The sequence below is a fragment of the Clupea harengus genome, chromosome 20 (genome assembly GCF_900700415.2).
Source record: "Clupea harengus chromosome 20, Ch_v2.0.2, whole genome shotgun sequence".
Classification (NCBI taxonomy): Eukaryota; Metazoa; Chordata; class Actinopteri; order Clupeiformes; family Clupeidae; genus Clupea; species Clupea harengus.
In genome coordinates this window covers 17,978,470-18,050,558 of record NC_045171.1, presented here as the reverse complement: position 1 = coordinate 18,050,558, position 72,089 = coordinate 17,978,470, and the positions used below count along the sequence as shown (strand labels likewise).

General features: G+C 44.2%; 2 protein-coding genes across 2 annotated transcripts in view; both read right to left on the bottom strand.

The window, feature by feature from the left end:
* The window catches only part of LOC105906218 (teneurin-1-like), a 135,957-nt gene extending 119,021 nt beyond the window's left edge, over positions 1-16,936 (bottom strand). Inside the window, exons 1-2 of the mRNA XM_042702805.1 lie at positions 16,610-16,936; positions 11,533-11,771 (exon numbers count right to left, since the gene is read on the bottom strand). Of these exons, the coding sequence (XP_042558739.1) occupies positions 11,533-11,771; positions 16,610-16,728 (358 nt within the window). The 5' untranslated portion in view covers positions 16,729-16,936. The remainder of the gene's footprint in view (positions 1-11,532; positions 11,772-16,609) is intronic.
* Positions 16,937-49,640: 32,704 nt separating this feature from the next.
* Positions 49,641-70,837, bottom strand: LOC116225147 (teneurin-1-like). Its single transcript, XM_031586902.2, has 3 exons — positions 70,440-70,837; positions 52,399-52,682; positions 49,641-50,096 (listed from the first exon to the last, which is right to left on the bottom strand). Exons 2-3 carry the CDS (start codon positions 52,613-52,615, stop codon positions 49,756-49,758), a joined length of 558 nt encoding a protein of 185 aa, XP_031442762.1. The 5' UTR covers positions 52,616-52,682; positions 70,440-70,837; the 3' UTR covers positions 49,641-49,755.
* Between the last annotated feature and the right edge of the window lie 1,252 nt (positions 70,838-72,089).

Below are 72,089 nucleotides of genomic sequence, written 5' to 3'. Positions count from 1 at the left end.
GGTGAGGGGGTGACAGTTGAGGGGTAGGGGTGACTGGGTGGTGGGGGGAGGGGAGGCAAACATCATTGGCCCCTCCTGAGTGATTGTGGCTAAATTTGTGGGTCTGCGTGGAAAGAAATCAGCAGTTAACATTTAAAGACAGCTGTTACAGGGAGTAATGTGCCCTAGTGGTCTTTATCACTCCACAGTAGCAGAAATAAATAAATAAATAAATAAATAAATAAATAAATAAATAGATAGATAGATAGATAGATAAATAAATAAAAGACGTGCAAAAAAGAAGAACTGCCCAAAAAAAGACAGTGTATTTGCCTGGAGCTAAAGTCTGGTGCAAAGGGAGGTGGTGTATTCACCCTGCACTCACAGCTTGTTTGTCAGCAGAATCTCTCACTCTCTCTTTCTCTCTCTCTTTCTCTCTCTCTCTCTCTCTCTCCCAGTGCTTATTCGGATTGAACTTGAAATGATTGCTGAGGGGGACAGGGTGACAGTTGATTAGATTTTCGCTGCAGATGAAATCGTATTTGAAGCATTCTCCGGGAGTCAGGTTAGAGACGGCTGGCTAGGCTTAGGCCAGTCTCAGGTAAGGGGTAGGGGGGTTGGAAGGGAGGAAGGGGGGAGGGTGTTGTGTTGAAGTGTTGCAGGATGTCAAATGAGAGAAAAACAAGCTTATTGATAAGACGAGCCAGCACGAGTGGCACTTCAGCTTTTTAAATATGCTTTCTTCACCCTCCCCTAGTACAACTCCATTAGCCTTGGAAAAACAACCAATTTACACCAAAAAATGGTTGAAAAGTATATATATTGATTGACACCAACTGTGAGGTAGCTTGCAAAACAGATGCCAAGGGCTCCCCTCGAAAGGAATCAGTGAATTTAATTTTCATTCGCAGATCAATCTTGGCGCATTAAGTCAAAATAAACCTGATCATTATCCTCACTCCCCTTGCATTTACAATTCACATTTAATTCACCGTTCATTCGCAGCAAATTAGCAGTGGAGGATCTGAGCAAACAAACAAGCCCATAAATTAAGGCACCTTTTTAACTTTTACTGCTCTGATCTACATATGGAGTACCCAGTCACTCATTCATTGATTGATTGATCCATTCACCCATCCATTCCTTCTTCTACAGCCCCCCCCCCCCCCCCCCCCCCCCCCCCCCCCAGCCTCCTCCGCTCGGCTACCAGAGCAACTTAATCAGCCTTTGCACCGGGATGACAGAGCCATCAGGCACGAATGGGCTTCCATCAGCAGGGCACAGAGGACACCCATCACGGCTGCACTGTGCCGTCTCCCCTGCCTGCCCACTGCTCATCTGACTGGTGGGAAGGCTGGAGGACGGGGCTATTCTTCCTGCCTCGCTCCCCCCTTCCAGCCACTTCCTTGAAAAGCATTGTAGCAGTGCTGCTGTCAGGCCTGACAGGGACGTGGAGGGGGGAGAGCCTGCTGCCCTCACTGCTAATGTGTGTGTGTGTGTGTGTGTGTGTGTGTGTGTGTGTGTGTGTGTGTGAGAGAGAGAGAGAGAGAGAGAGAGAGAGATATTGTATATGTGTGTGTGCATTTGTGTGTGAGAGATGTGTGTGTGTCTGCGTGTGTGTGTCTGCGTCTGCGTGCGTATGTGTATATGTGAATGCACATGTGTGCGTGTATTTGTCTGAGGAAGAGTCTTTGTGTGTGTGTTTATGAAAGAGAGAGTGCGTGTGTGTGTATACGTGTGTTCGAGTCTTTGTGTGTGTGTGAGAGAGAGAAAAAGAGAGTTTAGAGAGTTTGTGTGTGCGTATGCCTCTGTGTTTCTGTGTTTCTGTGTTTCTGTGTGTATGTGTGTATGTGTGTGTGTGTGTGTGTGTGTGTGTTTGTGAGGACCTGCCGTCAGCTGGACAGCTACAGTGACCTTTCAATATTATACAAACATACACTGGGAGAGACAGGGAGCGACAGGGGGTGCCGTACGGAGAACGAGGAGGGGGGGGTCGTATGAGCAAGAGCGGTGAGAGTAAATGAAAGAGGTCTCGGAAAAGCACTAGATAAGGGCACAGAGAAAGGCAGAAATCGACCCAAAAAAAAATACAAATAAAAAAAGGAAGGGACAAAAAGTGAGATAGACAAGGACTAGAGGGAGTAGAGAAAGGAGAGAATGACCAAGAGAGAGTCGGGAATCTGAGAGAGAAAAAGAAAGACAGACTAGCAAGAAAGACAGACTGATGCCGAGAGAGAGAGAGAGAGAGAGGTTTTAAGAGTCAGAGGGTAGGTGAGGCAGAGAGTGACAGAAAGAGAAAGTCAGAGAGAGAGAGATACAGACAGACAAAGAGAGAGATACAGAAGTGAAAGAGTGAGATACAGAGAGAGATACAGAGAGAGAGAGAGCTCAGAGAGAGAAAGTGTCGGAGAGAGAGAAATACTGATAGAAAGAGAGAGGGGCACGATAAAGATATAGAAAGAGAGAATGAGAAGGAAGGAAAGATACACGGAAGAGAAAGAGAGAGATAGGATGAGAAGGAAAGAGAGGGACACAGAGAGAGAGAAGCAGAAAGAGAGAGATGAGATGAGAAGGAAAGAGAGAAACACAGAGAGAGAGAGAGAGAGAGAGAGGGTGAGAGAAGCAGAAAGAGAGAGATGAGATGAGAAGGAAAGAGAGACACACAGAGAGAGAGAGAGAGAGAGAGGGCTTGAAATGTTGAGTCATCCCCCCATGCGCAGCGCTGGGTAATATTTCTGGGGCTGCTTCATTATGATGGAGGCGATAAAGGTTGGGACTCTTTAAAGCCTGCTGTGGAGGGGCCGAGCGCCGGCCTGCTCCATGTAAGGAAACCCCCCACCTCCCCACCTCCCCACCTCCCCACGCCTGCACCCCATCCCCTCACTCAGCATGTGCCCTCCCCACCCCACCTCCTTTTACGGCTCGCATCAAAAGACCAGGCAGCCAGAGGAGAAATCCCAGCAGCTGCAACCAACCGACAGAAAAAACAGAGTCGTCTCGAATCCTTTAACACTTCAAAGTCTCAAAGGTCCATCTCACCCCACCTCACCCCCAACCCCCAGACAAACATAAAAGCACACGTCACACATTAAATCACTGATCGTAATAATATATTAGTGATATAGGATCAACAAATTATAGAGTGGCTCCCTTGCTTATGAGCTACACATTTCATACTGTATTATTCATATTTCTACAGCACTATACACATCCAGCAGCCCCACCCGGTACTAAGTGGGGCCGTCTCATAGGAGATGACACAGCGTTTTGTTGATGTCTCAATGCAGAGGATTGTGGGTAATTTAGCACGGGTAATTAATGCTGGTTGGGTGAACACTGGGGCGCTGTATGGCCGACGGGAGAGCGCGGGGAAGAGAGCATCTTCGTCTGCCAAAGCAGGGGAACGAGCTGGCTGGCCTTCAGCAGTGCCCAGGGCCAGAAGGGACAGAAAGGCCAAAGAGCGGGAGGCCTGATGAGGCCCAGGATGGGCTGGGACTGGCTCAGACGCATGCCAACCAGCACAAAGACTGGGGACAGAGATGGGGGAGAGAGGGGGGAGGAAAGAGTCCAGGGAAGTTACAGCGGAGGCCACCGCACCCTTGAAAGCACCCTTCAAGTTCCCTCTTACCTTTTGCCCTTCCTCTTCCTCCCATGCAGGAGCCAAGAGAGAGGGAGAGAGAGGGAGAGAGAGAGAGAGAAAGAGAGAGAGGGAGAGATAGGGGGGAGAGGGAAAAAGAGGGCGAGAGTGAGGGAGGGAGAGAGAGAGGGAGAGAGGGAGAGAGAGAGAGAGAGAGAGGGAGAGAGGGAGCCAGGGTGGAGAAACTGTGAGGCGAGTCAGCGCAATCAAGGCCCCTCTGTTCCTCTCATTAGGCATCAAACCGCTGAGTCATGTTCCCTATCAAATCCTCCGTGTCGCCTCCTCAGCTCAGGCCCTGGCCCCCGGCCCCCAAAACTCTGTCTCTGCCTCTAATGCTGGGGTGGTGAGACGGCCAGGGGTGGGGTGATGAGAATGCCGGGGGTGGGGTGGTGGTGGTGGTGGTGGGGGGGTAGTTTTATTCGTTCGGTAGCTGTTGGAGGAGAGGAGCGTAGCAGCACAGCTAACGGACCGGCGTGTTCGTGGAGTTGAAAGCAGCGCAAAAAATGACCCCCATCCTTACCTGAGCAGAGCACCTGGACGTGTAGGAGAAAATAGTGTGTGTGTGCATGTGTGTGTGTGTCTGTGTGCGAGTGTGTATAAGTATGTGTGTGTGTATGTGTATGTGTGTGTGTGTGGGGGGGGGATGGTCATAAAAGAGAGCAGAAATGGTGGTGTTGACACAGGCAACCCCCTGCTCTGCTCTGTGGTGTAGCACTGGGGGGGGGGGGGGGGGGGGGGGGGGGGGGGGGATTTGATGCGGGTGAGCGGCGAGCGGCGAGCGGCGAGCGTTTTTGACCAGACTTGGGAATAATTCATGACACGGCCCATGGGCCACCAGCCTCTGCCCTGCCAGGGAAAAGGCCAGCTGCTGGTTTTGTAGCCAAAGCATGGGCCAGGCATAAGATGGCCTTTCCAGTATGTGTGTGTGTGTGTGTGTGTGTGTGTGTGTGTGTGTGTGTGTGTGTGTGTGTGTGTGTGTGTGTGTGTGTGTGTGTGTGTGTGTGTGTGTGTGTCTGTGTGTGTGTGTGTGTCTGTGTGTGTGTGTGTGTCTGTGTGTGTATATGTGTGTAAGGGTCAAAGACACAATGGAGCAATCGATACAACTGCAGTGAAGCATGATGACTCCGTGCTCTGAGATAGCCCGAGCAAAAGAGGTGAGGTGCTCTGGAATTTCTGCAGATGGAATTTTGAGTCGTGTCACAGTTCAGTTGGCAAGGCAACGCAACGCAAGGCAACGCAAGGTAACGCAAGGCAACACCAACCTCCAAAGCCCGTCCGATCCCTCCACCGATCCTGAGTTTGACATTAGCAAGTCCTATTGATTATCACACTTTTCAGGCGGCTGAACCAATAGCCCATCTGACAGATATCCTTTAACAGCCTTTAATGAACTGAGAGAATCATGATCTTCCCCGCTTCCCGGGGGAGCAAGACTCCTTTTAAGATCCCCCCCCCCCCATCCCACACCTCAAACCCCCACACACACACACTCACACACACACTCACACACACACACTCACACACACACACACACACACACTCACACACACACACACACTCACACACACACACACACACACAAACACACACACACACACACACTCACACTCACACACACCACAGTATCACCTTCAAAACTCACTCTCGCATCATTACCTGAAATGCATCAAGCGATTTGATATGGACTGATAGACACAACCATCCTCAGGCTCATAGATACACATACATAAACATGCATTAAAGAAAGAAAGAAAGAAAGAAAGAAAGAAAGGAAATAGGAGGGATGTGATTTTTGTAATAGACAATACACACACACACACACACACACACAAACAAACACATAAATACTCTCAATATTTCTCACTCATGCCTATAACTGTAATGTCCACAGTCTCAAACCTTTACATTTCCACCTAAATCTACAGTCTATCAGCACACACTACTGTCTTTCAGTCTCCTGTCTCTGTGCAGATGCTGATGCTGATGCTGTCAGAGAGGGGCTGTCAATGAAAATGATACAGAAGTCAGATAGCTGCCAGAGATAGCTGTGTGTCTGTGTAGAGACATATATATAGAGAGAGAGAACGAATGTGTGTGTATGTGTGTGTGTAAGAGAGAGAAACAGAGAGAGAGAGACAGTGTGTATGTGTGCATGTATACCTCAGTCTATGCATGTGTGTCTATGTCTCTGTGCATCTGTGAATGTATGAGTTAAATATATGTGTGAATTTAACATGTGTGTGTGTATGTGTGACAGTGCAAGTGTGAGTGTGAGTGTGAGTGTGAGTGTGTGTGTGTGTGTGTGTGTGTGTGTGTGTGTGTGTGTGTGTGTGAGTGTGTGTGTGCGTGTGTGAAGGCTCATTCTGAAGCAGGCAGATTCACCAGTCTCAAGTGATTCAACCATTTATATGTTATTCACTGATTGCTTTGAAATTCCATTCAGTGCATTTGAATATGATTGCTGGTGTATTATTCTGTGTCTATGTGAATTTCTGTCTGAATGTGCATGCACTTACATCAATGTGTGTGTGTGTGTGTGTGTGTGTGTGTGTGTGTGTGTGTGCGAGAGAGACAGAGAGATCAGAGAGAGAGAGAAAGAGAGAGAGTGCGTGTGTGCGTGTGTGCGTGTGTGCGTGTGTGTGTGTGTGTGTGTGTGTGTGTGTGTGTGTGTGTGTGTGTGTGTGTGTGTGTGTGTGTGTATTTAGTATTTTCACTTTGCCTCCGTCACTTGGGTGTGGGTACGTTGCCATAGAGCCCTGGCCATCTGATAGGGAACTCATTACATTTGCATATTCATTTGGAGGAAGGAAATGAGTGAATATTGAGTCTTACCTTAAACAAGACCCACTTTAAAATTCCACCACACTCAATTATGTGCCCCAGTCTGCGTTTAAAAATGTACCTCGTTAATTATGAATCATTGTGTTCAGGTATTTCACAATTACTTCAGAAGTCAGTGTGTCCTGTGTGGGTATGTGTGTTTGGTGAGAATGCACTTGTTAAGGGGTGTTGATGGGTATTGCGAGAGTGTTTGTTAGTGTGTGATTGTGTATGCATGCGCACGCACGTGTGTGTATGTGTGTGTGAGAGGGAGAGTGTGTGTGTGTGTCTGCGTGTTTGTGTATGCATACGTGTGTGTGTGTGTGTGTGAGAGAGAGAGTGAGAGAGTGTGTGTGTGTCTGTGTGTTTGTGTATGCATACGTGTGTGTGTGTGTGTGTGAGAGAGAGAGTGAGAGAGAGAGAGTGTGTGTGTGTGTGTGTCTGTGAGTTTGTATATGCATACGTGTGTGTGTGTGTGTGTGTGTGTGTGTGTGTGTGTGTGTGTGTGCGCGTGTGTGTGTGTCTGCATCTAAATGACACAGAGAACATTACGCCATTGGAGCACTGCTAAAGGTGCGTGACAACATTTGTCACAACAAGGTAATGGATATAGTCATGGCTGCTTGTCTTCTTGCCCTTGCCTACATGGCAAAGCAGGTGTTTTCAGTTGGCAATCCAGAAACAGGGCTCATTAGGCAAGACAAAGACAGACACCTAATGTTATGGGACGAGTGTGAAGGCTTAAGAAGAAGTCTTCGGGTCGTAAGCGCTGCTAGTCTAGAACATTCTCTTGTCGAGCCCTCCTCTGTTGATTTTGCGGATTAATCCCCGGCAGGAGACAAAGAAAGATGGAGGCCGCAGAAGCTCGAGCCTTTAATAAAAAACCCTGAGAAGACAAACTTTGGAAATATGGCTTAGTGAAGAGAAAAAAAGAAAAGAGACCCAGTTCCTAGTTTTTAGAAGGTTCTCCTGAGGAAGCTTTAGAGGAAATGCACTTTCTAGTGAGCGCCAGGCGAAGTGAAAGGATGATAAAGAACAAGAGGTTCACAGGAACAGGATGATGTGTTGGAGAGAAAAAGAGGGGAAAAGCAACCCTCACGCTGAGCAAAGAGAGATGAGGTGTTAGATTAAGCCGGAGAGACGCAAAGGAGAGAGAGAGAGAGAGAGAGAGAGAGAGTATTATTATTAGCATTTATGTTTCATACAACTATATGTTTTTGTAGGCTGCTTTGGCACTATTGCACACTGCTCATTCCAATAAAGAATATTGAATTGAATTCAAAATTTAAAAAATAAAAGAGAGAATGCAAAATGAAGGGAGAAGGTAAACAGCAAGAAGGGAATGTGTAGAATAGAGAGCAAAGTAAGAAGGCAAAAATAGGTCCAGAGGCATGCGACCTCTGGTTTGGAGAGCATGTCTAATTCAACAGCTGCAGTTTCCTGAATCACTGAATCACTTGTCTGCTCTGTCTGGGAGGCACGGGATGACACACAACATGACTGGTCTCAGACGCAGAGCTTCAGTCACTGACAAACGAGATGATTCCCTCATGACTGTTCCCAACACACTCGCGCCCGGCCCATGACTACGCCAAGGACACAATGCTATGTAAGCCCCTCTTAGAACCACACTCTCTTTCTCCCCCCTGGTTTTTCCCCCCAGTTGCCCAAATCTAGCTCTTCTCAGACATCACAACATTGTTGTGGAATGTTAGAATGGACTGATAAGCCATCACCGTGGATACGTACAAACATTCATCTGGTTTTACAGGGTGCAATTATATCAGGTTGGAAAGAGTGTGTTGCTGTGATTCATGCCTGTTTTCATCTGCTCAAGAAAGGTCCCAAAAATATCAATTAAATATAAAAAAAATGCCAAAAAAATCAAATTTTTATTTACTTTTCATTCGTTTGTATCTATTCCATAGCAAAAACATGTGTGAATAAATACTGCTTCCAGAGGAACAAGTCAGCTCCAAAAAGGAAAATGTAACAATTTAACATAAATAATATATACACAGGGACTGCAACAGCGTGGGCAGCAAAGGAATATGTAACAGTCAAAGTGGTTGTGATGAGCATGCAGAGTGGGATCCTGGGGTGGCCAAAACAGAGATTGAGAGAACAATAGAGAAGGAGATGAAGAGAGAGAGAGAAATCATGAGAGAGAGAGAGAGAGGGAGGGAGAGAGGAAGAGAATAAGAGACACAGGGAGAGTGAGAGAGAGAGAAAATCAAAAACAAGAGCGACACTGAGTAAGAGAGAGAGAGGGAGGGTGAGATGGTGAGAGACAGATAAAAAGCCAGCATAAGAAAGAGAGAAAGACAGACAGAGAGAGCGGGCGAAGGACAGCACCTCCCAGTGCTCAGAGACATTGGACTCTGTCACAGGCTTCTTCCAGTCTGGCTGAGCGACTGATAAACCCAGCGTGGCTCATTCGCCTCGCCCAGTGGGGGTCAGAGAGCTGCCTAAACGCTCCTCGCCACCCCCTCGCCACCCCCTCGCCTCCTCCTGCCCAACCAAATCAGACCTCCCCACACCACCCCACCCACCCCCGGTGGCCCTCAGTGTCACTGTCCCTCACCCCCTCCACTCCTCCCTCCACCATCCCCGACAGGTGTTATATTGCCCCATCGTATATGCCCCAGCTTTACCCTCCTTGAGTGGCACCTCCAATAAATAGCAGAGGAACCTTACCCCCACCCCCCACCACCCCCAACCCCACAAGTCCAAGAACAGACCCAGACGGACCCAGTCGGTTTATTTATTTATTAGGTATTTATTTTTCATTGCTGGCAAGAAAATGATTTATTTTCCCATCTCCGTGAGTAATATGCATTTTAATGTGGGCTGACATGACATCCATTACTGTATGCGTTTGCAAAGGCACCCTCAGCCGCAAGAGTGGAAAGACACATGGGCGTGGGCACGTGTTGGCGTGGGGACACACACTCACAAATACACACACACTCACACTTACACACACTCACACATACACACACTCACACCGATTAACACTTAATCAGTCTGAGGCGCAGTGCACTTGCACTTGCACTTGCACACACACACACTGCGTTCGCCATTTGTCATTTTAGCGCGCTAGCGTCTGCAGGGAAGCGTTTTAGTAAAACAATAAACCTCTGAGAGGAACAGTGGAGGAGACGCAAGTCAACAAATTAACAAAGCAATTCAGAGTCCATAAGGAAGTGTGGGGGGAGGGGGGGGCACAGGATATGGGCAAGGCCAGTCAGTGTGTGTGTATGTGTGTGTGTGTGAGTGTGTGAGTGTGTGTGTGTGTGAGAATGTGTATCTGAGTAAAGGTGAATCTGCATGTCTGTGAGCATGTGTGTGTGTGTGGGTGTGTTCAGGATGGACCAATTTGCCTGTGTGTGTGTGTGTGTATATTTGTGTGTGTGCAGGCGTAGGTAGGGCTCCTCGGATTTTAGACTCTCCGCATCATTACTTCTCAGCAAACACCTTTCCAGCGCTGGGTTATGTAAATGATCGGTCATAGGATCTAATTGCCTTGTTCGCCGCTTGTTGCTGTTGCTGGTTGGCTAACTTAATTTGCGACAAGCAGGAATGATTTGCTTTTGCTCTCCCCTCCCAGCCCCTCCCTGATGACAGCAACGGTAACGACGCCAACAGTAACAGCACTGGTAGGTGATGGGGGGAGGGGGGGGACGGAAGGAGAGAGAGAGGAAAGGAGAGAAGGAAGGAGGGAGAGAGAGGGAAGGTGGGGGACTGCGGCTGATGTACAAGTGCAGGTTGACACAGAGCTAATGTATTCTCCGCGCCGTGGCCCTGCGCGTACTGCCGATCGACATCTCTGTTAACCTCCTGAGGGGTCTGCTAAGGGTTATAAATAATGACCACCACATAATGCCTCTTGCCTCTGAGGAGGCTGACAGCACAATAAGAGGATGAAGAAAGAAAGAAAGAAGAAAGGAAAGACAAAGAGAGTGAGAAGGAAAGAGAAAAAAAAAACAGAAGAGGTCTGTGCGAAACAAAACTGATGGTGGCACAAGCACCCCAAGCCTCAGAGGCCAAGGAGAAGCCCAAAGGACAGGCGTGATGATTGAGAGTTATGGTAGCAATGTCTATGTGTGTGTGTGTGTGTGTGTGTGTGTGTGTGTGTGTGTGTGTGTGTGTGTGTGTGTGTGTGTGTGTGTGTGTGTATGTCTGTGTGTGTGTGTGTGTGTGTGTGTGTGTGTGTGTGTGCACGCATGTGGAGGGGGGGTGGAGCACTCTCTTCCTCTTTCTATCATTCTTTTTCTCTCCCTCCACCCCTTCTCTCTCTCTCTCTCTCTTTCTCTGGGGCTCGTGGTGCTAGCCTTAGAGATGCTACGGTAACGTGGCACTTCAGTGTGGAGCGTTCTAATATAACCTACGCTTAAAACAAATACCCGAGGCACAAGCAATAAACCAAGAGCGGCCAGCCCCAAAACATGCCACCGCTCCATTTCTCAAACTAAATAATAAAAAGTATGGGACAATGGAGGGGAAAAAAGGGACACCATTTACTTCCTGATGGCATTCTGAGATGATCCATCACGCATCGCAGTAACAGCCTAATTAACAGGGCTCCTGCATTAATGGAATACAACTGTTCAGGCCAGAAATTAATCTTAACGTGTGTCTCAGTTAAATTTGACCTTGAGCGCTATGGAGGTGAAGGGGAGAGAAAAAACATGGTTGCAGGGAGAGAATTAGAGGAAGACAGGAAAGAGAGAGAGAGATAGAGAGAGAGAGAGAGAGAGAGAGAGGGATGGTTAATTACTAAGAGAGGGCATTTCAAGAAAATAATGAATAACTAATAATGAAAACATCAGTTTTAGTGAAATATGTAAGTCTGGTGAGGCAAAAGCTAGCGAAAGGGAGCTAGAGAGGACTGCATGCTAAGTGATAGTAGTATAGTGCCACACTTGAAATAGTATGTGTGTGTGTGTATATGTGTCCATGCATGTCTTTGTATTTGAGTGTATATTTGTCTGTTTGCATATGCGAGTGAGAGACACAGAGATACTAAAAGAGAGAGGGGGAGTGAGAATGAGAGAGGGAGAGTGAAAAAAGAGAGAAGCGTGTCCAGTGCTTACCAATGACGTAAGTAAGGAGCAGGGCGAGGGTGACGGTGATTGCTGTGGCGCTGAGGGCCGTACACTTCCAGTTGCAGCACTTGTAGGGCTTGTTGAACGTGAACATGGGCCTGGAGAAGGTGCTTCTGGGTAAGGGCCGCGGGGGCGGGGAGTACACCGTGTTGGAGGTCAGCGGGTAGTTCTGATTGGCTGCACTTAGCAGGGTCGAGGAGCCAGAGCCATGCTTGAACAGGAAGTGCCTGAAAACCAAAAAAATCAGTCCATTTCAAATCAATTCAATTTGAATTTATTTAAGAAGTTTTTTTTTTTTTTTTTAAACAGCAAATGTTGGAAATACAACACCATCCTGTGCTTCAAGACCTTGTGTTGAGGACACACACTGAAAATCAGAATGGGTTGCAGACACAATCCAGAAAAATGAAACAACATTTTATATGAGCTAGCCAGCCTGTAAAGAAAAAAAAAAGGTCATAGAAATGTCAAGCACTCCAAAAAGGCTGAAAGAGAAAAGGTTCAAGGAGAAGAGGCATTTTATTTTCTGGTGTATTTTACCATTTAACTTCTGAAAGGGAACACTTGAGGAAAACATGGCATAAAATATAATGGCAACTACAACTCACACTTGCACTGACACAAGTTCATATCCATGGAATCTCCCTTTCTCTTCCCCTTTCTCTCTCCCTCCCTCTCTCTCACTCTCTCTCTTCCCCCCATCCTCCACACACATGCACACGCGCGCGTGCTCACTGTATTTATAGTGCTTGCGAGTGAACATATTCCAGGGCCTGAGCAAGGATTTCACAGCAGGCCAGCTTATGAGAGGGGAGAGCCCAGAACATGCTGCAATATTAACACTCTGTGGCCATGCCGACGAATATGAACACAGCTCTTCCTTCAACCCCCCCCGCCCTCCTCTCTCCTTTCCTTTCCCTTTCTCTCCTCCCCTCCCAGCTCCTCTTTTCTTCTATCTTCCCACTACCGTTCTTCACCACAACATCTTCCTCTTTCTCATCTATCTTCTTACACCTTCCTTTAGTTCCCTCTGTGGGAAGTGTGCAAGTGTATAAAAGTGTGTGATGTGTGAAAAAAGTTGTGTGTGTATCTAGCTCTTAAAACCCGACGCTATTTTCAGAATAATTTTCGCTAGCTATACTCCTTGGCCTCTATCTTGATCAAGAGGTAGCCATACACACAATATGTTTTTTTAGGGCTTTCCAGATGTGCAATCATTCTTGCTAAAGTTTAATATTAGTGTCCTTATGAAACATTTTGAATTTTTAATGAATTGTTTTACTTTAGCTTGTATCTCATAGAGAGGTTGATGAAAGGGAGGATACCTTTTCATAAACATGTAGAGGAGAATGTCTTGTAATCAGGGGATATCAAAACATGGTAGGATATTCTATGATTTAGCAATTTCAAAACATTAGTACTGACATTTTCTCTGATTTAAAACAACATATTTCTCCACAAAACTTCATCACACAGATTAGTGCCTAGCAACATTTGAAAGGCAGAGTCCTGATGGTTATTGTGTTGTGTTACCCTTTAAGACTCTTAAAACATTGCTAAATGCTCTGTTGCACAAACCAGTGACAAGTATAAGGTTTGCTCTTTATTCTGAAATGTTCCATGTCCAAGCAATAAGGACATGAATAATAAAAATAATAATAATATGTATAATAATTAATAATAATAATAATAATATTAATATGGATATAATAATACCAATAATAATAATAATATGGATATAATAACAATAGCAATAATAATAAGGTGTATATACTAATAATAATAATACTAATAATAATATGTAAATAATTGGGTCAAGAATAATGGGTGAGGAGACTGATGCAGAGATGGAGGCAGGTTATGACTGTGGTGAAATGATTCATGTCAAAAGCGGATTGCTCGAACACACTGCATTGCATTAACTAGCAGCTACGTCCAGTGGGTATTAAGAGTTAAGTGTGTTAGCATGTTCTTTTGTGTCTGTATGTGGTTCTGTATGTGGTTGTGTGTGGTTGTGTGTGTGTGTGTAGGTGTGTGTGTGTGTGTGTGTGTGTGTGTGTGTGTGTGTGTGTGTGTGTGTGTGTGTGTGTGTGTGTGGGTGTCAGTATGAATGTGAATGCGAGTCGTGGGGGCAAGGGCCCATTGTGAAGGGTCAGTGGGGTCTCCATATTGTCTGCCTGCCTGCCTGCCTGCCTGCCTCCCTGCCGGAGAGGTGGGTGAGTGTGAAACCATAGCTCCAAGGGCACACTGAGTCACAGGGAAAGGGCAAACAGGGGAGGAGGAGGGGAGGATCTATTCATTCTATGCATCTATTCAAACCCACAGACTTTTCCACTGGGGTCTCCCAACAGTGTTTTACAATGAGATGGAGGCAGGAGCAGGAAAACTGGACTATCACTGAACATTAGAAAATCTTGTCATAATCAATTGTTTTTGTATTTATTAAATATATATTTTTTTACTTTGAAAAGGACACTGAGCACTAAAAATGCCTAATTTTTTTCCCATATTCTATTTATAAAATCTTTTCACATTTTGTGGTCTTTCAAGACAATATCCACAGGCTACTACACCTAACAAGCTCAAATCTCATATCAGCCGCCATATTTCCCCTGGGTCTCCAGCCAGAAAATGAGTGTTACTTCACTTCAGGAGGCTAGGAGGCAGCTAGATGATGGCACTATTCTTAACTTTTCAAGATGATGAAAAGTAGTGCACATTTCAATTAGGATCCCACCCCCCACCCCCCTCCCAACGTCCTTCCAATCTCTGGTCCACAGACATGCGCACCGTCGCATTTCCTTGTGCCTTCTCATCTGATGACTTTGATGCCTTCTCAATCGATGACTTTGATGGGTTTTTGTCTTCTACCCACAGCCTTCCTCACTCTATCTGAGTGCAATCAGAACACTTTGCAATGGCGACTCTTGGGTCCATCTGTGGTTAAGTTGCATGATATGGTATCCATCGTGTGAACGAGCTAATCCGAGTGTAGTTAGGAGGCTGAAACGCCTAATGTTGCTGTGGAAAAGCCCATATTAATACACAGATTCTCTTAATGCTGTGGATTACTGTCAGGAAAATCGGCCTACAGACCATTCGCTGACCCCCGTGGCACGACTCCGCGCAGAGGGTATGGATAATTGGGAGTGACAAAACATTGAGGACAGATATGAGCTGTAGGATTAGTACTGTAAACGAAACAGCACGCACCAATTAGGCACGACCAGCGCTGTGTAAATGTGTGTGCGTGTGAGTGTGTGTGTGCACGCAGTTGTGTGTGCGTGTATGTGTTGAAAAAAGATAAGACTGAAGGAAGAAGAGAGAGAGATAGAGACAGACATGTTTGTGTACGCGTGTGGGAGACGATCCAATGCGCGTGTAGAAGAGTGTGCTCATTTGTATGTATGTGTGTGTGTGTGTCTGTGTGTGTGTGTGTCTGTGTGTGTGTGTGTGTGTGTGTGTGTGTGTGTGTGTGATAGATAGAAGGAATAAGGCATGAAAGCGAGGGAGAGAAAGAAAAAAAGCGAGAGACTGAGAGGAGATATAGCTCATTCTGTCTGACCTCTGACCTCGCCCAGCTGTCGAGGGGGAGCTGTTCTTCATGACTGCTTATCAATTATCCTTCCTCCTGCCTTGTCACCTTGTCTCATCGCTATTTGTTGTGCTCACTGACAATTGACTAAGCCAAAGTAAATTAGCAGTCATTAAAACGCCATAAAGAGGGCTTGACAATCCTTTCCCTTTTTTTTTTCTTCCCGGGATGGGGGAAGGGTGTGTTTCACTTGTCCATATGTAACCCAACAATCAAAACACAAAATAAATATGGAGCGCTTGTGTTTTTTTTTGTTTGTTTGAGTGAAGAATGGCATGGTTGTGAATGCTGAAAAGGTGAGTCACTAATTGGATGGACCCAGTAGCCCAGGGAGGATTGAGATGCAGTGGGGGGTTTGGCGTCAGTGCACTATGCATGCCAAATAAAGCATAGTAAAGTTGTATACATATATTGGTTATACATTAAGAGACTTAATTAAAGTTGACCTTTGATACATTTTGTCCGTATATTTATATTTAACTAATCATTAATTTAATTTGCCATTGCATTATTATTTCCCCAGCTCCTCTCTCTCTTTCTCTCCATCTGTCTCTCTCTCTCTCTCTCTCTCCATCTCTGTCTGGTCTCTTCCTCTCTCTCTCCATCTTTGTCTGTCTGTCTGTCTCTCTCTCTCTCTTTCTCCCTCCCTCTTTCAATCTCTCTCTTTTAAATGAGAGAAAAGGATCTAATTATGGACAGATTCATATCTTATTAAAACCCTTTCTTCATGGCTGGCTGGCTGCCAATCTCATCTTTGCCCGGTTAATGGTGGAATTCAACTGTTACCAGGCATTCATTAAAAATGCAAACATATTATTTATCATACCACGTCCCTTGCAGACCGCGGTCAGCATTCACATTCTGGCCCATTGAAAGATGCCTGGACTGATTATCATCAACGCCATGCGCTGTTTTGTTCCTTTTTGGGGAGGAACCCTTTGCCTGGTTTCCAACTCTTACAGTTGGCAGAGGCATGTGGGTGATCAAAGTTTTGATAGAAGTTGTAAATATGACAGGCCTTTCTTTTTTATTAACACAGACTCCAGATGATGGCCTGAAAAAATAAATCAGAACCAGATTTGTTAAACATGTGGCAACGCTCTAATGAGAGAAAATTCGTCCATCAATACATTTCCGTGTTGCGGTGCTGACGTGATTCAGCTCCAAAGGGAGCTGACTGATTGGTTCCAGTGGATGGCATACAAAAAACACCTATCTCCGCTGGGGGTATTTATAAATATTCAGACAGTATAAACACATTTGTACAGTAAGAGGCTGTCACAGCTTAACAATTGTGACATTTTGACAATATATATAAGTGTGTGTTTGTGTGTGTGTGTGTGTATTGGGTGCGTGGGTGGGTGATGTGTATATGCTTTACAGGGTGTGTGTGTTAGTGTGTGTGAGAATAAGCATACATTCTGCACATCTGCTAGCTTGTGCGTGCACACACATCCATACACCACCCACCTTGTCTCCAGAGGAATGTTGCTGTTGAGCACCCAGTTGTTGCGGTTGATTTGAGAGCTGTCGTTCTGCCCCGTGGTGTCTGTGCCCTGGCTGTCCCTGGCATGGCTCTGGGCGGGCATGGTGCTGCGCTGCAGGGTCACGTGGGCGTAGGGCGCAGGGCGGGCACAGGTGCAGGCGTGAGGCGGCGGAGGGGGAGGGGGCAGCGGCCGGAAAGTGAACTGCGTGGCAGGACTGTTCGGGTTGTCTAGAGAGGAAGGCAGAGAGACAGACAGACTTAATGTTGGGGTGTCTAGAGAGGAAGGCAGAGAGACAGACAGACTTAAGGTGGGGGTGTCTAGAGAGAAGGAGAGAGAGACAGACAGACTAAAGGTGGGGGTGTCTAGACTGGAGGACAGAGAGACAGAGACTTAAGGTGGGGGTGTCTAGAGAGGAGGACAGAGAGAGAGACAGACTTAAGGTGGGGGTGTCTAGAGAGGAAGAGAGAGAGACAGACAGACTTAAGGTTGGGGTGTTTAGAGAGGAAGACTGTGAGAGAGACTGCGGGGGACTAATTTCAAACACTAAGCAGTCTTTTGTGTTGAACAAGTCTAGTCATATTGAAGGAATCTTTCTGCAGAGGAATGTCTGGTCAAGCTGGAATCAAATTCAATATTCCACTTATAATATTCAAATATTAAAGTCAGCCATTATACTCAGTTAATATTTTAACAAGAACTAATAATGTCCATTATCATAAATAATAATTTCCTTTTTAAAACTGAAGAGATGGATAATATTATGAAGAAGAATGGACAGTTTTGACCAAGAGATACTAAGGCACATACATATGCCACTCCTGAGCGAGGTCTGAGCAACCTTAGTATCAGAGTGGGAGCTCTGATTCACACAGCTTCACTTATGCAAAAGTCAATGGGAATTAGTGAAAAATGCAAAGTGAATAACTGTAAAACATACAGACTGATTTGAAATGAAAAGCTTATTTTAACTGAATGCACACATTCTTACTCAACTCTCTCTCTCACACATATAAATATATATATATATACAGAAAAAAAAGACTAATAAAGGGGATAAAAATATCTCTTTTGCAGCTGTGCACGTCATGGTCACATAGCATCAAACATGTTTCAGTCGGCAGAAGCAACAGCAAGACTCTGCTGTGATGAAAAGGTGTCCATTTCAGACGGGGTTCTGTGCTCCTGCTCTTCCTCCCAGTTGGACTGCTACATAATCTTAGTGAGCCGTATGAATCGTACCGATGCAAGGAGGTTACTGTGAGGCTTACGGATGGGTGGTGTGTGTGTGTGTGTGTGTGTGTGTGTGATTGTGTGATTGTGTTTGTGTTTGTGTTTGTGTGTGTGTGTGTGTGTGTGTGTGTGTGTGTGTGTGTGTGTATGTATTTGTGTGAGTGTGTGTGTGTGTGTGTGGGGGGGGGGGCAGAAAGCAGAGGCACCAGATGGTGCATTTGAGAGCTTATCTGCTTTAGCTCAGGGACACGACAGCGAAAGTGCCATAAACTCACCCAATATGACTTCTCGGTGACACAAATCTAACGGCAGCCCGGGCTGGGCACTGGAAAACAGGGATATTATTAAATAGTGGATGAGACGCTGCAGCAAGCTGCCAAACGCAGCCGCCGCCACCGCCACCGCAACCGATATAGGCCAAAAGATCCCACGGATTTGCGATGGTGGTAGATCGCATTTCAACCAGAGCGCAAATGTTTGTTCATGTGGACGACTCTGTCAACAAATATTTAACGATGACTGATAAGTATTTTTAACTCCGACAGGTCACAGCTGGAGATTTGTTGGACCGGGAAACATATGGAAAGTGTCACATGTGCAGACAGCCTACTGTACCAGCCAAAGACATCCTTCATTCAGGCACTCAGAACTGCTCAACAGGCATCCACAGGTCCCAAAAACAGTTCTACCAGACGGAAAACCGATCGAAGTAGATGCTCAGAAAGTACACAAGAGCATGACCATTTTAATAAAACATGATATTGTTTTCCTTTTCCTTTTCTTCCAAATGCCAACAGGAGGTCTGAGGGCTCAGCCAGAACCCCTTATCGATGCAGAAAATCCTTTTCTTTAAGAGGTAGGAGGTAGGCCTACACACACGCACGCACACACACATACACACATACACACACACACACAAACACACGTCTGCGCCAACCGCATTTCCATGAACAAGACCAAAGAGTGTGAGTGTGGGAGAGCAGAGGGGGGTCGGGGGGTGTGAGGGCCCCCCCCACAGAGCTGGCGTCTGTAGATCCGCCCTCTGATGATGTAACGCTCTGGGATTTCAGGTTAGCCAGACACTACCCCCACCCACACACACACACACACAACCCATACCCCACACCCCATGCGCCTGACCTTGATAAATGTTAATATTGGAAATAACTTGTGCTCAGATGAATAATTAAAACCAAATAAATAGGGCTTTTTCTAAAAAGAGAGGAAGAACTTCAAGCCTTCTACCTCCATCATTGCCTTTGAAGCAGCACAAATCTGTCTGTGAAAGTGAAAACAGAAGCGTTTCTCTCTTTCTTTTACTCCATATATTCCGAGCCCCTTGTTTATGTGTTATTGAAGATTTCTTGTCTAATGGCTGCCTTTGCTGTTCCTCTGTGTGACTGGCCTGTCAGTTGTGGTGCATATGGTCAGCAGTTGTGGTGGATATGGTCAGCAGTTGTGGTGGATATGGTCAGCAGTTGAGGTGGATATGGAACTGGTCCAGACCATCCTCATGGTGGTGTTGGACCAGTATGCACCACCATCCCTTAGTTATGCTGCCAAGGACCTCTCATGTGTCATGCAGTACAACTTCTCCTTCCTCCTTTCTCTGGCATCTCTCTGATGTCTAACTAGTGTAACATGTCATTTTGAATGTGTACTAACCTGTCTCTTCTCTCTACCCATAGTAAGACCATTGCCTTCAATGCTGATGGCCGTGACCACTGTTTTCCACCACTATAATTATGTTTACATGTACGTATAATCTGTCAGAATACTTAATTACATTCTCTCATGATGCGTTCTCTCTCCCCTCTCACTATAGACTCTCCTCTGTGAGGTGTTGCTGTCTTTCTCTTCCCCTCTCACTCTAGACTCTCCTCTGTGAGGTGTTCCTCTCACTGAAGACTCTCCTCTGTGAGGTGTTGCTGTCTTTCTCTTCCCCTCTCACTGAAGACTCTCCTCTGTGAGGTGTTGCTGTCTTTCTCTTCCCCTCTCACTCTAGACTCTCCTCTGTGAGGTGTTGCTGTCTTTCTCTTCCCCTCTCACTCTAGACTCTCCTCTGTGAGGTGTTCCTCTCACTGAAGACTCTCCTCTGTGAGGTGTTCCTCTCACTGAAGACTCTCCTCTGTGAGGTGTTGCTGTCTTTCTCTTCCCCTCTCACTCTAGACTCTCCTCTGTGAGGTGTTGCTGTCCTGCTTCCTGCTGCCCATTTCCACCTAACAATCACCTCCAAAGCTCTACTACTAATTACCCACAATGCATCACACATGCATACGGGTTGCCAGCCTATCTACCCATTTCTCTGCTATTCTGATCACAATCAGCAGAACCCTACGAGTACATTGTGACCCTCAACATTGTATGACCAACTCAAACACATTGTATAATCACTAAGCTGTTCTTCAACCGCTACTCTGAATGCTGTCTTTCTCTATTTTTACCCACTATTAATCTTGTATGCATCATGTATATAAGCTGCATGTATCCTAATATGTTTATCCTAATGCATGGATAAAGTATGAATTTCCTCCTCTTCTCCCTTCCCTTCAGCCTCCACCCTCCTTTTTCTATCCCTCTACCCTGCTGGCCCCGAGCAGATGGGTACCCCCTTATGAGCTGGGTTCGGCTCAAGGTATATTCCTGTTAAAAGGGAGTTTTTCCCTGCCCCAGTCACCTTAGTGCTTTTTCTAGGGGGGTCAGGTTCTGGGCACTGCAAAGCACCTTGAGACAATTTCAATTGTTATTGGCGCCATATAAATACAATTCAATTTAATTGAATTTAATTAATGGGGTGCTTAAACTCTTTATCTAACGTTAGGTGAGCATTTTTCACATATGCTGTAGTCTGTATTGTCATGGTAGACATTAGACAAGAGTGTGCCAGGAAAGACAGGAAAAAAAGACAGGAAAAAGACAGGAAGAAACTAGAATAATGGTACAACTGTGGCATTTCAGGCACTACTGCCACAGTGGTTGACAATGGCAATAGGCTATGTCCCATCAAAGAGAATTTTGTCGTGTGAAAAAAGTGAGCAGCACCAACCCCCAAAACAAAGCCCTTTATCTGTCTTAGCAAAAATCCCTACTCCCTGACAAGTCTTTGTGGTCCAGGACCAAGAGAGAGGCATCCACTGACAATTCCCTGACACAATGCAGCATGTGTAATCTGCTCTATGAAACACAACATCCTATCAGTTACAGCGTTATGTAAGTCCCATTAAAAGGCCTCACACAGAGACTGTGTCAGCCTTGCCTGTTGCCATCTGGCCATTAGAGAGGATTGATAAAGTGGCGCACCTGCAAATTTCCTCCCTAAATGTTTAATGCTCAACTTGGACACCAGAGAGGACGGGAATGTTCGAATGCCGAACAATTCAGCAAATAATTCATTACAAACTGTCAGGAAACTGTGTGTCCGGGTTTGCCTGGAGTAGCGTTTTGATATATGAAATGCAGACCAGTCAGAAACAAAGATGAACAAAGTACAGAGTGACAAGACAAAATGGGAGCTCATGAACTCGGCTATTAGGGGTACTTCAGTGTTTCACTTTTTTCTCTTTTGTTTTCAGTGTTGACTTGACCCCTCTTTATCGGGCACAGATTTGTAAGGACCACTCCAGCCAATGTGAGCCGTTTTCATGCAAAGACCAGGGGGAGAACCTTTTATTACAGGTGTGAGCATAAAACCAAAGAAATAGGCCAAGGCAAAAGTAGGCCAAGGCACCATCTTACGAAATCTTCAATCCAACATTGTGTGTCAAGGCCTGTTACCTCAAATTTAATTTGATAAGAGAGTCTTTCAGATGATTTTGTGTGCGCGTCAGCCCTTGAAAAACTCCATTCAGTCCAAGTTAGTTACCATCGTCTTTCTTGATTGTGTTATTTATATCTGTTGAATTTTCGCTTGACTGACAGCTGAAACAAAGGCTTGAACGAATCACTGTGACATGCGTCTCCTGTGCCCAAGCCACGGAGAGACACTTAAGACCTATTTTAATATAATTAACGGCAAAACAGCTGTCAGCTTGGGCTGCCTCTCAAAATGCAATGTTTTATTCATGTTTTAAGCCATATTTTTGCCAGTCTCGGGGTAGAAAGGTAACTGTGTGGTAGACTTTAATTTCACAAATGACACACTCATCTAGGCGAAGGATTATGGAAGCGTAATTTCCCACAGGAAAGCACTCTATCTAGTCCTCTCATAATTGTGTAACATTTACTACAGGCAACGTTTATTTCCCTCCTATTCTAATGTAAAATAAATAATTAACCTCTTATAAAAGGTCATACTGTTGAAATTAGTTTTCTTTTAAAGCAGTGTTAAAAAACATCTCCTGTCTTTTGAAACCCGTTTTTCATAATAGAATCAATAACACACACCCACACACACGCACACACACACTCACTTTACTAACACCTTTACTAACTCCGGATTTACCCCAAACTTGGGAGAATAAGAGAAAATTGTTTTTTACAATATTACCTTGGCACAATGGTACATTTCAAAGGTCGATGGCTCTTCTGCAATCTTAAAAGCTGATGTGATTAACGCAAATGCGCTCTTTTATAATATTAAGCAACGCAGCCTTTGAAGACAGCTCGTTTGACGTCTTCATCATCAGCTCTCCATCATCCTTCAGTGAGGATTCCATTAGCCAGCTCTGCCGCTTAAGGCTGTCGCTGCAAATATCTCCCCCATCAGAAACACTACACGTGCTGGGCCTCTTTTAAGGCACCAAACACGCCGTCCTTCAAAGGAATCACTTGTGAATGGTTACATATTATTAGGAGCCATCATGGTAGTGAAGCCTAATTATGTCATGTTATCAGCATGTTATGTCACGTTATGAAGGGGATATGTAGCTGTTATGTTTCATGTAATTTGTTACTATGGTATTCCCATGCCTGACATGAAAGTGGAGGACAGGTGATGTATGTCGAGCATGTCGCCGTGGTAATGAGTGGTTATGCCCATTGCAGATAATTGATGGACACCGAGTTATGGTCATTAGCATAATGAGCTTAGCTCCGAGTTAATTTAAACAAAGAAGAGCCCACTTGATATGCTCTGACCGGAGGCTAATTTGGACCACACATGTCGTTCATCACTTCAGTGCTTTACTGTCGTCATCGGTCATCACCGTTTGGCACAATACATTTGAGCGTCGAGCCAAAACCCACATGAAGAGACTGTAGTGTCGTTTAAGCGTTTTAAAAAGACACTGTCATGTTTCCGTTAAGCATTATTCAGGCCTTTCCGTTACGAGCTGAAAAACATGACACGACAAAGGTGCTCATATTAGTCTACCGAAATCCAACATGAGGCATCTACAGTGAAGTACAGCAATAGTAATGTGCGAGTTTAAAGCTGCATATTTCTCTCAAAGTGTTTGAGGTCCCCAGGGGGCCAAAGACTGCCTTCCCTCTGGGACTGCAGCAAAGCACTTTATTCTGCGACTCTTGTCAAATGCTGCAGAGTTTCTGATCTCTCTCTCTCTCTTTCTTTCTCTCACTCACTCACTCTCTCTCTCTCTCTTTCTCTCACTCTCTCTCTCTCTCTCTTCCACTTGCTCTGACTCTCCCTCTCTGCCATATTCTCTCAGGCTATTCTCTTGCATCTATCCTGTTTTTTTTTTCTTCCTATCTTCCCTCCCTCTATAACTTAGCTAATTTCCCTTCCCTTTTCCAACTTCTTCCTTTCTTCTTTCCTCTCCATACACCACTCTCTCTCTATCTCTCTCTCTCTCTCTCTCTCTCTCTCTCTCTCTCCACTGGCTCAGTCAGGGCATTTCTGCAGGGTGGCTATGTCACACACCCCAGGGCCCGTGTCAATGCCACCTGCTCCAGAGGTGACTGGCTGGGCCCCATCCCCTGGAACAAGGACACCCTGACAGTCCTGTCTGAATGCCACCCTATGAGGCCGGAGAGGGCCGGCCGGACGTCGCTGAGGAGCCAGAGGCCCTGAATATGCATTAGAGCTAATTAGATATGACTGACCGCTGTGGCTTCAAGAGGAGGAAATCATGGAATAGAAAAAAGAAAATTGGGGAAAAAATGAAAAGAGGATGTGTAATGTTGCACTCAGCAATTTGAGTCTCTTTGCTGGGGGACATGGACAGACAAAAATGGAGGCGGCAAAACAAAAAAAAAGAAAGAAAAGAAAAGCTACAAAGAACAACAAGGAATGAAAAGGGAAAGAAACAAAGAGGCTAGAGTTTAAGGCCACACTGTGCACACAAACATGACAATTTATATTATCAAAACACAGGGGGTGAGGAGCCAAGCGGGGAACGCACTTTATATTTTCTTGCTCGGAGGGGAAGCGTATCAAAATGAATGTAAATTTATTCCATGACTCCATCAGTGGTTGCTCCAGTCAACAGCATTAGCTGAGAGTGTTTATTCAGTGGTTACACACATTTTCAGTCTCATTTATTAAAAGCTCTACATACAATTTTCAAAACTACACACAAAAACACAACGCGGAACACCTCATATCTCAAGCAAAATGAAAAATCAGTGTTTTCAAAATCTAAATTGACATTGAATAGTCAATAATACAGCTATTGATATGGTTTTACTTTTTTGATTACTACATGCACACTAGTGATTTCTAGTGTGAGAAATCTTGAACACCTATGCTTCAGCTTATGTCGTTTGAAGTTACAGTGTTAAAGTGCACTTCAACTTCATAGAGCAAACAATAGACTGATTCAGTACTTGTTCAGGAATTGTTCTTCCAAAACACCATGGACCAAAGCGCTACACATAGACAGTGCACCGTTTGCATTTTCAGCTAATGTTAGCTAATGTAACTGAGATGTACAGTAACATTTAATGTTTGTGTTACACATGTAACACATACAGTAAATGCAAGGCCATTTAGGGTCCTGAGGATTGTAATAGTACCAAATACTTTTTAGAGTGCATTTCTGTACCAGAACACAAAGTGTTCAGTATTAAAACACCCCATACACAATATTTTGTTGTATGTAAGTATAACAAATTGACCCTTTTGATTTGGTACATAAAAAGAGACTGTATGACCACTTCCTGTTTGGGCCTTGTCACAGCAAATCATCAGCATCACAACCAGTATCCTCCTTTGGAACCGGTATATGTCTTGCATTTTGAAGGCCAGTGCCTTAAAAAGAGACACAACTGTTCAATGTCTGATTGTTGTGTGTAATGTTTTACAAAAAGTGTTTAATCAGATTGAATTAGTTCGTAGTTTTGCAGATTTGGTGTGGGGTTTTGCTCTTTGAGTGAGTGAGGTTTCAGAAATGATGTGTCATGTAAAAATGTTATGCAGTTTGCAGTTAAGCAGTTTTTTAAAGTTTTTTTTACTGTAAGACAAGTTCTCAGAGTGCGTTAAAAAACTAAATGGATTAACATATGCCAGACCTTTGGGCCCTCACATCAACAGTGTGAGAGGGAGAGAGAGAGAGAGAGAGAGAGAGAGAGAGAGAGAGAGAGAGAAGAAGAAAAAGGGAAACAAATAATTACTCCATCTTTCCATTTGTTCACTCCACAAACACAGCCGTAAGACTGATTGAGTTTACCTCCGGAGATGATCACCCTGGAGACTTTACATTTACCAAACTCAGACGTTTGGCTGCTACATTCACGCCTTTAATCCAGAATTCAAATGTCTTCCAGTGAAGGCTGGAATTCAAAGGAATTGTGCTCTTGTGAAATTCAATGCATAACTAGTGATAATAAAACCATTTGTAGCAATAAACAGATAAATCAAATAAATCGAAATAATTTATGGCAATCAGGCCTAAAGGAGAGTATGATTTCAATTCATCAAGCAAATTATAAAATGCAGCGACCAAGGAAGGAATCAATAAAGTATTATACAGTACAAACAATGACTGAATGATGATAACTAGATTAGCATCAGGAAAAGGATCCAACGAAGGAGACATTCCAATGAGCAAAAGAAAAATCACAAATCAATTTACAGTCAAAAACACGGCTATGACGTAAATGAAATGAGTCATTGAGCTGCAAAAGGCTTTAACCCTGGTGATTAGCATGACAATTACAAAGAATGGTATGGGCTAACACCCCTGGCTAACATGCTGTTGAAATAAAAAATAAATAAGTAAATAAAAACTGAATGTAAAATAATTCCTCACACGCCTTCGCATGACACGTGAGCAGAGGTCAATGAGGTCGGCTCACCCTGGGTGCCAGGGGCCAGCATTTAACAAGGGCGAGTGGAGGTGTGTGTGTGTGTGTGTGTGTGTTTGGGGGGGTTAGTGGGGTTGTCACTACACCCCTCACCTTTCCCACGGCAACAGCGGTGTGTTCCGCTAGGATGCGCGCACCTTTCAAAACAGACATGCTACAAGCGTTGCTCCGCATCAACCTTCAAGCAGCCTTCTGGCGCAAGGGCTGCGCTCAAGGTGAGGAGGCAGCGTATGTACATTACAGGGACACGGACATCAACACACACACGCACAAATGAATAGAATTATCATACCCCAAGAAACACTTTTTTTTTTAATCCAAAACAAGAAAGCCTGCACATGTGGAAAGTTGCAGCACATCTATCTATCTCACCTTACCACTGTCTTTGTCTATCTTTTAAACACAAACACAAACACAAACACAAACACAAACACACACGCCTGAACATGTGCGCACACCCGTGCGCCTGAACATGCGCACACACACAGGCAAAAATAAAGCTATTATTCTATTATTAGCTCTTTATTCTAAGAAACTGACAGACTGATAGACCTTTTCTTTTTCTGGTGGTAAATTGTTTATAATCGTTTCAAATACTCAAATGTTTGCAAAACCGTGATTGAAAATGGAAATAGAAATATGAAAGCTTCATACCATGTAATAGTTTTTTTTTGCTTGGGAGAGGTGTCTTGTGAAAGCTAGTGAAAATAATAAGGGATGCTTAAAACTGCATTTTAAGACCATTGCAAATGTTGAGAACACATTCACAGTGATTAGTAAAGCGTTACAGAAGCCTCCATAACTGTTATTAAGTTTTCATTATTACCCTTTATTAATGAGTCTAAAGGTGGGTTTCACAACATAAACTACAACATTGGAAAAACCTATTAAGCTTCTTTTTAGTTTTGGTGAATTTTGAGTGTTGAAGATATTTCTATCCTGTTACTTACAGAATTGAGATCATTTTGCATCATTTTGCATTTTCAAGATAATTTTGCATTCATATAACAGATGTTTTACATCTTCTCCTACTGATAACAGAGTATGAAATACAGTAAGATCTATGGTTACCATGCATAGACAAGGCTTTGCACACCATGATCAGATCAAAGTTTATTGATTTATGTTTTGGTTTATTGAGTTTGTTAGTATATTGACGAAAAATGAAAATGCCTCTGGATTTTAATGATGGACAAATAAGCAAAGAGCTACTGTGGATTTTTCAGCGACCTACAGTATGTATTTGTTTACACAACTGAGTTGTCTACATTGTCAAATGCATAAAAACAAATGCATAAAAATCAGCTCAAATGCAGTACCAACCTGAATGTGCGCAGCTAGAGGAACAAATGTCAACTATTATACCTTACTACACGGCTCTTCTTAATGCTGTAGAATGCTCCATTCACTTGAATGGGGCTTCCCAACATTCTGTGGTCAACTACTTTTCCATATTTGACCGTTGCTATGCATAATTGACCGCTGTCAAGGGAAGTGGCCTTTTTGCCTATGGATTCACGTCTTTCGTAGCACTCCACAAGTAGTCCGGTAACTTATCAACCCCAGCGTATTCCGTTGCTTAGCGACGTCAGCTGATCTGGGCAGCTGTGTTCTAAAGAATGTTCAACGTCTTTGAAGTTCAACGTCTTTGGTGAACTATTTCTCTGCTGATCAACACTACGAATGGTAACAAATAAATTGTAAAAAGACACACTGTGTTAAGTTATTTTTTCGTTTTGGCAAGTAGCCGTGTAATAAGCGGGATAATGTATAGAACGCCGGTCATTATCGGGAAAATAAGCCTCTTCGGCACGAAGCAAGACTGTTCGCCCTGTGGGGGCTTTTTTTCCAGATAATGACTGCCGTTCTATACATTATCCCTTACTTAGACTTACAGTATTGTTTTTCCCACAACAAAAAATACTGACAGCGTCTTTGTCAGAACTGTATCAGACATCCTGTTTACATGTTTACTTATTGTCTAAAGTAGCAACACGTCTCACAACCCAATCCAAGGCTTTAAGCGCTACCCAATGTAAGCCTTTATGACCCATATTTCACCAAGGCATATTGGTGGCATGAATGTCAAAAGCAAATAAAATATTTATCATAATGTTTTATGTGACATTCACCAACATAGGATCTTTTAAAAGAAATAGCCATTAACATAGAGAGAGAGAGGTAGATAGATAGAGAGATACATAGATAGCTAGATATATACAGTAGATAGATAGATAGATACACTCTAAAATCCATGTTTTATTTCTGTTTTACTAAAAAGAACTCATAATCCATGATCAAATCAAAGAACATAAATCATATCAAATGAGTTCATCCACACACAGCTGCTGTTGTTCCCATATACTGGTGGGCCATCGAGAGCAGTGAACCAAAGTATCACATTAATCACATGAGACACACAAGTTAAGCTCTGGCACTTACACTAACCCCTGTGGGCAAAGCCTGATCCTCATTCATGAGGAGAGAAGTAGAGGGAGAGAGAGAGGGAGGGAGAGATAGAGGGAGGGAGGGAGAGACAGAAAAAAGAGAGAGGGTGAAAATACGATGAATGGATTGAATATGAAAAATAGGAGGAAATCAAGCTGAAGAGGCTGCATCTGTCTTATCAGACGGGGCTTGTCAATCAAACGCCATCACCGTGCATTAGCATCTGTTCTGACGGGGCGTTATGACCGATCCCTTTCACCCGTCCGCCCGCGCGACTGACAGGACCTTTCAGAGTGGAGTCAGGCTTGGACCACAACCCGGCCATTAGAGCCAGAACCTCAGCCTCGGATTGGCCGGGACACTCGCAAGTGGTACTTATCGCTTGCCGTGGGTTGCCACCGGCAGCATCGCTAGCGGTCCATCCATCTGGGAAAGATGACTACCTGCCAGCTTTACCGCTGCCCCTTGGGGAGAAATGAAATGCATGTGTTTCTCAAGATTGGCTAGGCCACTGGGGTTTTTTAAATGAGGGGTGAAGGGGGGGGGGGGTTGGGGGCACTGATGGGGGGGGGGGGGGGGGGGGGGTCAACGACAGGCAGATGGATGGTAGCGGGGAAACATTTGAAGTAATATGTTATGCCCTGACTGCGTCGATGATGAGTTGACTGTAAACGCTAGCAAGGGAATGAAGCTAATCAGAGCTAAACACAAACATGGGACCACTAATCGCCTATGAAAATAAACAGAAACACCGTAGTTGTGGGCTCTCCCCCGAGCCCCAGTATGTGTGTTTGTGCATGTTTATGCATTCAACCATGCATGTGAATGCATATATTTGTGCATGTTAAACCAGTGTGTGCATGTTTGTGTGCGTGTGTGCATATCTGTGTGCATATGTGTGTATATATATCTTTGTGTGTGTGTAAATATCTGTGTGCATGTGTGTGTGTGTGTGTGTGTGTATATATGTATCTGTGTGTGTGTGTGTGTGTGTGTGTATATAAGTGTGTATGTGTGTATATATCTGTGTGTGTGTGTGTGTATGAGTGTGTGTGTGTGTGTTAGAATAAGCATATAGTGCCTGCCTGCTGGAGCGTCCCTTTGTGAGCTTCCCCCTGGCTCCCTGAAGGCTGTGCTGTGGTAAGTGTGACAGGCAGCCAGGGACCACTGGGGCCTTTAATGCAGTTTGTAATTGTAAGTGTTCCTCTTTAATAAAACACCTCACTGTTGGGCCTGCCCTTAATAGACTGCCAGCTCAAAATCCACCACGCCATGCATTATTCAGCGGCCATTCACTGCCCCTTCATCACTGATCATTTTATGAGCTTCGTGTTCAGACCCCCGTCCCGCCCTGCCCCTCAACGCCCCCCCCCCCCCCCACCTCTCCATCCCCTAACTGGCCCTCGGCTCCAGGCTGCAGTCGCGTCTGTCACGAGGAGGGGGCTGGACTCAACCCCCTTCATCACGGCGACACTGATTGTTAGAGTGAAGTTGAGCTGACTGAAACTGGGCGTTTAAGGAAAGGAGGAGATGGACAGAATGAGGAAGAGGATGAGATGGAGGAAGAGGAGGAGGAAGTGAGGTGAAGGAAAGAGGAAGAGAGATGGAGGAAAGAGGAAGAGGAGGGTGAAGTGAGATGGAGGAAGGAAAAAGAGAGGCAGAAGGAGGAGGAAATGAGGTGGAGGAATAGGATGAGGAAGATGATAAGGAGAAAGAGGACATAGAGAGACAACATGTCTTTGATGACCACTGTGTCCATCATGCATCTCTGTCTCTGTCTCCACATATGCCTCCACTTTCTGAATCACAGTCTCTATTTCTCCTCCTTCCATTTCCCTTCATCTCTCCCTGACTAATTCTCCATGTCTCCCTGCTTCTCTGTACTTCTCCGTTATGTCCAACCCTCCCTCTCTGCCTGTGCTTTCCTCGTCTCTTTCTTTTTTTGGTCTTCTATCACTCCCTTCCTCTCTGTGTCTCTTTCGTATCTCAGAGCTCACATCAAATAAGTCTCGCACGGAGGCTGGGATGAGAGGAGAAGAGCTGAAAGAACGACAGAATGACAGAAAGAAAGAAAGAAAGGATGAGCACGCAAGATATATATAGGGAAAGAGAGAGGCAGAGAGAGGCAGAGAAAGAGAACAAGAGAGAGGGAGAGAGTCAGGGACAGACTGGGGTAATAGCTGCTTAAAGGCCTGGCAGATCTGTCAGCAGCGGCACCGCGGCGCAGTCACGCAGAGGCGGAGCCGGCCGGGGGGCTCCTCTCCTCGACCCCCTTGAGCGATGTCAGCGAAGGACATCACCTCTCGCGCTGATTAAAGCCACGCCTCGCCTCGCTGGGAGCGGCTAAAAATAAAGCATCAGAAGCGGAGGGCCGCTGAGGAGCCTCTTGTTTGCGGCGCGCGGCTGGCTTAAGCCCCTCCGCATATGGCCCGGCTGATAACGCGCCACATAAAAACGCGCTAAGCGCATGAGTCGCCGCTGCCACCGTGTAACAACTATGCAACCAGCAGCGGATAAACCATTAAATACCGTGATATTTGCATATTTTTATTTTACACAGTGGTATCCACAGATCATATTAGGGGCTTTTGTTGTATTACAGCACATGAGGGACTGCACATCCTCCCTACTCTCTCGCGCTCCAGAAAAAAAAAGCGCAATTAAAATTATGGAAAACAAGGCAAAGTCGAACTGGAGCGCGAAGGGCTAAGCTGCCAACTCATGAGAGGCAGTCTGGGACTAAAGACCGGTTCTGATGAGCCGAGAAAGAAAAGCAACGGGCTTTGCGTGTGTGTGTGTTTGTGTGTCTGCATGTATGTGTGTGTGTGTGTCTGTGTGTCTGTGTGTGTGTGTGTATTTGTGTGTTTGTGTGTGTCTGTGTGTTTGTGTTTGTGTTTGTGTGTGTATGTGTGTTTGTGTGTGTGTGTGTGTCTGCATGTGTGTGTGTGCGTGTGTGTTTTGTGTGTGTGTGTGTGTGTGTGTGTGTGTGTGTATTTCTGTATTTCTGTGTTAGTGTGTTTGTCTGTGTTTGTGTATTGCTTTATGCAGGCGTTTGTGTCAATGCATGTGTATATTCCCGCATGCATTTATGTGTGGGATTAAACATCAGAAGATCAAATGGTGGCACGGATCACAAAGGCGTGTTGCCATTGCACACACACACACAACAATGCATCACAGCCCAGCGAGACAATGACAAATGTTTACCTCCTCATTATGCAAATCAGCCATCTTAATGGGAGGGGTTCTACAGTCAAAGAGAACATTTACTATCACACCACACCAGCACTTCAGGTGATTTTGATGGCTCTGTCAAAGGTCTATAGAAATGAATGACAAATACTGATGAGACTCCAGGCAGCCATAAACAGCTGCGAGATGAATTTGATACAGGAAGGGAGGAAGGAGAAAGTTAGAAAAACGAAAACAGGTGTTATTAGGGTGCTTAACCAAAAGAAAAAACAAGCTCAAGGACAGAGTATGTGAAGCGGTTGGAGGATGGGAGAAAGAACTAGATAAAGACAGTCTCTGCCCAAAAGAAGTGAAGCTCTCCAGACTGAGCTTTGAGAGGCAATCTTTTCAGAGCGCTTCTTTGGTGTGTGCTTACACAGCTTCCTGCCATTTATTTAGAGGAGAGGGTGCCATGCCAGCGATTGACTGAAGATCGTGAAACTATCATGTTGTGCCAAGTCTGGACTCATTGTGTTCAAAACTGAAGACACTGGCTTGGCATTGTAGAAACTATCCTATCAAATTTCTCCCACAATAGTAAACTGTCATATCCATCAGATGACTGGTCCTGCCTTTCAATTTGCATTGCCCTAAATGACATAAGCAGGGAATCTGAAGCTGTGCCCTTGCTTTGCCTGCCACATAAAAGAAACATTGAATTTGCTGGGTTTTTGCTCATTGTGGCACTGCGAAGTTCATAATCACCAAAAGTGCTATTCCATCTCTGACTTGATAGCATCCAAAGGCTCATTTCCTTTGTTTCCATGGAGAAAATTACACAGTTACACAGTTAGAGAGCATTTTTCACAGGTTTAGTTCCGTCTGACGACGAAAGAAGGAAAAAAATAAAAGATTCCGCTTCATTGAGCATTCCCAGCAGGCTTTCACTCTGGGATTCAAAGAGTGAAAGAGAGGGGGTGGGGGTGGGGGAGAGAGAAAAAGTGTGGGTAAAAAAAAGAGGAAAAAAACCTCTGATTAACATCAAAGGGTCTGATTGCAGTGCTAAACAATGGGGCCTTCACTCTGTACCGAGGAGATGCCATTTCAAACAAGAGGATGAGGACAAGAACTGGCAAGGGTTGGCCAAGATTGACCTAAAGTCTCTTCAAAGCTATCTCTCTCCCGGGCTGACATGACTCACCCAACGTTTGATGTCTGAGGCCTCTCAGCCTCTGCTGTCTGTTACAACCTCGTGATTTGTTTTGGAAGCCAATGTTGTGTCCATAGCCATCACCCTCAGGGCAAAGGGACTGTGCTCATGATCTGACCGAACACTATTGTCTTCGGACTTAGCCAGGTTAAAGAAAAAAATGGGGGACCATTCATGTTACTATGGATTTTTCTTTTTTTCTATACTGAAAGGCTCTTTTAGGTCCCACTTCCCCCAATAATATGTTGTGTTTTTTATAGAAATTAACAGTGTTCTTGTACATGAGCCCCCTTTGTGCAACTGAGGGAGCTAAACAAATCTTTCAGGTTACACCCCTTCACTAAAGACTGTTCACCACAGAAGTTTGTTATTCTTATCTGTGAAATAAAGAAGCTAAATATGGGAAATGGACTTCTTTTATGCTTCCTGGATTGAACACTGATAACCAAAGGGTTCCAAAATGGCTCTAAAAAGAACATTCCATCTGGCTCTCCAAATAAAAACAGTTTTAAGGTTCCTTTTTTTTTCTGTTCCACAGAGGGTACGAGGACCTGATTGAGGATGGGATCTGAAACATGAATGCACTGAAGCTCAATCACCACACTAGTTCACACTAATCCTGGAAATGCCTCCTGGAAAGTCACTTTGGTCATGTACATCCAGAAGGAGAGACACACACACACACACACACGCACACACGCACACACACACGCACACACAGAAACAACGCCTCCTGCCTCGCGACTCTTGCCCTCTGCCTCTGATTCACAGGACATTATGATGGCAGCTATTTCAGGCCATTATCTTGGTAAAAGATTCAAGACGTGAGGAGCATGAATCTCTCTCTCTCTCTCTCTCTCTCTCTCTCTCTCCGAGTGCTACGACGAACGGACAGAGAAACGAATGAGCGAACAAGAAAAGCGTTATTTTTTTTTTCCTGCTGCACCACGCCTCTCCTCTGTCCACGCACTAAAAAGCTGACAAGCAATGCAGTGACAGGGACATAGTCTCTGTGAAAAGAACCCCCCCACCCACATGGCTGACTGTGTCTGATGGGAAGGGCGGGGGCTTCGTGAAATGGGTTCCTTTCTGATGAAATGTGATGCCTGCACTTTTCTGACAAGCTGAAATAAATCCATCCGTCAGGATTTATCAGAGATGGCCACGCACGAGAGGAAACAGAGGAGTAACGGCACTCGCTGAAGGAGAGACGATGACGAGGAGGAGGAGGAGGAAGAGGGAAGTGCAGTGGCTTTGTCATTGTCTCAAGGAGGCTCAGGGATTGGTTGCGGAGCGGACAAAGAGTACGAGGTGCTCTTAAAATACAGCCGTCTTTCAAGGGCACTTCAGAAAAGCTCTGTGACATCTCGGAAGGCTTCACAGGAGTGTGCTCCAAGGGCCGCATGAGTTTAGATGGAAAGCCTGCATCATTAAGATGCATCAGTTTTCCATCATGTCAACACTTGAGAAAGAAATGTAAGATTGTGTTTTTCTTCACCCGAAGAAACAGAGGCGAGAGATGCTAGATGATACGCTGTAATGCAAGCTAATGAGAAGGTTCTATGGGGTCGCACTTTGACTTTGGGTTGAGTTCTCTCCAGCTCTTATCCAGTCCTCGAGAGTCCTTAGAGTCCGCCTCTCCGCATATATAACAAGCTTATCAGTCGCTCATAAAAGACAGAAAGAAAGTGAGAGAAAATCAAAAAGAAAGGAAGGAAGGAAGGAAGAAAGAAAGAATACAAACAAATCCAATTTTGGGAAACCATTTACACATTATAAACCAAATTGTAAACAAACATGATGGATTATAGTGTAATACCATGCACCAGAGGAGGAACAGATGCATGCAAATATCCCTCTCACAGAATCAGAGGGGGAGCCGGAACAGATACCTCAGCTAAAAGATTTTGAGTCTGCCAAAAGAAAAAAGATCCCCAGCTCTGGTTTCTCTGTCTCTCCTTCCTATTTAGGCCTCTCATATAGATCTGGGTGAGCCAACAGTCAGAGACAAATGGGGACATGAGTGTCCCATTACCCGGCTCCCATTAATCCCAATATCTTTACAGTTACAATTAGCTACTTAGCTTTTGCTTTCTGCAGGGGGGAGGGGTAGGGGGGGTCATTTAATACATAAATCAGGGTATTTAAGAGGCTCTGGGAGAGGGTGGTACGCACACATGCAGGCAAGCTATGTGGGATGCTAGGTCTGCCACTGGTCGGAGAAAAACATCTTAGGCACACATCGGTGTGTTTATGAGCCAAATCTCTCACATCTACTCTCCGTGTTTCACAGTCCAGATGGACCCCAACCTTCATTCAAAACGAATGTATTTTTAAGCCCCTAGCCCTGATAGGGATGTCTGCGGTTGCTTTTTCTCCTGTAGTGGCGTATGCAGAAATGCAACCACTTTGCCCAGGAGCATGTGACCCAGAGGGGCTCAGCAGTGGCTACATGCGTGCTACAGCATAACAGTAATTAAATTGCCTGGGAGAATCAGGGCTGGGATCAAAACTTCTCTCTCTCTCTCTCTTTCTCTCTCTCTCTCTCTCTCTCTCTCTCTCTCTCAAACACACACACACACACACACACACACACACACACACACACACACACACACACACGCACGCACACAGACACACACACACATTCTTGAAATATGTATAGTATTTCACAATGGCACTGTTCATTTCCATGTTGTTTTCTTTCTTCAGCGATTACTTGCTGACTACTTGCCGCCTCACTTCCAATCTCAGTTGTTTGTGTCACCTGGCCTGCTCCACAAAAAGGAAAAAGAAAAAAAGAAGGAAAAAAACAGCCCCAGACCGCAGGCATCACTCATCAGCTGTAGTATCGCGCTCGCTTCACCTCTTGTTCCTCCTGGTGATGGAGACCTGATTCTCGTTTGGAGAACTCTGGCTCCGCTGAAACGTGATAAATTCTCTCGCTCTGGCGCTGCTTGCCAGAATCGACTCGCCTCGACTTCGGCTCGGAGCAGAGCGGATCGCTGAGGACTCCTCTGGCTCACTCTGCCTTTGCCCTCCTTTGGATTGATAAATGTTGCATGCCATGTTTTCTGGGCAGCATCTCAGATGGTGAGGCTGATATTATAGCCCAGCGTGTGTCCGTGTGTGTGTGAGCATGTGGGTATGTGTGTGGGGGAAATATGAGTGTTCATGGTTTTGTGTGTGTGTATGTGTGTGTGTGTGTGCCTGTGGGCATGTGTGTTGGAGGAATATGAGTGTTGTATGTGTGTGTGTGTGTGTGTGTGTGTGTGTGTGTGTGTGTGTGAGAGAGAGAGTGTGAGTGTTTGCCTGTGGGTATGTATGCTGGAGGAATAAGAGTGTTGAATGTGTGTGTCAAAGTGCATTGCACGCGTGTGTGTGAATGCATATTTCAGAGTATCAGTCCATCTCTGTGCATATGCCAGTTCTCCAGCCTGTGCGATTCTTTTTTGCTTGTGTGAATACAACTGCCTGACTGTGTCTACCACTCGGTGCAACTGTGTGCCTGTCTGTCCAAGTTTGCCGTACTGTCTCTATATTTGAAAGAGCTAGAATCTTGTGTGGGAGTGCGTGGGCCTGCATATTTCTGCATATGTTAACCTCGTTTAAGCGTTTAAGTGTGGGCAACTCTGTTTCACGTGCGCGCACTGACAGACACCTGTTGACGCCACCAACAGTCTGTCCCCTCGCTGCAGAGCCTCAGGCGCAAGGCAAAAGCAGAGAGCCATCCAGCATCCTTAGTCAGACCCAGGCCACCTACGCGCTTCCAGAAGTCCTGCTGCTCTCACTTCTTCCAACAAGACACAGAGACAGACAGACAAACTGACAGACGGACAGACAGACAAAGACAGACAAGACTGATAGAGCTGATGGGAAATCTGAGCTCCGCTATTTTAAGGTGATGACATCCTTAACCCAATGGCTGTGTGAGACTGGATATCTGCGCTTCTTCTTGTGAAAGATGAAGTGATAGGCCAGGAGAGACACAAAGGCTTGCGACTCACTATTTGAAAGGGGTATCCCTTCCGGCACAACACCAGAAGATAGCAGTCATAGGCTTTGGTGTAAATGTGTTTACAGCAGTCCTACAACTTACACTTCTTCCATGGGAGAAAGACAGACAGATGGAGGAAATGTTGAGTCGATCGAGAACGAGCAGCAGAGGCTTGCTTTGCTGTAAAGTCTCCTCATACCTGGTCCCCATTAATCCCAATATCTTCACAGTCACAATTAGCCACTTAGCCTTTGCTTTCCGCGGTGGGGGATGGGGGCTAATTTAATACATGAATCAGGGTATTTTATAGGCTCGCAGAAAGGGTGGATAGCACATATGCACCCACACAGGCAGGCTGTGTGGGACGCAAGATTTACCAGCATTCGGTGACGCACAGCTTAGTCACATATCAGTGTTTTTATGAACCAAATCTCTCACTTAGAGACAGATAGATAGATAGATAGATAGATAGATAGATAGATGGATGTGATTTTTGTGATTTTTGAGAGAGAGCAGCTTTGCCGTAATTGCTTATAAGACTCCCATAATCAGCACTTGTCTGGTACGGAGTGGTGCGGGAACGTGGGAATGCGAGTGAGAGAGAGTGTCGCTTTGAGTGAGGGTGGCATCTGTCTACTGGGGAACTGCTGTAAGACCAGTGGAGTGCACCAACAACACCTGCATGGCGAGAGGGGAAATGTAACACTGCATTCCCTCACATTCAATTTGTGTCTTTTCATAAAGCCGTGGTGGTAAGTACAGTATGGTAATGGAGGGAATTCGACACACACACTCCCCACCATCATCATCACCATCATCAACAACTGTTTATTTTCAAAAAGCTGAGGTGGTAAAGACAGTATGACAATGAAGGAAATGAAATGCAATGTATTCACAAACATGCACACACCCATACAGATATCCCCCCCACACACACACACACACACAGAGACACACAAATCATTTTGATAGCAGTTTACTATTCACCTCTCCCTGAGGAACAGTCTGATGTGAGTTGTGCGGTATGAGCTGTTGTGTACAAACGCTGTGCTACCTGTCAATGTGTGTTCAAAAACAGCCCGTTTGAAGAGATTTTTGTCATATTTGACAGTTCTTTCATGATTTCCATCATAGATGTGCTATGATGTCAGCAGGCATCGAAAGGCAGGTTTCTTCTCAACACAATATTTGCAACAAAACTGTTCGCAGTGTAATACTAACATGAATGGATTTTGTGTTTGTTTGTTTGCTTCTGTCTCAGAAGAAGAAAAGACCTATATTTGTTTGTTTGCTTGTACTCCACACGTGACTTACAGAGCACATGCTACAACCGTATGCGACAGACAAGCATGCCGCAGCATGCCAACTAGCAATCTGCTGTAGTTCTCCAAGATATTCTCTACACTACTACACTCCAAGACAAAGCACTAACCCTAAACCAAAACACCATGCTTTCATCAAACTCCAAATCAAGGCGATTGAAGAAAAGAGCCATTTTGGCTTGAGTACAGAGAATCGCCATTATCTGTCATTTCGTCTGATTGCCACTTTATTGCGCCACTCTTATATCTCCAAATTGAATTCAACATGACACCTCGTCTTCTCTAGAGGCTCCAACAAGCTGTTTGTCCCCAGTACTTCCATTAGGACATTCTCTGCTTACACACAGGGAGTCTTAACTGAATTATGGCTATAAGAGAAAGAGCGGAACCTGCTTCAGGTTCAGGCTACTTTTCTTTGTGGCCGTAGGTAGCTTTGGTCTGCAGTAGACCAGACATAGCCCATCTTGACACACATTTTACAAACACCACAGACTATTGACACACATAATAAGAGTATTCAGGGTTCCAATTCTTCCTAAACCACTAAAATAAATAAACAAATAAATGTTGCCATGAGTTGTTCATCTATGATATGACTACTGGAGCAAAGCTATTTTTATGCCACTTTGTTCTGCGCTTGTGGGACTATAAAACCTTTGTCCAAGGGAAGAACCTGAAATTCAGTGTGCATAGGGTGGGAGTCGTCAATTAAAATCGAGCCAGTTATCCGTCTGGTGTACAGGGAACGTTAGGTTGAGACTCACCAATGTGAGTGCTTTACATAAATACAAGCAAAACGAACATCCAAAAAAAAAGACAGTGCTTGAGAGTGCATGTGATGACGCGTTTCCTAAGCGCGTCCTAATGGCGGACGCAACGGACTTTCGTTATACTTCTAACCGCCAACGGAGTCTTCTACAGTCCTTATTGTACATCCCCACAGAACTCTCTGAACTGATTTACCTGGGCAGGCATAGGGGTGCACACTTATCGCTAACACCACGCCAAACAATTCACTCACGCTTGTTCATTTACCGTTGATCAAAATCTCCGTTTTATTGTACCAATATTGTTCCATCAAGTCACTGTGATTCAGTTGCCTTTACATGTATCATATGAGAAAAAATTACAGTGTACTATACTATGCTTGTTCAAACAACAAAGTTGAATGACTTTTTGCCACCACTATATATTTTCCTGTCTTAGTAAGTGCGCTCCCGTCCCGGGGTGTCTTTATGGTTTGGTCAGGTTCGCGAGGAACATGGTTTCGCCCTTGCGAATTCAATTAACTATGTTCTAAGGTTTTCAACGGTGAAGGTAACCTATAACTATTGTTATCGTTATTATGAAGGCCCCGATCGAGTTATAATTATTATTGGTACCATGTTAACGTTGTATAATGTGTATTTCTTCTCACACATGAGTTTACCCCTCTGTTGTGGGCCTATGGTAGTATCGGCCAATTAGGGGTAGCTCAGCTACCTGATGAAAGGGTTAGCGTGGTAGTGGTTAGGGAGCTTCTGTGCAAAGAGCTTCTTGGTCTATGCGCTTCTCTATTTTCCTCAGAAGAATGAGGCTAATACCTATGTGCTGTCTCAGTGTAGGGACATAGTGTATGACACTGTACTATTGACTGTACATATACAGTTTTTTTGTAATATTTTTAGTTTTCATTTATATTCTCAGTCTTTTTGTTTATATTTTTCACATTTTGGAATAAGCACTTGTTGGAGGACACATACATTTGCATCCATAGAGTTTTTGTCTCCCTGCTGCCTTTTGTGCTTTCCCTAAAATACTCTCTACAAGGTTACCCTTTGACAGTGTAAAACATTAAAAGATACAAATGCTAAAAAAAAATACAATTAAAAGAAGGTACAAAGTACATAAAGTAGTAATTATTAGAACAGAGATATAAATAATTATAAATGATAAGTACATCATTAAAAGATAAGTAATGTAATTCAATTAAAAGTAAAGTGCACTAAGAGTAGAGTTCAATAGCATAACAGCTAAATGCTGCTTCACCATAGCTGACTTGAGATGGATCTAAGAGCACTTCTCGGTTTATATTCTTCAAACATGTCAGAGATGTATTCTGGGCCCAAACCATTCAGTGATTTATAGGTTAGTAGCAGCACTTTGAAATCTATTCTGTAAGTAACTGAAAGTAGTGTAAAGATTTTAGACCTGGAGTAATGTGCTTTGTGCTCTTGGTCCTGCAGCAGCATTTAGAATGAGCTGCAGATGTCTAATGGTGTTTATGGGGAGATCCGTTAAAAGGCCATTACAGTAGCCCACCCTACTGGGAATATGTGTATGCCTGTTTAGGACAAGATATGTCAACCATTTAATATCTGTACCTAAAATAACCTTCAAGGACTTAATCATAATAAGGGTCCAATGGAAAATGATTTACATTAAAACAAAATAGATATACTTGTTATTAATACACATGTAAATATAAACAGGAAGTGACAATAAATAAAGATCTGATCCACAAGTTAATCCAAAATTATTAATTAGTTATTAGGGAGGGTATAATTACATGGAATGCATTTATAGCGATCTTAATTTAATTATTGATAGATCACTAATAAGTTGTTAATTACGTATGCAAATTAACTTACTTTTTAAACAATTAAAAGAAGACCATCTTAATAATACCAATAGACTACATTGGCAATGGTTAACAATCATCAACAAACTATTAGGGTAATGGCTACTTTGCTATTTATTGTGGCCTGTTATTATAAAGTGTTACCAAACTATCTTTTCCTGTAGCTGAAAGTACACACTTGGCGAAAGAACATAAATATTTTCCTCTGGGTTGCATTTCATTGCTTTTTCTCAGAGTGAGAGAGAGAGAGAGAGAGAGAGAGAGAGAGAGAGTGCAAACACAGGAGAAAGTAATTCTTAGTGACTTTAGCGCTTAATATGTCACAGCTGGTACAGGCACCTGCATGAGCCATTATGATCCATCTGACAGCCACTAACTAATCTCGCTGCATCTGAAAATATTGCGGCCTGGCTATTTCAGGTAAACCTACCATACTGGACCAAATTAGAAGCACATTTATATAAGCCCTGCATTGACAGGGCTCCACCCCACACTAATTATCCTTTCTTGGTGACAACTCGTTGCGTTTCAGCATCTCGGCTCGGTGCTCTCATGCAACAGATCGCACATTTTCACAGCCGTCAATTCGCTTTATTGCGCTGCCCCAAATGGAGTGGCAGACATTGTGAGAGATCACTTGTGAACCACTGGCATGTGAACACATTGTGTGTGTGTGTGTGTGTGTGTGCTTGTCGTATGTATGTGTGTGTGTGTGTGTGTGTGTGTGTGTGTGTGTGTGTGTGTGTTTGTGTGTTTGTGTGTGTGTATGTGTGTGTGAGAGAGAGAGAGAGAGAGAAAGAGAGTTTGTGTCCGTGAGTGTGTTTTCAGTGAGTGTGTGTTTCTGTGTGCCTTTCCCTGTGTGTGTGTGTGGGTGTGTGCCTCTGCTGTGTTCTGTGAGATGTCCACAAGCTCATGTTTAAAACCGGCGGCGGTGTCGACTGCTGGCAGGGCAGACTGCAGGGTGGGTGAAAGCAGAGCTGCCACAAAGTGTCAATTATCAGGCCGAGCAGCGGCGCGCCGCCTTGGCAGGAGTAGAGGCCAGTGACAGAACAAAACACCAACCCGCTGCTCCACACCGCGCCGCACCGCACCACACCGCTCGCTGGACAGCGCTGCTCGACGAGGGGACTGCAGACTGGATCGGAGAGTCCACCATGAAGACCATTAACAACTCCATTTGGCAGTGTCTTGCTGAGGCTAACTTGTAGAGTGGGATTTCCAGGAGTGAGAGAGAGTGAGAGAATACGCAGTGATGTTTTGTTTAAATGGTTTCGGTTTCTGCTATTGCTGCTGCCGTTCTCGTTGGTGTTGGTGTTTTTTGCTGAACATCTATTCTCGGAAATGTTCAATTATGACACGGCTAACGGTCTGCTTAGGTGTGAGGCTATATTGCCGGGGATAGCAGAGGAGGAGATGAGAAGAAAATCCATCTGCGAAAAACAAAAACAGATCCTACTCTCTTTTGGAGTGCACAGGTTCATCTCCTCTCATTTCTCTCCATCCACTCTGCTGTCACTCTGGGTGCAATTAATAGGCCTGGCGGAGGGGGTAGGGATGGGGGAGCACTTCAGGGCGAAGAACTCTTCCCTGACAACGTAAACAACTTACTGACCCCTTCCTGTTTAAATCTTTGTAGTCGACCGGCAGTTGGACGTGGCAGAACAATTTTATTCCGCTAATCTCTTTGTGTGGCGCGAGAGCTCTTGTTCCCTCTCTGCCGAACGCTGTCTCATCTGTCACTCACAGTTAGATTTTCATTTTAATACCCTGGATGCGGAGCTAAAAATGGCTTTCAGCCAGAACTTCACTTATGGCAAAGGAGATAAATAAATAAATCAGTGGGTGAAATAAACAACCATTCAGGAGACCACAAATACCTTCCTAGCATCATGAATTTACAGCTTTATCTCTTTTAAGGTCAGTCATAGAGAGGAGCCAATGGGCAGATAGAGAGAAGAAGCAGGGAGAGAGAAGAGGACAGAGATGCTGAGGGGGAGACGGAGGCCTGCGGTTGCCATGAGACAGGACACAGTGACAAGGCTGTCAAAAGTGGTAGATGGAGGTTGTCATGGTGATAGTACCCTTCCCCCGGTTGCAGCCTGGTGACCAACTTCACTGTTCTTTCCCCGATCCGTGGGCGCCAAAGAAACCGAATAACTCCTGGCTAGTCGATAAAAATGCACTTGTGTGCATGCCCCCCGTTCTATCTAAAACAGAGTGGGAGAAAAAAAAGGCTCTGACAAGTGTCTCCTCATCCTTAACAAGAGGACATTTTGCTCGATGTGATGGAAAGCAACCAATAGCACTGTAGCTTATACAGTAGCCATTAGAAGTGAGTAAGTGGATATAATGTTGATCTGGTGCCTCTGAATACATTTATGACATTTTCTGCGGGTCAGTAACGTCTCTTTCATTATTATTTATTTCCATTTAATCGCCAAGGGAGTCTTTTCAGCACTAGATCAACTCCACAACTTAAGGAGCCCTAAATGTTAGCGCAGAGATGATCAATACCACACTGAGCAATGTTCTTTCCGAGCTAATAGACAAATCCATTCCGACAGTCCCCTAGGGCGATGGCGAACGGCTTGAGAATTCATGCCACCTTTTTACTTTAAGCCCCCCCCCTCCCTCCTCAGAGGAAGCCAGTTATTTTACAAAGGTAAAAGTAACAATATATAATTTCACAAGGCACTTAACGGAGCAGTCTGCGATTCTGGCAAAAGGTTGTGGATGTTTCAGCTTAACAGCCAATCAAATTACACCCCTCCCTTCCATGCTCCTGAAGCAATGGCTGAAACAGTGCATGGCTTGGTCCGAGTCACTCTGTTTGTTTCCCATTCTCAGAGCCAGGACTTTACCTATATAACACTGGAGTTTGTCTGAACGTGTACACAGAACAGACAACTTAGAGGAACACACTGCTACTGCAGGTTTTCCTCAGTAGTGAGCTATATGTCAGCGTGTCACTGCACAGGCACTCTGTCACAGTAGGGGAGAAGGCTAATTAGTGAAATTACAGAACAAACGGGGTAAACCTGGCCTAGTCCACCACTTCTGTGGCTCTGGGTTCGGAACTAGTCGTCAATGACAGAATTAACATTTAAGATGAGCTTTTGCCCTTTGATTCAGAATCATAACATACCAGAGGCTAGACATTTTAAGCCACGTTCCGAAAGGGAAGATGAGAGTAAAGCTGCATGATTGCATCTATACCTTAGTGACTGAAGGAGCTAAAAGGCATTCCATCAAAGAATAGTTTGAAATCAAAACATCAGAAGATATCAATGATCCTTGGGGGGGGGGGGACTTCACTTGATCTGAGTATTACAGAGTAAATGTCATTATTTCATCATAAAATTGTGAAAGTCAGTCAGAAAAAAAACTTTTATTCAGTGCAGGTGGGCTATTTTCACATTTCATATAATTTCCTCTTATGCGTCTGTTTCACATCGTTTACGTGTGCAAAACAAAGCATGCATTTTTAATTAGTAACTGTTGCGTTAAGTACACTTACCTGGGCTGGACAAGTCTTACAATAGACCTATTGTCTCTTCTCTCTCTCTCTCTCTCTCTCTCTCTCTCTCTATCTCTCCCTCTCTCTCTCCCTCCATCCTCCACTCCTAAATTACACCTCCTCCTCTCCTGAGTTGTTCCCGCGGCTCGCGCTGTTCTGCTGTCTGGCTCGGCTGCCTTCATCGCCGGCACCCTCATTAAGCGCGAAGGTCAGCAGCTGATTGACTCACTGTAGCGTTCACTTTGTGTGCTCGCGGCCAAGCTGATGATCCCAGGGAGAAAAAAAAAAAGAAGCGCGTCAAGCCAAGGCCTGACCCCTTAACACAATCACTTCATACCATGAAATGAATGCTGTTATCAGTGGCACAAATAAATAAATAAATACAAATAAAACAAATCAAATAAAAGTAGACTTTGTTTTTAAAAAAAAGTCCTTGTGAATCTGGGGGAACCAGATGCCTGCCTGCCAAAAGTAATATTCTTACCTGACCAACGCATTCATACTGCATATGCAAATAAAACGAATGAATGAATAAATTATCACAGCGCTTAGGAATGCGACACACGCAGAGGTTGTTTAGCAGATAAATCAGAGCTGTTGTGTCTTCTTAAAAGGACATTAAGATTTAAGGTTTAAGAAGACATTAGTTATTCTCACTTTGAGAGGGCCAGAACACCCTGTTCCCAACATCCCCCCCCCAATGGTGGGAGTGGGTGAACAAGCTCGCGTCACTTTGAACCCGCCTGATTTGGAATGCGGAGAGATGGATATGCCATCTGAGTCTGCCGGGACACTGAAAACAATATGTCTGAAAGAGGTAAACTTTGAATGAACCTCCCCCAGGTTGGCCCGGTACTGCTCATTGTTTTTTTTTGTTTTTTTATTTAATGTGCAAATCACATCCACATCAATGCCATCCTGGCAGCCGCTTGTTGTTGCCATAGATTTGTCAGCAGATTTCTGAGGCTCGATCACTCCCCGAGCTATGCGTCCCTGAGGATGGCCGTGACTTATTTAAACCAAACAGATATTCTAAATTGAGTTGTCAGCTTCAATCAGAGGGGGAACAAAAGCGTTCCTGGCATTTTGAAGCTCAAATCATTAATAGTTTTTTTTTTTCCAGGGCGCGAGGTCTTTTGAAGACAAAAGGAGACCGAGAGCAGGCGGACATAAAATAGAGAGCTCCATTTTGGTGGCGCAACGTTAGCGTTTGATTTCATCTCCGTCTTTTTAATTCCACACAATCCCCATCACCACCATTCCACCTCCTTTCAACACACACACACACACACACACACACACACACACACACATACACACACACACACATACACATACACAGGCTTCTTTTCTCTTCCTGGCATTTTCGGTTCAAGCTATAAGTTTGGTAATAGGTGAGAGCACAAATGCCCTGGCGACTTTGTTGTTCTGATGAAAAAGACAGAGGCATCAATAATGTAGGGCCCGCTCACTCGGGATGCACACGGTTGGACTCGCCTGCATGTGAAAGAGCTGGACATCCATTGGGGTGGGGGGTGGTAAGGAATTGGTTATTTGGCAGCTTGGCCATGCCAGACTATATCAGACTGCTTTCATTGGGATTATACACTCTCTCTCTCCCTGGAAAAAAAAAGATTCGTAGCCAGCCAGTGTGTTGTGGAGTGGTTGATTCTATTGAATTTTCTTGTCAATATGCGACATTCGTAATGAAGGGCTACGCAACACACAAATGCAGTCAAAATATGGCACCTGGAAATTGAGTTGGGGACAATTGGCTTCAAAAGTAAACATCAAACAATCTTTCCTACTGTGTTGAACGCCCACCATTAGCGCTAATTTATCACGCGTCCTTTTATAAAGACTAACTTACAGCAAAACAGAGAGAAAAGAATATTTGAATAGAATAAAAACACCCTGCAGCGTCTCTGAGCGCACACTAACCCCCTAAGACAAAGATAAATGCTCTTCACGAGCGAACCACCACTTCTGTATCACTGTTTAGGCCGGCCCTGGAATGAAAATAAGAGTGGGTGGGGTGGAAAAGAAATAAATAAACGAATGAATAAAACATGGCGAAGGCGCAGGCCTCTCTCTTTCAGGCTGATAATGCCAGCGGTCACCCCCTGGCAGCCCGTGGCAAATGGATTATTTTCTAATACAAAGAGTACAGTCCGACATAAAGATCTGATTATCCAGCGCCCTCAACTATCTCCTGCCTCGACTCTCAGTGTGTCAGACGGCGACATGGCACAGTGTGGCATGTCAACCGGGAAGAGAGAGTGGCAGAGAGAGAGAGAGAAAGAGGGGAAGAGAAAAAGAGAGAGAGAGGAGAGAGAGAGAGAGAGAGAGAGAGAGAGAGAGAGAGAGAGAGAGAGCGAGAGCTATTCCTCTTCGGCAGCCTCAGCCCGGCTCGGCACTCGGCTGTGTTTCTCATTCTGCATGAGCCTTGACATCCGGAGAGGTGAAGAGGCATATCCAATCCTCTCTCTCATTAGACACGACCCTGGCAGGTACCCGCCGCAAACAAACTCCATCTCACGGCAATTGCCCCACGCTCAGCGCTCGCTCCCCTACCTATCGGCACCGCCCGCTCACTGCTCCAGGCTGCTCACAGCGGAGGTGCGAAGAGGGGAAGAGGAGGGGTGTGCCTCTGACGTGCAGCCTTACGTTGCATGCTTGATGTGTGCTTCTTGGCTTTTGTCAAAAATTCTTCTTTCCGTGGCTTTCTCAAATACAAGCCATCCTTGCGGACAGGGGGGACAGAGTAACAAGTCTGTGTTTGTACGTGATGCAAATACTATTTCTTTTGATCCATGGACTCGCTGCAACCTTTCAGTAGGAGATGAAACGACCCAGCGCAGACACTGATGCACACACACGGTCATGCACAGGGAATCGCATGCACAGCCCTGGCCACACACAGACACGCAAAGACACACACACACATACACACACACGCACACACACACACACACACACACACACACACACACACACACACACACACACACACACACACTCACACACTCACACACTTGTCAGTTTAAGATCTTTCCAATACACTGGGTCGCAGGTGAGGTCTCTGGCTTTTTGTCTCCAAGACAGAATATCACACTTAGGCTCTGCCATGGCGTTAATTATGCAACTCCCCTCACAGGATAATGCAGCATCCTGATGGATCGAGGTTACACAGGAGAATGGCTCTCACGAACTCAGCATTGACTTTCCATTAATGTGTGCGGAGGATTAACTCCTGGCCTTGAGTCTGTGTGTGTGTGTGTGGATATAAGTGCATAAGTGTGCATACATGTACATATATAAAAGTGTGATCCAAGGGTATGTTGGTGTGTGTACCTCCATGAGTGTGTCTATACGTGTACTTGTGTGTGTGTGTGTGTGTGTGTGTGTGTGTGTGTGTTTGTGAACCTACATCTGTGAGGAAAATCTCTACTCACCTGGTACTCTGTAAGCGATTACCTGCCAATACCACACCGAGGCCTCAGCTGGCTCTGATCAAGAGCGGCCACTCAGCCCTGACAGGCGTGATGTGTGCCAACCCCTGTTGAATTTCCCAGCTCCCCTACTGCCTCACACACACACACACACACACACACACACACACACACACACACACACACACACACACGCTCTCTCTCTCCCTCTCTCTCTCTCCCTCTCTTACCCTCACAAACACTCAAGTGGCCGCACACTGAACGCAATGCAGAGAAGGCAAAAGAGAAGAAAGCAGAGAGGGAGTGGAGGTAAACTCCTGCCTATGCTGATTGTGGAGACAGAGACAGACAGTGTGTTGCTGGTCAGAAGCGTGACCATGACGGAGAGAGCCTCAATGTCCTGCTGAAAATTGCCGTGATGTTGATTCTAGCCTATTTCTGTAGACACTGAGATCTTGCTATCTGCAGCCTCAATTAAATATATGGCAGAGCTTGGGAGAATAAAAAAATAATCAGAAAAAAAGACATTATCTTATCTATCTTCTATCAGTTTTTTTTTCATTCCATATGGAAGTTGACGGGAACTCTGGGGCAACGAAAATTCCGCATTAACCCCTGTCAACCCCTCCCATAAATTATTCCCACCGGCCCATACCAGCCTGACTCACTTCACCAAGGGGGCGAATGAAAAAGTAACGAGACGTGAGAAGAGGATCCAGCCACCGCATAAGATGCTCCGCGCCTGGAGACGGCACCATGGTGATGGTGGGGAGAGCAGCATCAGCACCGTCTTTCTGTACATGTTCAGACGTGGCCCTAACTGAGCTGACGTCTCCATGAAACCACACATTTTCAGTGCTGTCAGAGCTAAGTTGTTTTCCCCTTGATAGAAAGCAGATGTGACCATGCATACAAAATCCCACTGTACATTATTGGTGTGCACCTGCCCCTTCTAAGACAATCCGTATCTTGACATTTTGAAGGGATCACAGGGTGACATGATGAGAGGAATCTATTATCTGCTGTGTGGAGGCTGATCTGTAGGGGGGTAGGCTTACCATGTCATGGCTTACACCTTCACAAACAAGTAGGCTACTAACACACGTTGTGAGATAAGTCCATGCGGCTAGTGAGTCCCCAGTTAACAGACAGAGAAGTTACCACACAGTCAAGGCAAGGCTTAAATGTCTGTTGAAGCCTAAGAAGCTAATGTTACCTGCTTTCTGTAACATTGCCTGTTGTGTCTGTATCATTGCCTGTTGATGGTTATGGCTCATAGATTGACTGAAGATATGACTTCATCCAATACACTGCAATAAACAAATTTACTATACACATCTGTTATGAGTCCATTGAGTCGTGTTGAGCAGCAAGCAGGTCGGGATCAGTATCATAAGTCAAATTGCAGTACCTGTTTTTGCAATGCTAATGTAACCAAAACATTGTTGCATCTTTGACTGGAGACAGCGTTGTGTCTGTTCCACTCGATTTTACACCAGTTAATAGTGGATTGGTTTAATTTGAGCATTGACCATTTAAGTTAAGTTAAGTGATATATCAGTGACATAGTAGTAATGTTACTCTCATAAAAACAAGAGACACTGTGCAGATATATTTGTATGTGTGTGTATACACAGTATATATAGGAGAGATGTATGTCTCCTTGCATGGATAATATTTAAAAAACACATAAGGCAGGCCTGTGTGAGACGTTTTAAAAAAACACATTAGGCAGGCCTGTATGAGACGTTTAAAAAAACACATTAGACAGGCCTGTATGAGACGTTTTGAAAAACACATTAGGCAGGCCTCATTCTCTTCAAGTCAGACAACTGCGTTGACATGGAGACGGAAGCATCAGCAGCAAAAACTGACTGTGCTCGCCGTGCCCTATGTGTCTATTTTCCCGATTCATTCTACATAGATTTTCCTTTGCAGGGGCAAACTAACCTAACCAAAATTAGGCATGTTTCAGACCTTCGGCCTTAGAAGACAAGACAACCGCGATGGCGAGGGCAAGCGGCCGCGACTCACCATTCTCGCCGTCTGACTTGCGCTCCTGCTCCGTGTCAGTCAGCGACAGCACCGAGTTGGCCCGACTGGAGAGGCAGGAGCTCTGCTCCGACTTGACTTCCTGCATCCACAGGTGGAGGGCATGATTGGGCGAGGGGTCGCCCTCCGCCTCGTCCTCCTCCACGTCGGAGCCCATGCCCAGGGAGTAGCTCAGCTGAGGGCCGGGGCACAGCTCCTCCTGGTAGCTGGAGCTCAGCATCTGTGGCTGTGTCTTCGCAAAGTCTATTTCTGCAATGGGTACAGCAGGGTGTAAGACATGGCATTACTCAATGACAATGTGCTGTTACTACTGATATCAACACTATTTCAAGGTTGTTTGCTGCTTTCGAAATCCCTGACTTCCCCAAAATGTGTTTACTTGTGTTGTCTTTGTATCAACACTGCAGAATGTGATTATAATAATTTCTTTGTTGATCCAACTGGAAAGGCAATGTATAATTTGCTAAATAAATGAGGAAGACATCTTGAGCAAATCTTGATGATTAACTGCCTTTTTCCTCTCACTTCCCCTCCCTCTGACTCCCAGACTCCCTTTCCCTTTCTCTGTTTTGTGTTGGTCAAGATCACTGGAATGGAAACAGAGGGCTTTTATATTTCAGAACAACACCAGTGCTTATACACTGTCATCACAAATAAATCATTGACCCGTCCATTTCCAAGCACTTCAAATGACTGGTCACTGGCCTGAAGGAATGGAGTTCTGTATGTATGCACATAACTACTGTATATTCCTACTACTCTGTGTTTCTTAAAAAAAATATATATATAATAATATAAAAAAAGCTCTGCATCAAAAAAGACCTCCTCGAGCCATAACACTGCAGATATCTCAGCACCCTTTGATATGAAGGCGCCAAGTGTCCATACATTTCCCACATTGCTCACTGGCCTCTACAGCTTTCTCCCCCCCACTGTGTCCCAGAATTAGGATTTAAGAGCGTGGCAGGACACTCGCCGACCCTGGGAAGCATCGGGTCAGCTGGTGGAAATGAAGTGATGTCCACAACATCTGTCTTCGGAGCAAGCCTCCCGAACCCTGACGGCTTTGAGGCCGCGTGTCAGTGAAAAGCGCTAAAATAGCACGTTAGCCTGTCCCTATTCATAATTCATCCTTTTAAATGCCGGGATGAAGCTTAGTCGAGTGTGAAGCCCCGGCCCCGGCACCCATCCCGGCTGCAGTGGGGCTGATGCTAGCGTGCAAGGATGGTGGCCACGCAAGGATGGATCAGTATGTGCTTTAAAATGTGGATCCTGACCAAGCGAGCCGGCTGAGGCAGAACTCAAAGACCCAAATGGCACCATGCGGAACCTCTACCTCTCATTATGCGGGTTACCTCAGCAAGATGCTACTGGGCTAACAAGCAATCATCTCACAATGCTGCTATTCACATGCCAAGACTGCATCATTTAAAGTCTCAAATAAAAGACAGTGTTGTATGCAAGGAACTAACAGAAGACAAGGTCTTTGAAAAGCGGTCGACAGCGTTCTTATAAAAAAACATGCTGTTCGTTCCAGGCCTCCCACACGTTTGGTACGCCGGCTTCAGCCTGAGGAACAGATCAACATCTATGAATATTTACTTGCAAGGGGAAAAAGTATTTTTCACCCAAGATAAAATGAAATGTCAAATACATTTCAGTCATGGCTTTCTACACTGCTGATTTTTTTTCCTCTTTCAGTTTCAGTTACGCGTTAGAAAGTATTACAAATGGGATGTTTATCGCTGCCTGAAATCTCTTCATAACTCTTTTCCATTTTGTTTCTTTTGTGTGCTATTTTTTCTTCCTTCCCAGCTGCATTTGCAGCAGCTTGTGTTCTTGTTTTATTTAGAAACATTCCTTCATGAGAATGGAACAGGAACGCAACAGAAGCTAAGCTCAAAGCTTCTGCATTATGCTGTCTTCAGTAATTACCATTCCAGTGCATGGATTTCAGTGCACACCTATCCTATGCAGGTTTGTCTGGTCCGTGGTCTGAACTAAGTCTCGATGAAGCCAAGCCAGCAAATAATGCATGCTTGGTGTCTAACATTAAAGATGCCGAGCTAAGGTTGTTCACATGTTGTGGAAGCGTTAGGGAATGGATGAGAGAGGCCGTCTATTGATCAAACTCTTACAATGCACCCACTTCACCACTCTGCTAATCAGTAATCTCAAGGTTTACTGGACGAGACCCACAGGAACACCATCCATCAAAACCTAATGGAAGACCTTTCCCTCTTTTCCTCCTGCTCAGGTTGGTGCTCTCTCTCTCCCTTTTTTTTCTCTCTCTCCCTTTTTCTCTCTGCCTGTCTCTCTCTAACTACCTCTCTATTTCCATTAGATCTAAGGCCAACAAGGTTTGAGACTGACCCATTTTCAGAGTGGAAAAAAAAATACCTCAGGAAAGAACTAAAATACTTCCATCACACCTTAGTAATGTTCATTTTTAGATTATGTTGTCTTTTGCGGAGGCCATTTTGAGCCAAACAATAAATAAAATAAACGACAAGAAACAAAACCCAAATGAAATACCCAGTGCAGTGCTCACCTTGAGCTGTCTCGCTGAAGGTAGTCTGCCTCTTGCTGTGGCTGTTGTAGTTCAGCCTGAGCTCCTGGCCGTAGTCCGGGAGCGTTTCTCTGGAGGTGTAGGACTTGGCTCTGATGTGTCCGTCCTCGCTCTCGTCCGACGAGCTGGTGTAGGCCATCTCCATCTCATGGCGAGTCTTCGACAGTGGCTGGTACGGTTTGGAGTCCATCTCTTCCATGTCCGAAGAGGTCCAGCAGAAGTGCTCATTCACTCATATCTTTCCTCTACAGTGAGCACAAAGGAATCTGAGAAAAAGAGAGACAGGAAAAGAGATGGAGGGGAAAGAGAGAGAGAGACCTTATTTGCCTTGTTTGTCTAGATCATTTTAAGCGTTGCGATTAGTATTGACGCTTTACTGACAGGTGCTGATTTTCTGGTGTTTATTAATTCATGACAATGGCCCAGCGAGGGCCGATTCACAAGATCTTCAGCCCCATTTGCATTATCAAAGCACCTCTTTTCTCTCATTTGCATTTCACTAAAGGGACTCTTATTACTCCACCGCGCTAGATTGATGTAACCGGCTCCAGGTTGAGATCTGCATTACTCTGCCGAATCCTTCATGTAGGCACCGGCAGTTCTAAGAGCCCTCTGGATCTGCACTTTTTTTTTCTCTTTGGTGAGCAAAGAAAACCTTACGGTGCCTTTGTTAACATTCTATGGAACGTCCCTCCACTTGTGAATGATGATTAATCTCATCGCCTGAAACAATATCTGAAAAATGTGTCAAATATTCTCCATTAATATCACCCCGCAATCACGTTCCTCTCCGCCACAGGCCATTAGAAACCGTTTCGGGGCAGAGGAAAAAGGCTGCTAAATGGCACTTGAGATGGGGATCGTTTCTCATCGAGACAAAGTATGGTGGTGTTGACCTCTTCAGAAGGTCCTGGAAAACCATATATCAAGCCAATTGTAGCTGGCCAGTTCGATACAGTGGAGGTGCATTCGACTAATCATACGTGTTTGTTCAGAGACACATTTACAACTGACCTTTCCACAATGGACTTGATGCCTTTATTCTGCATGACACACTGCCCAGGCAGGTTTTTCCCACTGGATGCTGTTAGCGAGCCAAAAAAAGTAAGAGTCTATATTTCCCTAAATATACCCCCGCTGATTCTTTTCATCATACTCAAAAAGAATGCTAATTACTTCCTTTCCATGACATACTGAACTCTCTTAATGGGCATCTGAAGAATTAGAAATAATTTGAGGCAACTACAGCAATCAAAATCTTGTTAATGTGCTTCCTTCCTTGCTTGCTTGCTGCTGCTATTGCAAGACCACTGCAGGTCCGTACCCCAGAACTGTCTTGTTGACTAATTGGGTGTTGGACTTTTGTATGGGCCATTAGCAACACGAAGGAAAATAAGATCACTTTCACTGGCTATGCACAGCTGAAACAAGCCATGCCTTAGGTGTTTCTCATCAAGAATATGTTCCTGCTATTGACTTAGTTTTTTGGTTTATTATTTATTTTTTCCCCCGTCAGAGTTGTGTTAGATATAATGCTCTAACAAAACAGTTGGCACCTCTGTTCCTGCTCTGACTACTGCAATGCATTACAAAAACAACACAACGCATGGCTTTTTTTTTTTTTAGCAGGGGCAGCCAGTCACTGCTGGTTTAGAGGTGAAAATGAATGCATATTAAACATGAACTGGGAATGCGATATGTACAACCCTGGGCCTGCTGCTGTAAAAAATTCACCATGGCCTGGTCCACGCGGGGCCGGCTCTGGCCAAGAGCTGTGAGGAGGCTCCAGGCGTTGGCCTTTGGTCCGCTCTCTGGTGCTGCGCTTTCCCCGAGCCGTGCGTTTGTGAAGTAGGCATGCATGTTTGCCTCTGCCACGCCATGAGAGGGTCATTAGTTTGCCCGAGAAACATGCTAACCAACCCTCCATGCTAATCCGTGGCTTAGGCAAAGAGACGTCCTCTGGCACGAAGAGCCACAGAACAAAGGCCAGAACATCTACATCTTTCGCAGCTGCTTGGGGGATAGGGTAGAATGGGGAAGCGCAAATTTAACAAGCTGAGCACAAGAACATGCTGCTGAACTTTGTTCCGACTGCAAATCATGTCAAATGTAACCTGTTTGTAACCATCAGAGTTTGTCTTTTATTTCTTTCTTTTAATTATTAACACACTCCTCATCAAAGGCAGTTAAGGGCCAAATGCCAACCCTCTGAACGAAAGGTCCTGGCTCATTTGTTTAAATGTCCTTATTTAACCTATCCGTTTATAAACTAAAAAGTGCATTCAAAAGATAACACTGAACTGGAGTTAATTGATTAGTCTCTTCCTAGCAAATAGCTTTGAACATCACCTCCAAAAGATCAATACAGAAAAATAAATGTCCTGCCTTGTATACATCAAGAGCTTTTAAATGACCATTAACAATCCATGGCATATTTAAAGCCATTAATAAAAATTGCCCCTTCTCTACACTGGAAATCTTAAATAAGCTCCCCTGTCAGCAAATCTACTAAAAGTAATGTACATACAATGTAATGTAGTAAACATGACATGTTTTAAGCCAGAATGACACAACCTTTAATACTAGTGAGTTTAAAACTGGCATAAATGTATCTACAGTTACGCCTATGCCTAATTACCATTTGAGTGAAAATTGATTAAATAACCACCACGATGACGAGCAAATTATATACCCCTCGAGTCACTGGCGCCCGGCATAGCCTGGAGCCTGCCCCTCCGCCTCCCTACCCTACCCCTGCGGATGTCTGGGCCTCCGAGGCCTGTTCCTTTAATGCCTGTAAGCTGTCTGACTGAGGTTATTCCTGCTAATGCAGCCCCACTGTAGGGTGCCCATTAGGTGTCTTGATTTCCCATTTTGATGTAACACCCACTAGCTTGTTCCTCGAGCCAAACTCATTTAGAATGTTGGTAAGCCATCCTCGCGCCACATCAAGCTAGACTGTGAGCTCTTCTTATATAATGTGATTTTTTTTTCTCTCTCTCTGTCTCTCTGTCTCTGTCTCTGTCTCTCTCTCTCTCTCTCTCTCTCTCTCTCTCTCTCTCTCTCTTACTCTTACTCTCTGTGAGGTGAAAATCACAGACTTATATGAAAATCCAATCTCTGAATGAGACAACCCTAAATATAAACCTAAGTGTCTTTTTTTCCCTTTTATCAGAGACAAAAAAGGATTCAAAATGGATATGGGGTTGTTCGTTGGCATCATTGACAAGTTGGTATTGACAGCCTGAGCGTGCATGTCATGCATAAGAGAGTAACGCCGCGATGATCTAAAGACAGAGCTGATATATTTAGACACTCCCCTGCTCAGGAGCAGCCAGAGCTACAAGATTGATCGTCTCTTTAATACAAACCTGAAGGACAACAGCTCGTTATGATCAGCCATTTTAGGTCTGTTCAGTAGTTTTAAAATGCAAACGATTAATGTGCCTTAAGATCCCCATAACAGAGCGCAAATTCCCAGATCTCCCGGAACATTCTCTGAATGGCAGATGAATGCATTTATTAATTGTTATGATGATGAGCCGCACAACGCCCGCGGGCTACTGCTCACAGCCGCGAGACCTTGGAGTGCTTTCGCACCGATAGCACAGACAAAAGTCGCAAATGACATTTCCACCCAAATTCCTTTCTCATTTGCTACAGGGCCTCTGCAAATGATAGAAATTTGTTTAATCACATACATCCACTGCATGCATCTAATTTTCTGGCCTGGGTGCCATATGATCCATCAGTTTAATTAATGCAACTCTCTTCTGCCTGGCTTTATTTATTCAACTTGGCCTGCCTTTGAACGCTGAAAAACAAGCGAAACCCCGAGGAGAGACTGCAAAGGTGTGGGCTTTCAAAGCACATCAATCTATAATGTTTCGCTGGCGTTTTATTTATGTTACAAAAAAAATCAATTGGGTTACACAATGAAAATGGTTGAGGGCGATATCGGGAAAGGGGGCTGTGCAGTTCCTTCACACCTCGTTCCAAGTGCCCTTGCCTCTGAAAGCTTTCAACAAACTAATTATGAAGTCTTAACTTGTTTTTAACTCGCCTCTGATTTCCCACAAGGGCACTGGTGAAAAAGAAAGATAACATGGCCTAGACAGCTATGAGAATTCCTCATGTCACATCAATTAGATTTGACCGGACTATTAATAAGTGCTCTGTTGCAGCATGCCAAGTAGACAAAAACATCCTTGCCGCAAAACTCAACAGCAGAGGGATGGGCAAACCCCTCCACACTCCTGGGTCCTCAAACCGGGCATTATGTTGGTGTCGTAATGAAAGACGGAAGCGGCTGACAGCTTCATCATCCCTTCTTTTCTGCATCTGTAACTGCTGAGGACCTATGCCGGCATGCTTTATGTTCTACTTAGGGAGGTGATGAATAGGCATGTACCAGTGGCTGCACTTAAGGCAGATTTATGTTTCCCAGCCTGGCGGCATATTTCATACGCAGGAACTTGAGTGTCAAAAACCTGGTAGAAAGGAAAGGAAAAGGAGGCAGAAAAGAAGAACAAGAGAGAGAAGGAACATAGGGGGAAAGGCGGAAGTAGACGGGTGAATCAAATATAACATTCACACTTTCTGAACTTGTTGAGAGACATGATTTGCGGTGGAGCAGATGAATGGAGAAAATGGAGAAAGTTTTTTAAATGAGTGCAGCGAGCGAGAGATGGACACCTGTTGTTGAGTTCCCAGGTAACGGGCTGACTCTGGGTCAGAACAGTCCGAAGTGGGTTTCTTTCTTCACATGATGACTTAAGAAAAAAAACAGCTCTGGTCAGATGGTGAATCAGAAGAGAACAGTTGCTATAGTATATAATAATCTAGGATGGTCATTAGTTATCAGTATGATTGGGAGCCTTTGTCTGGATGAATGCAGCACCTTGAGGCTGGTATCCACACCTGAAGATTTCACTGTCAGGTGGCACATCACAGGTCTGAGATGATGTTAGCGCGACAAACACACGTGTTAGATTATAAAGTTGGTATGGTGATGCTCCATACAGCTGCTGTGAAACTGACACAAAATCAACTATTTTCATTTTGAGGGGACTTTTGCAAAAGACAAGAACCACACACACTTCAGGTAATGGGGCTGGATCTGTCAGCTTGCTGCAATTTGACGCCAACGCTTTCAATTTCACACGTGCCAAAGCCGTGGTAGAGAGATGGACTGGCATGCTTCAAGACACCACCGATGTCATGCTGGCTTATTTAAAAAAAAAAAAAAAAAGGATACAACTGACTGCATTATCAAACACCGCTGGGAGACAAAATACGCTCTCGCACACCACACAAAAAACCTGTCCGATAGACAATCCCAAACAAAAGAATGAAACATTTCCACCGAAGCTCAGAAACAATTATCCACACCTCTCCTGCTGAGGGATGCTTCTTAATACAGCCAAAAGCACCAGCTCAAATGGTTAGATTACATGACTGGAAGTAGAAAACACTGTCATTGCAGAACAGTAATACTCAGGGTAATGCCACCTCTGTGAAATTACTCAACAGCAACAGGTTTTACGGCACTAATTCAGGCGCAAAACATGATGTAAAGTCGTTTAAAGCAATTACCCCTGTAGGTGTATATCACAACTAAACTAAACTATTCAGGGAATACATCACTACTGCATTCTACACAGCTGTATATACACATGATTATAGATTCTTATGGTAAGAACACGACGACACTAGAAAAAGTAAAACAAAAATGTGCTTTACAATGGTTGGGTCCATGTCTCTCAGTTAAGTGTTGGTTAATATAATTTAGATTGTTGATTAATTTGACCTTTTACCTTATTGTGTATTATTTCTTACTGGAACCAAACTAATACAAAAGGCTTACTATATACACCTATAGCATAAACTGTATAGGATGCAACCCCTCAGGTGTTGTACAGAACTTGAGTTATCCAATTGAGTTTAGGTCCTTGCTAAGTCTAACATCTCCATGTTGGTAGAAATAACTGCCAGACTGCACAAGGCCAGCTAGGGATTGTTTTAAAAAAAATTCTCATTTTACTTTTTACTTCTTCTTTTTATTGTATGTATATATATATACCCTCTGTGAGGTGAAAATCACAGACATAGCATATTTATATACATATATAATTATATAATATACTGTATGTATATATTTAAAATAAGCACATTTTTATTAGCTTTAAGTAATCATGAATAAATGTTAGTAGAGAGTTACACAACATTTGCTTTTTGTTTTGTTTTTTTTCTTTTCAGTGCCAGGCAGACTTTCTTAAAAAAATGATCAAGGTAAAGACTTCTCCAGTGCCTTTATTCCACCTGACTCTTTTGTGTTCTTTCTTACTGGGATTTAGACAAACAGTAATACCTTTGGACAGTGAATTCCCCCAACCAAAATATTTCTTGGGCAGTCTACTTGAACAGAGTTTGTATTTGTGTGTGCTGTGTGATAGCAAACACATTGCTTGTTTTGGTATAGGATTTGTGATGGTTAGTTTCAAGCATGTTTGTTTTGTCTGGTTTAGTGTATATGGTGTCAGCTGAAATCCACACTGAATCTGGTGAAAAATCGAAGAGCTCCTGGAAAAATGTTCTATACCGGGGGATAACAAGTTGATGTACATTCCTTTCCCTTCGCTTATGACATCACTGTGTTTGTTTAGCGGCAACAGTAACCGTAGAGGCACCATCGCAACTCCTGTTGAACACTGAAAAGAAAAGGAACCATTCCTGGCGCATTTTCAAAGCCGAGAATGCAAATGCCGTAGCAAAGCCAGAGGGAACACTGTCATGTCAGTAATGTGTGTCTTTTTTTCTTTTCTCTGATGGCTGGTTAATAAGCAAGCTGTTGCTGCAGTTAGTCCAACACACCAACCCAAGCATGTGACAAGGCCATTTCAAACTTGGCCTGCCTAACAGCCCAGCGCCACCCACGACGAGACTAACAAACAAAACAGGCTTTTTAATTAATATTATCTTCTCTCTTTTTTTGGTGTATTGGGGACATGGGCAGGCCAAACCATGGGTCCTTTCACTCCAGGGATGAGGAGGCACAATTAATTGTTGAAGAAAACTGCTGCTAGCACAGTTGCTTCAAGCACCGAGTGATGTGGCAATCCCTTCTTGCCGTCTAGATTTTTCACAGCTGGCTGGACCCGTAATCTCTGGCTGTGCAAAACACAGAGAGCCAACAACAATCAGATTAGATGTCAATATGGCATGCATCACTCCTACCAATCCCTCAGATTCTCTCGCCCAATGAACACATGTTGCAGAGAGGATAAAAAAAAAGAGAGACACTGGGGCTGGGCTGGGGCTGGGGCTGAGGGAGGGGGGCTGGAGAGAAATGGTTTCATGGTTCGGATACAAATAACCTTGTTTCTTCCGTAACCTCTGGATACATTTGGACATTCAGACAGTGCAGTGAGGGCAATGCTATCTTTTTCCCAGAAACCGAGGTTAGGAGGTTAATGGGCACATGTGCTGGGCAAATTGTATGTGTCCGGCGAGCTGATGTCGCTCATATTTCTGGCTGCGCCGGCATGCATGCATGAAATCCAGTGGCATAATCATCGAGTCCGGTGAATAGTGTGAAAATTCGAGAGAGGGAAGATGGAAGATGATGGAGGAAGGGGCAGAGAGAGAGAGAGAGAGAGGGAGGGGAGAGATAGAGAGGGAGAGGGAGAGGGAGAGAAAGGAAGAAAGAGAGAGAAAGAGAGGGAGCAGTAAGCAGTGTGTTATCACAAATCCTTGCAGGGTGAGAAATAACTTTGATCGAGTCCTACCAGTTGCCGAGATTGTTTGGGAATTGGACCGAATCTAAATTCCAGTGCACAAAGAAATATATACAGGAGTGTGGGGCTATTACCAGTAAACAAAGAAAAAAAGTAATGAGAAATCAGAGCCCGCACAGCACACATTCATTCTCCCTTTTTGATCAGGCGCAATGTAGACCCACCAGCACAGTCCAGGGAAACCAGCAAGTCAACATCCTGGGAGTCAGCTTGATATGGATAATGAGGCCAACATCAAATGTGTCTTTTACTGTCCGACCCAGGCCTTTCAATCCTGGCCCCTCATACGGAATTATCTGCCTCATCAGGCTTTAACCCCACCTTGACTGCCCGTCGATTGTGTGGGACGAAAATGCTGATTTCAGCTGCTTGTCGTTCACACCAAGCCTCCTGGATTCAATTGTTTTTTTTTCTCCAGACTCATTGCCCCCGCTAGAATGAAGATAACACCTACCGCCTCACAATCAACACCTACAGATTATCAGGGGCTACAGTCAATAGAAGCACTGCCTCTTCCTTCGCCTTTTTTGAGGCTATTCTGTAGAGATGATCTCGAATCATGAGATGATCACTAGGTATACATGGACTGGAGGAACAAATAATATTGTGCATTATCACTCCTATCCTTTGTAATCCCTCTCCATCATGCACTCCTTTGTAAATTTATGATGTGGAGATACAGTGTAAACACAGTGTAAAATACTTTACCATAGATTCAGAAGGAACTAGGAAACGGTTCCTTTTCCCTGGTTACTAAGTCTAATCTTTCAGATATCTAACACTTAATGCCCACCCCATAAGCTAGTCTTAAGGTACTCTCACACCCATTTTACATAAACCTATGTTAGGTAATTCGTTTCTGCTGTCTAAATTCTCCAAGTCTCCCAATTGATTATGTTAAGCTCCTTGAAATGCCAATGAAGAGGATAATCTAAAACACTGTCGATACTGTCACATAATGTGGAGTTCCTGAGCAAATATTCCAGTGTGTGCGAAGATTCCCGACTTGAGCTGTTCACCTTGACTTGCCATTTAGACAACTGATTTATTGGCTTTTAAAATTGACACGCTTTAAAGAAGCAAACAGTAACATGCAAAGAAGTGTGCTAGAAAAGCCTGGGTTATTACATCCCAAAATTACTCTGAATATTGTCAGTCAGTCCACATGTACGGTGTCAGTTTGACATTCACGCTTTGTTTTCTCAGCTGGATGCAAAAATAAAAGAAGCCGCACATTGACAATATATTTGTCCTTCATGTCCTTGCTGAGGGCAGGTATTTCATTGGCCCAAGGAACAATTCCTTTGTTCATTTCCACAATAGAACATTTTCTAAAAGAGCAAGAAATGAAAGTTGAGACCTGTGGTCCCCACTGAGTAACCTTTAAATCCAGCAAGTTGAAATCCACCTTCAAGTCATACACTCATACACCATCCTTATTTTTTCAAGTCCTTTACAGTGGTGTGACATTTAAATCTGTTAGGAATTAGTCCTTCATTTGTAAGCCTGACAAACATGGAGGCAAACACAATAGATTTGTTATTGTTGCTGCTGCCGCTGTTAATTCTTCTGACGCTCACTGCCAAGTCGTATGCATCGGAGTTGTGGGCGATTTATGTCCCCATACATTTGGACGGAAACAAAAATTGATTTTTCTTCTCTAAGGTTTGTCAGGGAGACTTGATTAATACCTGATTTCAGCCTGAGCTACAGGTCCTGGCAGATGCGAGGCTGCTGTGTTTGCACTTCATCAAACAGATGCTGTTCTAATGTGCGCGAGGCGTGCCATTTATCCTCTTTACACAGTGCTTCACCTCGGCCTCTCTCTACAGGACAACCGGGAGTCACTCTTTAACATTAATGCTTATGGGGGGACAGAGAGTTTCTGACCCCAAACAGTCACTATCACTTCCCTTTCATTTTCTCTTCATAACAACTCACCTCCATAAATATGGTAAACTGGAGCACTAAAAGTACATATAAGCCCAGAGGTAAGCTACTGGTAAGCTACTTCAGGCACAGGTGACAGAAAAAAAGAAAGACAGTGTGACCTTGGAGAACCTTGATTGTCTGTCTTGCACAAATCCCACACAGTACCTGGGAGCGTAGAGCAGCAGACAGCTGCAGACATAGGCAGCTGGCGCTCCCCTATCAGGGATGAAGCCTTCAGCCTTGACAACGTCAGGCATCAGGCACAGCTGGGCAGGACACTGATGCAGGGAAAGGACATAGACACGTTCACTTTCCACCACCATCAAAGCCTCAGCTATCTGCTTTCCAACAACTTGGCTTGATTGACTTAATGTAGTCTACTTCAAGTAATACAGTGGACCCCCCCCCCGTATCCGCTGATTCGGTAAGCACGCTTTGCAGTTATTCGCGGTTTACCGCAGCCCAAAAATATTAAGTGGAAAAATTCAAAAAATAAACGGTTCATAAGTTTTAAATTCTGTGCCACTCTGAGTAGCCTTTCTGCACTGTCGGGCTTAATACATGACTCATGTCTTTATGCATATCTCATTTCTCATGTCTGTCCTTGATTCCTCCATCCTCGGAGGGGCTTGGAAGGAAATACAGGAAGGAAGGAAGGAAGGAAGGAAGGAAGGAAGGAAGGAAGGGAGGAAGGAGGGAAGAGAAAAGGTAAAAGCGTACTGTACAATATCTTTTCCAGTGCTCCTTCATCCATTGAGGGTTAAGCAAAAATCTCAGCTATTGTTGTTGATGTCTTACTGTGTGCAATTTATACCTCATCATATATGTATAGACACAGGGATAAGGGGACATTGCTGTAGTGCTAAAAGCTGCTACCATCTTTCCTGACTTTGGATGTGAATGAACAACACTGTGGCACTGGTCTAGCAAATGCTAAACGTGTGGATACCTCATAATAATAGCCATCATATATTTCCTTGTTTTTGTAAGCACTTGTACTTACGTGGTGTCACTGTAAGTATTCTAGTTTATTGTTTAGTCTATACTAAACTATATGTATGCTACAGCTCATTAACATTTATTGGCCAAAGTATATATGGTCCTTTAATTGAGCTGGTAATATGCGTCACTGCCCAGCAACAAGATCTCTGGATACACTCATGCTGATAAATATTTACATTGGTATCACTGGGCTTCTTTGAAGGCAGACATCTGCTGAGTGAAAATGCAATTTAATGTAACGAAAGGTCCTCAAAGGTTCTTCCGATTTTCTATTCCATCTTTCCTACTAAACCATGAGCTATGGGATGTGAGCCATGACACTGTTATGGCAAGTATTTCTAGGTTATGACAGACAATACTGGCACAGTTGGGAAAATTACTGACTTTACCATACGGCTTGCAATATATAAAGAGAGAGAGCGATATATATGTTTCATCCAGGGGGATTTTCTATCTGGATCAATTCATCCTAAAACAAATGAGACTCAAGTGTGAGACCAGGGTAATTCCTAAATATCATAATGGGATAAAACAAAAACACATCCTAATGGTCTATCCCAAGACTACCCACGGACGCTGTTCCATTAAAACCAAATAAATTCCATAAACACAGCCACAGCCATACCAAGGCAAAGTCTCTTCCTCTCCCTCTCCCTCTCCCTCTCTCAGTCTCTCTCCCTCCCTCCCTCTCTCTCTCTCTCTCTCTGTCTCTTCACAAATTAGTATCCTAATATCACGAGGAGAGTGCGGCACAGGGTGCCACACTGGGGCTAGCAGCAGATGAGAGAGAGAGAGCGTCTGGGGGAAGCTGCTGAGTAATTGTGTTTTCTGCTGCGCTCATAAGATAGTAATTTGCAGGACGGAAGCCTGCGGGATAGAGCTTTTAAACGTGCCTGCTGCTTAGGCAGGAGGCAGTGCAGTTGGCCTACCCCGGAGAGGCCTGCCGCTCTGGAGAGAAACACCACCGTGACCAGCGCCACGACTGGCTAAGTGACATGTGACATGGCTGCCGTCACTCCACCACTGCTGAGGCCGCAATGTTGACACGGTCATCTTGTCATCTCGTGCGGAACAGGTAGGGAATGGAAAACTGAATCCCACATGCGCAGAGACTTAAAGAAACACTAGCAGCAACAAGAGCACCTCTGAAATACAGTACTTCAACGCCGTGTAGCAAGAAGTACAAAATACACAGCAATAAAAACAATGAAAAAATAAGAAAACAAATATATAAATATACAGCAACAACCACTACACACAATTTCTTTCAAAAAGGGGTGGCAGACAAGAAGAGAAAGAGAGAATGCACTAGTTTTTGAAGGAATGGCAGAGAAGAAGAGAGAGAAAGACTGAGGGCGGGCAGTCACCGTGCCACGGGCCTGTAGCTCATAAAACGAGAGTGCATAAATAATGCAGCCACTGGTAACAAAACGAGATCCTATTGCAGTGTGGGAAAACGCAAAAGAGGGAATTTCCAGTGGGTTCATGGGATCATTCATAACATTTCTAAGACCTAGCTTGCTTAATAATTCACAAGCATAAGGCCTACCACACGCATGTTTCAGTGATGAAAGACACTGACATTTGTCATACAAAAGCACACACACACGCACACACACACACCCACACAGACAGACACAGGGATATGTGCTAAGGCGGTTTACACCATTGCACCTCAGTATTGTAACCTCTTAAATTCTAAGCGGATGAAGTATTTACCCTCTGGTCTGTAACTATAAACCAGATAACCCTGCAGTTCAGATGAACATATTTCACACAAACACACACACCCACACAAGCACACATATAAGCACATACAAATGCATGCACATGCACACACACACACATAAATTTGACGCAGAGAGTGACATTTGTCACACAAACACCAGTGTGCTACTCATAGACTTTTAGTCAATTACTGGCTATGACTTCAAAAAACCATGAAAAACAGCTCTCTATGTGGTGACCCTTAACTCTCCCGTAACAGAACACTGAAGCTGTGCACATACAGTCCACACAGCTTGTGGTTCCCATACAAATGATTCAAAAACATCCACGCTGTTTTGAGATCACAATTGCCTTCAATGCCCTTACATTTAACTAATAGACATGTATACCAGGCCTTCATTTTGGGTACGGCCCCTGTGAGTTTGGGGGGGGGGGGTTATATTGTTGGGGGCAGAAACTCAATGTTTAGTTTACAATAGAAGAAAATGTAACAGAACCTCCTATAGAGAAATATGATTTAGCATTGAGGGAGCCTTTGGATTGCAATGGAACATCACACTGATTGGCCAGCTGTGCCATGATCTCACTGAGCAGTCTCTAATCCAAATACCACCACCATGCTGAGGCACACATCAGGGGGAGACCAGGCTGCTTTTAGCTATTTGGACATAAAAGCGGCATTTGCAGGTTAAGTGGGAGCAGGGCAAGAGCACTGTGGTTAACAAGGGTTAATAAAAGCAACAGGTACACAATAAACACTTCCTGTTCTAAACAGGATTACAGTAACTGGCCTTAGTTGCCAATGGCTACATACATTTGGATAGCCTTTACAGGCTTTCATAGTGAAGGACCATTTCAATTTAAATATCAAGAGCATAATTTGAATTGCTTTGGGGTTGGACGCCATTATGGCAAACTGTGCAAATCTCATTATTCCAAAACCTGGAATCCAGTTTTGGCTGGAAAAAAAGAAAAAATAAACATATTTATTATTGCCACACGTTGCCAAGCTGTCAGGTGTTGGACATGCCTTCAAGAGTGGCACCTGGACCGCTGAGGGATCAGATAGATGAACTCAGAGGTCTTTGGCAGAGAGAGGGCCTGGTGGCACGTCCAACTTCAGTGCCAAAAAGGGCCAGGAATCAGGATTTGCTTTTCGCAGTCAAGGGGTTGCGAACATTGCTTATGCTCTGACAGGTTGGACTGGTTGCTGCACCACTAAGTCTGGGATGATGGCTAGCCAAGGGTAAAAATAGAGGTATCTAGTACACCCTCTAAAAAAGAGGGTTCTTAATCTTAGTCCCTGCTGGCAAAGACTCCAACCAAATGCCAATTAGAACCAAGTGGGTTCTGCACCAAGCGTAGTCACCAATGCCAAATAGTCTGCATCAAACTACAGTATTGGTGTGCAAGTGAGAGGACTCAATTTGAAGTGCTGCCTTTTAATGCATTGAGTTGGAGATTTAATCTGTGGGAAAGTTTCAGAATAAAAGGTTACTTGACAGGGACAGATTGAGGATTTTCCCACCATTTTGTCCTATTAAGGAGCCACTAGTGACACAAAGTGACACAAAGTGAGTAGACGCAACATTACAATGCAGAGACTGCCTAGAGAGATTTGGCAAAGGACCCTCATCTGGTACGTGACAAAGACAGGAATGGTCCACAGAGCAGATGACATTTGACACTGACATTTGACAGATGACATTTCCTATTTCAGTTATGAAGAGTAAAATCCCAAGAGAACCTACCTGTTATGACTGCCTGATATGAATGAGGTTGACCAGCAGTTTGTAAGCACTTCACATCAGCGTTAGTCAGCCGTGTGATTGCAAGCTTCTTGTAACAACTGGACAGGGTTTGATACATATTAAAAAACACCGGATTCCAGTACAGCAACACAAGCGGGTCATACCGTATGCATCCACTTTCAAGCCTTGCAGTTCATGCAATGCAATTCAATGCAGTTCATGTCAAGAGGACATGACAATGCACAAGTGGAGCCAACTAATAAAAAAGAGACCTCAGGGATGCTGGATAAAACATGAGAGAAAATCTAGACTGCCATGAAAAATTAAGTTTTAATAGTTTTAATACCGAACTGGACCAGCGGGGTGGCTCCGTTAAAGAAGAATGTCTGGATGCAGCTGAAAATTAATGGGTCTTCAACAGCTAGATCCTGGATAGAAATTTCCCATTAGTGAAGATGAGATGATGAGCATGCTTCTGATTGCCAGTGGCTGATAAAAGATAAAGATGGATGGACACTGTGACCTGATTAAGAGTCTGCCCGCCCGAGGAAGACGTGCAAGGACTGGAGGCTTTCTCTCTACCTGTTTTGCTTCGCAACAGCACTGGTCCAGCAGCACAGTGACAAACACCATTGCTGTACAATCTGCATCATCTCTTAGGCACAAAATGAAGGCAATGCGGCACAAAAAAGAATGTGTTTTCCTGATACTGTGACACTGGAATAGATAGTTTGATGGCTAGAACTGAGCATCTGAAACACATCAGTGTATGGATTTTTATCTCGTAGATATATAGTGTCTATCAACAACCTAAGAAGCTTGTAGCTGAGCAGCGTAGGGTCACACACTGCTACAGTGGTCCGAAAAAGCCAATAATTTGCACTGCCATTTTGGAAATGCGAGATCTATCTGGGTGAGGAATGACAAAGCCTCGTGCAGGATATACGCTATTCCATTCCACATCATCTGGGGTAGACACCAGTCGGATCATTATGCACGTAGGACATGAACACAGAAGAGACAGACAAATGAATTTCGATACACATTCACAAGTGGTGGTGGGAGAACAGAGTGTAGGACAACTCTTTCTTTTGTTGTTGCTTTGCTGTCAGTGAATTTGAAATATCTCAGGACCAGCCGTGGTTATGATCCATCACCCCCTCATGAAAGCCAACAAGATGACACAGTGAAACAAACAACCAACAAACGTCAAGAGGCACAAGACTTTTCTCTCATTCCTTGAACACACCTACTCAATAATTCCCACACAATGGATGGCTGTTGTTAGTGGCCTGCTCCCTCCGTTTTAAGCCCCCCCCCCCCCCCCCCCTCCGTAAGTACAGACACTTTACATTGGAGAGAAGCCAGGGAGGTGTCAACCGCTCACTCAAACAGCCTGAGGGACTCATGGAGCCTGCCACCACGGAGTGTACATTCGTTATCTCACCGAATCGAGGGCAAATGCATGCACCGCTCAAAGAAAAAGAGAGAGAGAGAGAGAGAGAGAGAGAGGGACATAGGGAGAGACAGAGAGAGGGGACACAGCTGCTGTGGCTGTTTGGTAACAACAGCTGTTTAGGGCAAAGTCAATGGCACCATTCTTCCTCGATACCCAGCAGAATAGGCAAGGAAAATTTAGTTTTTTTAATATGTGACGCTCCCTCATCTCATCTGAGCATTTACAGACAACACTTGAAGCGGTAGCATATCACTGGTAGAAAGCTTCCAAAACCCTAGTTGTCTGTGTAGGCTACCATATATTTCCCAGGCTGTTCAACAACAGTCAATAGCAGTTATTGTGTAGGTGTTTCATTGTGCACAACCACAGATGCCTATCTATTAATAACAAACATCAGTGACAGATTGCCAGCTAGTTTATAAAAATTAATTCTGATGCACCGAGAGATAAGAATCTGTTAGTTTCTGACAAACCACACGGCTCTGTTGAAGAGAGGAGTTGGCCAAAGCAGATTTCATGGGCAGGTAGACTTGCAGTGATTCATATCATCATTCGACTGTAAGGGACAGCTACAGTACATGAGTTATGGACCAGGAGCGATACTCACTAAGGCTGGGGAAACAGCCTCTCTGAAGCTTACAGCTGGCTTGCTTGCTGCATGCTGTAATATCAGTGGGCACGATAATGCATAATGCCTTTGAAAATAAAACAGCACATATACACACCAACATGTGCATACGCAGACACACACACATATGCACATGCAGACACACACACACACACACACAAACAGATATACCTCTGCATACGCATACACACACACTCACACCATAGCATATTTTGTCAACCAAGACTATTGAAAAAAAACTGCACTTTTTTAAACTAACAACAGGAAATGAATGCATTAATCATTGTGGCATTGTACATCAAGGAGCATGATGGGGGAGATATAGGTTGTCAGTTATGTGAGAATTGAGCTCCCCCTGGCTTGCTGCCGCAGACAGAGAGACACACAGGCTCAGGTGGCAGCTGGATTCAGTACTATAGCACAGAAGTCCGACACCCCTCTATACCAGAGTCAGCAACACACTGAGCCCAAGATTAAGCCTAAAAAAACGGGATAGGGGCAGGCCTTTGGTGAGCTCAAACTGAGTGCTAATATCACACAGGAACACAGACCTGTGAAGATGTCTGTACCGAGGTAGAGATTCAGATTCAAATGAATCAAATGAATAGGTAAACCTCAGTTGGATTCATAAACATAACATACATTACTTGTTTTCATTGGATGTCATATATTCCCATAGAAGCATCATTAGGGACCATTTGAGCTACAGTGTCAACACAGTATGTTGACATTAAATGAGTGTTAGCTATTTAATACGGCAGTCTATCAAATTAATACCAGCCAGACTCATCATGAACCTGATGATCAGTGCTACTCAAATGAATGTGTCATATTTGCTTTTAAATATTAGGCTAACTCTCATGTGAGAAACCATACGTTTTATATGGCAGAATATTAATACTTCGACCATTTAGGCTACACTGTAGAGTCACAAAGAATATTAAATAGTCTTCCAAGTTTCCTGTGCCTTGTTCAACGGATTTCTCACATGGCTTTTATTGTAAGTGATCATGTTTTATAGCAATCCTTTATATGGACTGATGGCCGTGTGCAGTGTGTGCCTTAATCTAAGTGACAAATCCACAGACATAGCATGTCAGGGACATTTGTCATTTGCAAGAAAGCAAATCCAACCCCGGAACAGATCGATATTACAACCTGTGCAAAACACTTATTCATATTTTCTCACGTAGCGAACACACCTAAAACATTAGCTAAGCCATTAAATTGCAGCACATTTGATTAAAATACTGAATGCCGGCAAAAAAATCTTTGGTGTTAACCTAATTCTTATATTTAAAAAAAGAAAAACGGCAATATTGTTGTGTATTGGCCACCCAGTACCTAGATGAACGGTCGGCACAGGAACGTGTAGTCTAGTTGACTCACTTCCCGTGTTCACTTCTGTCACCTGCCCTCAAGATGAATGTAACATGTAACATAGAAGTAGCCTAATTGAGGCGCGAAAAGGCATGGGACAAACGCGTTCACGAGGCATTGCACTAGTCAAGCGGCAACATATCCTCATCCGAAAAAAAACAGGTATGTAATCGTTAAAGACGAACATGACCTTTTTAGATACAGATGTTACACTCTACATTTAAATGCCAAATAGTTGTCATACAGCAAGGCTTTGCGAGAGTACGTGCGTGACAGCAACAAAAATAGAAATAATTAATTTCAACACATGTGTCCTATGTTCGTCGGCATTCTGAAACAACTGTTACCTTTCCGATTTGATGCCATAACAGGTTAGTCCCATTCCATTTCGTCCAGACGGGCTGAGTTATTAAAACATGTAAATCCCTGTTAGCCTTAATTTCAATTTTTTTGTGTGTTATCCCTCTTGGTGGGCAAACGCGAGTCATACATCTATCGACCTAGCTCCGTCAGATATCTAGTTATTTTGAGACGCGGCAACGTAACAGATCAAGTGGCACTTCGTGAAAGAAGTGAGAGGGCATATGTATTCAAGCGATATCCCCTCTTCCTGAGAGCCACGGATAAACAGCAAATCTTGCTGTTGCGGAGACAGGCTCTCATACTCGCTATATCAGCATCTCTGGAATATACCATGGGGTTGTAGCAAAGGGGGTGTGGCAGCGACGGCAGTCTAAACCCAATGTACACATTTCTAACCGACTCCGATTTTGCGAGTCACACTCAGCAGATTGAATGTAACATAGAAAAAAAACCTCAACAACACTGAATAAGAACAAATATACCATGTTTATATCATCATGTTTTCAGAAGCAGATAGCTGGTAATGTTGTCTGGTAACATACAAACATTTTTTTTTCTGCTAGTCCTTGAGTACGTCCAGATGTATTTAGGCTACTCCGGTGAGGAATGACCGCTCTCCGGGCACATATGATGATTTAAAAGAACATTAGAGTTATTTGGCAATATGCCTACTCTTAAGGTATTTTCACATTAGGAAGGCGCCGAAATACGGTAATTATTGTGATTGTTAATGATACAAAATGGTTCATAAAGTGCCATTGCCTATAGGCTATAGGAAACTAATGGCTATAGGAACGTAGCTACTAAAGTGATGGATTATCTCAGAAAACCTTATGTCGTGATCTATGGCACTATCTAAGAACTAAAAGATGCTTTACCCTGACCTTCAGATTATATAAGCATTAGTTTCATTCGTGAAAAAGGAGATTATAGAGCACATTATAGAGTCCATCCATGTTCAAACAGTCTATACCTTCAAGACTCCCTTTGGACACAGAATGTATAAGCCTACACATACAATTGCACTTCCAACAGCAGATCTGAATTTGAGGTGAGGGAAAGCCCTGATAAATAAATGAAACTTTTAAAAAGAGAAAAAAAATCAACCTCTGAAATAGAGTTGACGATTTCCCAAGGCTCTGGTTTGAATTGCTTGCGAATTATTCTAACAGCTGCTCAAGTACAACCGCTAAACCTCAGAAGTTCTCTCAAAGCAACAAGAGAGCATCCATTTTTTATGGTACTTCTCTCGAGCATATTTCAGCTGTTTCGTTGTAGTAAGCTGTAGACCTAGAAATATGTCTAGAGCACTTAAGAGTACGGTCTGCGTAGCCATTGACTGATATAAATGAGAATAACCTATATCTCTTACACCTAAGTGGATGTGGAGATCTAAAGAGATAGTTATTTGTGGCATTATATCTTCCACACTTTGGAAACATTTTTCCACTTTCATTATGCGTACTGCAGGATGCCTATGTGAGTCACTTTGACTGAAAGCGTCTGATAAATACCAAACCTTTACATTCACATTTTTAAGGCTATATTTTGTTATGAGCAACTACTTTTGCTAATTTTGAAATACATTTTGATGGAATATGGTCATGTGAAGGACAGATGAACACACCAGTAGT

Bases quoted from the DNA above. Each gene is read 5' to 3' on its own strand.
- LOC116225147 (XM_031586902.2), bottom strand. From the start codon at position 52,615: ATGGAAGAGATGGACTCCAAACCGTACCAGCCACTGTCGAAGACTCGC. The intron at 50,097-52,398 runs GTGAGCACTGCA...TACCCATTGCAG, and splicing joins CTTCAGCGAGACAGCTCAAG to AAATAGACTTTGCGAAGACA.